At 33.8% G+C, this 72,089-nt stretch overlaps 4 protein-coding genes and 1 long non-coding RNA gene across 11 annotated transcripts; 2 read left to right on the top strand and 3 right to left on the bottom strand.

The window, feature by feature from the left end:
* Positions 1 to 11,170: 11,170 nt before the first annotated feature.
* On the top strand, positions 11,171 to 17,159 carry LOC112288833 (arginine--tRNA ligase, cytoplasmic). Its single transcript, XM_024533469.3, has 16 exons — positions 11,171 to 11,851; positions 12,210 to 12,285; positions 12,421 to 12,522; positions 12,836 to 13,051; positions 13,283 to 13,363; positions 13,639 to 13,722; positions 13,889 to 13,993; positions 14,155 to 14,333; positions 14,501 to 14,585; positions 14,737 to 14,923; positions 15,129 to 15,198; positions 15,306 to 15,375; positions 15,651 to 15,740; positions 16,170 to 16,238; positions 16,541 to 16,639; positions 16,834 to 17,159. The coding sequence occupies exons 1-16, from the start codon at positions 11,397 to 11,399 to the stop codon at positions 16,942 to 16,944; spliced, it is 2,079 nt and encodes a 692-aa protein (XP_024389237.1). The 5' UTR covers positions 11,171 to 11,396; the 3' UTR covers positions 16,945 to 17,159.
* A 1,773-nt stretch (positions 17,160 to 18,932) lies between these two features.
* On the top strand, positions 18,933 to 21,828 carry LOC141045964 (uncharacterized). 2 transcript variants are annotated; one of them, XR_016505340.1, is made up of 2 exons: positions 18,933 to 20,471; positions 20,602 to 21,828. It is a non-coding gene; the product is annotated as an uncharacterized LOC141045964 (long non-coding RNA). The 2 variants fall into 2 exon arrangements; XR_012218593.2 differs by having other exon boundaries at positions 18,933 to 20,467.
* Positions 20,785 to 23,613, bottom strand: LOC112288867 (heat shock cognate 70 kDa protein). The gene is made up of 2 exons (XM_024533548.3): positions 23,211 to 23,613; positions 20,785 to 22,946 (listed from the first exon to the last, which is right to left on the bottom strand). The coding sequence occupies exons 1-2, from the start codon at positions 23,422 to 23,424 to the stop codon at positions 21,214 to 21,216; spliced, it is 1,947 nt and encodes a 648-aa protein (XP_024389316.1). The 5' UTR covers positions 23,425 to 23,613; the 3' UTR covers positions 20,785 to 21,213.
* A 10,516-nt stretch (positions 23,614 to 34,129) lies between these two features.
* Positions 34,130 to 38,680, bottom strand: LOC112288516 (ferric reduction oxidase 6). The gene is made up of 8 exons (XM_024532748.3): positions 38,009 to 38,680; positions 37,762 to 37,855; positions 37,172 to 37,363; positions 36,722 to 36,959; positions 36,227 to 36,554; positions 35,826 to 36,081; positions 34,887 to 35,650; positions 34,130 to 34,734 (listed from the first exon to the last, which is right to left on the bottom strand). The coding sequence occupies exons 1-8, from the start codon at positions 38,244 to 38,246 to the stop codon at positions 34,559 to 34,561; spliced, it is 2,286 nt and encodes a 761-aa protein (XP_024388516.1). The 5' UTR covers positions 38,247 to 38,680; the 3' UTR covers positions 34,130 to 34,558.
* Positions 38,681 to 40,470: 1,790 nt separating this feature from the next.
* On the bottom strand, positions 40,471 to 52,035 carry LOC112288515 (E3 ubiquitin-protein ligase listerin). 6 transcript variants are annotated; one of them, XR_016505341.1, is made up of 18 exons: positions 51,909 to 52,035; positions 50,940 to 51,029; positions 50,348 to 50,450; positions 50,045 to 50,107; positions 49,855 to 49,932; positions 49,482 to 49,573; positions 48,962 to 49,064; positions 48,285 to 48,437; positions 47,570 to 47,830; positions 46,916 to 47,325; positions 46,181 to 46,640; positions 45,449 to 45,945; positions 44,447 to 45,284; positions 42,448 to 44,163; positions 42,089 to 42,180; positions 41,645 to 41,946; positions 41,242 to 41,472; positions 40,471 to 41,010 (listed from the first exon to the last, which is right to left on the bottom strand). XR_016505341.1 is itself a non-coding variant. In XM_024532744.3 (18 exons), the coding sequence occupies exons 2-18, from the start codon at positions 50,993 to 50,995 to the stop codon at positions 40,783 to 40,785; spliced, it is 5,754 nt and encodes a 1,917-aa protein (XP_024388512.1). In that variant the 5' UTR covers positions 50,996 to 51,029; positions 51,909 to 52,035; the 3' UTR covers positions 40,471 to 40,782. The 6 variants fall into 6 exon arrangements, 4 of the variants coding, with proteins under 4 accessions (XP_024388512.1, XP_024388514.1, XP_024388513.1 ...); XR_002971594.3 differs by having other exon boundaries at positions 42,089 to 42,271; XM_024532744.3 differs by having other exon boundaries at positions 42,089 to 42,251.
* Positions 52,036 to 72,089: the final 20,054 nt, after the last annotated feature.

A 72,089-nucleotide genomic window follows, 5' to 3' on the forward strand; every position in this document is an offset into this window, starting at 1 on the left:
TCTCCGCTAGAGGTCCCCATTCCAGCTTATCCTTCCATGTCAACCGAGTAAGAGGAGCAGCAACTTGAGAGTAATTCTTGATGAAGATCCGATAGAAGTTAGCAAACCCAAGAAAGCATTGTACGTCTCTAACCGTCTTCAAAACCTCTCAGGATACGATTGCTTCCACCTTCTTGGGGTCAATCTTCAAGCCTTTCATAGTCGCAACGAATCCCAAAAACTCCATCTCTATTTAGTAAAATAAACACTTCTCCAACTTGACATATAGTCCTTGCTCGCATAGTTTCTCCAAGACCAAACGAACATGCTTTTCATGCTCTTCTTCGTTTTTTTGGAGAATTTCAAAATATCATCCAAGTAGATGACAACAAAATCGTCAAGGTGCTCCCAAAAAATGTCACTCATCATATGTTGGAAGACCGCTGGAGCATTGATAAGACCAAAGGGCATGACATTATACTCAAAATAGCCATACCTTGTACGAAATGATGTCTTCTATTCATCTCCTTCCTTGATTCGTATGAGATTGTAAGCTCCCCTTAGATCAATTTTTGTAAAGATCCTTGCACGTCCAAGTTGTTCTAAGAGACCAGAAATTAAGGGTAACGGATAACGATTCTTCTTTGTTACCTTATTGAGGCCTCGATAGTCCACGCACATTTGCAACGAGCCATCTTTCTTCTTCACAAATTAGATGGGTGCTCCAGTTGATGATTTCGAATGACAGATGAAGTTCTTGGCTAGATTCTCGTCAATGTACTTCCGCAACTCCACCAACTCTATCTGTGATAGATTGTAGATTAGGCCAAAAGGCGGTTGTGCTCCTTCCTGCAAGTCTATGGCGCAATCATATGGTCGGTGTTTTGATAGCATGTCGGCATTTTTCTTTTGAAACACGTCTTTAAAATCCTTATATTGCTTTAGTATACTTGTTGTCGAGATCTTCTCTCCGGTAGTTGTAGCCACATAAATGACAAACGGTGTGCCTTCCTTGGACGATCTTACAAACGCTCTTGCTCCAATGAATAAGGATTTCTCTATTTGGGATTTTCTACTAGGCTTGTTCTTGGATGGTTTTGTGGAAAAGGTCATCTTCCGCAACCTCCAATCTATGGATGGATTATGCTGTTCCAACCAGGAAAGACGAAGAATAATAGGATTTGATGGGGTTTTAATAATATTGAAAATAATATGACTACTATGGCCCTTAAACGTCACTTTTATAGGTTTTGATTCATGGGTGACACTACCAGACAATAAAGGTCGTCCATCTATGACCTCAACGTGAACAGGTTTGGATTTTTGTACTAAAGGGATATTATGACGCTTCGCAAATTCTTCATCTAAGAAACAAGCAGATGCTCTTGAATCTAATAATGCTAAGGTTCTCAATTTTTGAGGGCCAATAAATAAAGGGATTGTAAAACAAAGGGCAGGTTGAACGGAAAGAAAGGAACTTGGTTGTTATTGCGATATTTCACTATCCAACCACACGATTCCTATTGTGGCTGGGCATCCTCGTTTTCTTGAACAAATGTGCCCCTGGTCCTGATAGTGCGTCAATTTTGCTTCTTGGGGCAGTTTCCAACTTTGTGGCCTTCTTCACCGTAATATAAGCATATACCTTCCTCCATATGCTGTTTTTTTTCTTCTAGAGTAAGGGATTTGACACGTACCACATCAATTTGCATGTCTTCTACCTCTGAATGTGAATTCACGCTGCTTGTCGATATAGTTGGGGCGTGGCGAACCGTATGTTGTCTTGAGCGTTGGACTTGGCGACATTGGAATAAGAGATTATTGCACTTCACAGCTTGGCTAATAGCTTTGTTGAGCATTTGCGGATCACGAAGAGTTAACAACAAATCCTTCACATCGTCCTTTAAAGCCCAATAGAATTGACTCATCGATGCTTCTTCGTCTCTATTGATGTTGCATGCTAATTGCCTGAAATCCAATGCATAGACTGATGTAGAGCGCATCCCTTGTCGTAGTGACCGGATCTTTGTTGTAGCCCATTAAACCTTGTCGTATTCACCAAATGCTTCCGCAAATGCCTCCAAAAAGGTTTCAAAGTTGTTTAGTATGGACAATCGTTTCTCAAACAAAGGAACAAACCATGATAGAATTTGCCCTGTAAGTAAGGTTCCAATAAGCCCAACACGTGACTCCTCCGTTGGATAGCGTTTGGGCTATAAAATTGTTATCAACATGATTTGATTGACGAATCCTCAAAACTTGTAGCGCATACGATTGAACTTGTCCGAAAGGCTAACTCAAGGCTCCTTATGTTGTAGAATCAACGGTGCTTGTCAAACCTGAGGCAAAGTTGCTTCTCCAAGTGTAGAAGTTTGAGGCTGGTGCAACCTAGATTGTGCCATCCCAGATGCTCCATCATTATGAAGCCTTGCCACGACTCCTTCAATCTCTGCAGTTCTTTACGATAATGTAGTGAGGGCATTCATGATAGCATCTAATTTGGACTCCGAACTTTCCGTCATACTAATGTCTTGGCCTTCGGCCATTCTAATAGAAGGACAGAAATGACTCTATAAGAAGACAATATTGGTTTAGAGGAGGGTACTCCGCAACCTCTAAAATGCCTTAAGAACTTCAAGAAAAGGGATAATCCACTCTCTCCAAGAAGAATAAGACTCTAATATTATAACAAAAGAAGTATCAGTTTAGAAGAAGGTAATCCGCAACCTCTAAAATGCTAATACACCTTCAAGCAGAGGGGTAATCCACACTCTAACGAGGAAGAAACTAGCTTTGATATCTCAGGTGAGTTCAATCTCGACAAAGTATCACAAACATAGAAATTGTCACGGACACAGAAATACAAGCTCGAGATCTAATAAGAAGTTCAAGAAGAATTGGCAAGAACTAGATTAATCAAATGAATACAAGAACAACACCAAAGAGGTGAGCTAGAGCTCCAAGAGATGTGTTGTCGAGACTGAAGAACTCTTTAGCCCTAATTCTAATATATACTCCTATTTAGGAAACTTCTCAAGTAACTTCTATCAACTAGGAAGCTTCTAAAAGGTTCAAGAGACTTGCTTCTAGAAGGTTCTAGAGACTTGTCCCTAAAAGGTTTTAAGGACTATGTCGCTAACATCTTCTACCAATTAGGAAGCTTCTCAAGCAACTTCCATCAACTATGAAGCTTCTAGAAGGTTCCAGAGACTTACTTCTAGAAGGTTCTAGAAACTTGTTTCTAGAAGGTTTTGAAGGACTATATCCCTAACAATTCTAGTACTTTCTCATTCATATAACATTTGTGAGTAGCAAAAAATGTGGTGGTTTTTGTAAAGTAATAATACTCTTTAAAGAAAATAAATTAAGATAAGGCATTAAAAACAATAAGTTTGAAGGCAATAGTACAAATTGAGACTAATATATAAATATTTTGTATCAATTTGTTAAAAATCACATATTAGATGGATTTTTATTTATTTATTATATTAGTTCTTGGTATCACGGATATATACATGTAAGCAAGTAATTACCTATATAAATAGATAGAAGTAAGTAGAAGTAGATAAAAGTAAGTTAATTCTATAATTTCTTCTATAGAAGCTTTCTAGAAGCTCTATAGATACTACTTTGACTTTATAGGTGTCTATAATTGATTTTTTGGATTAGAAAAGTGGTCAACAAGTTGGCCATGTGCCACACATGTTGTTAGCTTGAAGACTAAGCTAACTATGTGGCTTACACATAGAAAAACTTGCCTTGTAAGTCAAGGCATGTGTCTTACAAAGTCAACACATATTGGAGGTCTTATAGAACATTGCCACATAGCTCCTAGTTAGATAGTATATATAGAGACAAGAATGAAGCCCTCTTCACTCTTGTCAACTCTTTTCTTGCTTCTAAGTTAATTTTAAGAATCTCAAGTTTCCTTGTCTTTTGGCAATAAGTCATTCCCGTTTCTTTTTAATATACGTACTTCTTTATTTCTATTTTGTTACTCTTTCTTTGACATAGATTTCATTGATTTTTGCATTATCTTTTAATTTATGTTCTTGACAGCTTGACAAAAGTACACTTATAATATCAGAGCTTTGTCTTGTCTTGATTAAGAGTAGATTATCCCTTTCTCATGATAAGACATAAACAAATTAGAAGTTGCGAATTATCCTCTTCTAAATTGATATTGTTTTTAATATTTTCTTTGTCCTCAAGCCTTTTTTTCTACTTGTCTTTAGTAATATTTGATATTTATTTGAGTGTTATTATAGGAGAGCTTGTTGAAATGAAGAATGCAATGGTACAAAACCAAGAGCAATTGAGGGAGTTGATGCTTGCAATGCATCAATTAAGCTTACTACCACAAGGATTAAGAAGAATGACAAGAAATGAGGATATAGAGATGATTAAAGTTGCTTCAATATCTGCACCAAATCATGTCCCTCCACCCATGGTAGAACATTCTTCAAGTGTTAGAGAACCAAGAGTTAATTTGCTCAAGAAGTTTGATGGTACAAGATCCAAATTTTAAAGATTTATCAATCAAATATAACTTGTGATTGAAGTTCAACTTCAAAGCTATCCAACTCAAGGATCACAAGTTAGATTCATTGTTACACTTCTTTTAGGTTCAACACTATTATGGTTTTTATCTTTTTTTGAATTACGAGATCCAATATTAAATAATCTGGAGGCATTTTTGGCAAAATTTTGGTCTATGTATGGAAAACATAATGCAACTTGTGTTTCAACCAATAAGATCCATATTTTGCAACAATGCAATTGATCTATAATATTATATGCTTTACAATTTCAACAGTTTGCAACTGATATTAAGTGGGATGATGTTGCACTTATTAGCCAATTTCTTTATAGATTACAAATGAAGTAAAGAAATTGATGCTCAACTTACCTGATCTTCAAATATTGAATCAAGCAATTGACTTTATTGTGAAATGTGACAATCAAAATTTTAAATTTTGATCTAAGAGTCGCACAAATGGGCCTCAACAATACTGTAATTCAATGGCAATACCAACATCTCTTCAAGACATACATTGAGAAGTAGAGGATATGCAAATTGATGCGGTACATTTTAAAATGTCTTATTGAGCAAGAAAAGACTCATTGCCATCAATAAGGATTGTACTTATATTATAGAGAATCTTAATACTTTGTTCAACATTATCCAAAGAAGCCACAAAATCAAAAAATGAGGAGCACATCTGTCAAAGAAGACAATGTGTTAGAAAACAAATTTGTCTAGCTACAATAGGGATTGTGTAGCTAGAATCTTATACAATTTTAAATGAAGATCATATCTTCTACTCAAAAACCTCTTCTTATTTTATAATAGATATACATTTAGGATCTAATAATTATAAAGCCTTTGCCCTGATAGATTCAAGAGCCTCAGCTTATTTTTTAGACGTAGAATTTGTTAAAAGTCATAAAATACCATTAGTACAAAAAACCAAACTTGTTCATGTAGAAATCATAGATGGTCATCCGTTGTCTTTTGGAGATGTAATTCATCAAATACTTCCTATAGATGTAGCAATAAATGGTCATAGTAGTTGCATAATCTTTAATATAATTAGATCTCTCTCTAATCTAGTTATTTTAGATTTATTATGGTTGAAAAAATATAATCTTTGCATAGATTGGATTTCTCATACTCTTGATTTTTCTAAAAGCATAATAAAGAGTAAAATTAATCCAATAGAAAGTCATAAGTCTAGTGCAATTAAACCTATGTTTATATGTGAAAGAGCTTTCTTGCATGTTGTAAAAGAAGGATCACCTTATGTCATTTACGATACATCTGTTTCTAATGATGCAAAGACTTCAAGTGGCATTTCCAACCAATATCAAGAATTTCAAGTTGTATTTGAAAAGAAGAATGTGGATACTCTTCTAAAACATCATCACTATGATTATTCAATTGACATTCATGAATGAACACAACTGTCATTTGGATCAATTTATAGTTTATTACAAAATGAATTGAATGAACTCAAGGAATATATTGAAGAAAATTTGGTCAAGAATTTCATATGCCATTCCAAATTACTAGTAAGAGGGCCAATTTTATTTGTGAAGAAGAAAGATGGATCATTGCGGATGTGTATTGATTATCAAAGATTCAATAAGATCACCATCAAGAATAGATACCTTCTACTTTTGATATCTAGACTTCTGGATCAAATAAATCAAGTTAAGATCTACACAAAAATAAATCTATGGAAAGCATACAATGTAGTACGCATTAAAGAAGGAGATGAATAGAAGATTGCATTTCGAACTAGGTATATGCATTTTGAATATAACATCATGCCTTTTGGGCTTACAAATGCACTAGCGACTTTTCGATATCTAATGAATGATGTTTTTCAAGAATTTTTAGATAATTTTATTATTTGTTATCTAGACGACATCTTGATCTATTCTAAGAACATAGATGAATATAAACTTCATATTTATTGTATGTTACAAAAATTAAGAGATACGAAACTGTATGCCAAAATATAAAAGTGTATATTCTATACTATTCAAGTCGACTTCTTACGATATATCATTTCAAATGATGGACTTATGATGGATCCTTAGAAAGTTCAAATAATTATGGATTGGAAGATTCCAAAAATGATAAGAGATATCCCATGCTTTTTGAGCTTTTCCAACTAATATTGGATCTTTATCAAAGACTTTTCTCGAGTTGTAGCTCTACTTACATGTTTGACTTGCAAAGACAAACTTGAATAGAGCAAAGAATGTGAAGCATCTTTTGAAACTTTGAAGTTAGCCTTTATTTTTATACCAATCTTGTATTGCGTCAACTTTTCTAAGGCATTTTTCAAGGAAAAAGTTACATCAGACTTTACTTTGGGTGTCGTATTATTATAAATGGAAACAAATGATAAATTTCATCAAGTAGCTTTTCATTCTAAATTTTTTTCAATAACCGAGATTAACTATGAAATCCACGACAAAGAACTTCTTGTAATCATGGATTTGTTTCAAGAATGGCGTCATCATCTAGGAGGCGCTTCTAATCCAATCACCGTATATATGAATTATAAGAATCTTGAGTACTTCATGTCAACACATGTTTTAAATCATCGCCAAACCTATTGGAGCATGTCTTTATCAAGATTTGATTTCAAGATCACATATCGACTTGAAAAACAACAAGGTTTATTAGACGCCCTTTCTAGACATTCTTCTCTTATATCGAAAGATGGAGATGTATCTTTTCATCACCAAAGAATAATTTTCCTAAAGCTAGAGCATTTTCATCTTTGACTAATGAAATCAACATTGACTATTGATTCGACTTTTGTGAAACAAATCCAATGAAGTATGTCTTCTGATCCTCTTGTTCACAATATCAAGAATCCTTCTTTTAAATCCCAAGATACTTCTAAGTTTGAAATCAAAAACAACCTACTTTATTTTAAAGGTCAATTATATGTTTCAAAAGGAAAAGCCTGCTTACGTATTCTTTAAGCACGTTATAACTTTTGCGCAACAAGATATTTTTGATATAATAAGACTTTAGAGCTTATATCTAGAGATTTATGGTAGCTTCAAATGTAGAAAGATATAAAAAACTTTGTTCAATCATGTGACATTTGTTGAAGATCAAAAACTCCTCGTCATCAATCTTACGGACTTCTTCAACCATTACCTATTCCATAACAACCATAGTCTTCTGTTTCTATGGATTTTATTAAGGATCTTCTAATCTCAAGTTCTTATGACTCTATAATCGTGATAATAGATCATTTTATTAAAATGGAACATTTTGTACCATGTACAAAATCTATCACAGATGAAAGAATAGCTAAATTCTTTCTTGACAACATCTATCGCTATCATAGATTACCCAAGGATATTATATCTGATAGAGGAACTCAATTTGTATCAAGATTTTAGTGAACTCTTTTTAAGATTCTAAAAGTAGATATAAAACTATTTTTGGTATTCCATTCTCAAATTGATGGATAAATGAAGTATGTTAATCAAGTTTTGGAACAATATTTAAGATATACCATCAACTACCAACAAGATGATTAGATAATTCTTTTGCCATTGGCAAAGTTTGCTTATAATAATATAGTACATTTTTCTACAAAACAAACACCTTTCTTTATCAATTATGGTTATCATCCATGACTTGATACTTTTGACTTTTCAAAAGTTGATAATCATGTGACGAAAGATTTGGCAAATCATTTGTTAGAGCTATATGCAACAATGAACGTAAAATTAAAAGAAACTCAAGAACAACAAAAGATCAATGTGGATGTCTATCGAAAGGAAAAACCATCATTCCACATGTGTGACAAGGTATGGTTACTTTGTCGTAATAACAAGACTACTTGTCCTTCTGATAAGTTGGACTATTGTAGGCTTGCACCATTTCTTATTTTTACACAAATCAATGCAATTGCATATCGTTTATACCTATTGGAGTCAATGAAAATCCATCCAGTATTCTATATGTCTCTTTTTGAACCATACAAGATAGTGGACATACCAAGAAGAAGACAAGCTCCACCTCCTCTTATAGAAGTGGACAATAATGAAGAGTTCAAAGTGGAAGAAGTCTTAGATTCAAGGTGGCACCAAAATAAATTAGAATATCTTATCTATTGGTGCGGATATGATATTAGTGAATGCACATGGGAGCTAATAAAGAATCTTATAAATGCAACAAAGGTAGTGGAGGCTTTTTATTGACGACATCTACATGAAAACCTTTTATATAAAAGAAACAAGATCTAGATAAGATAATATTTTACTTTCAATCCTTGTTTATAGCTTGTTTGTAGTTGTGACGTTAAAGAGATGGAGAATCAATAATCAACGGATTTGACTGAAGAGCCTTTATTTACTGATGTGTCAGACGAGACATTGCAATTGTCACAACCTTCAAGATGATGCAATTGAGATGAAGATCTTCAAGAACAACATATTTTTTTTTGAATAAATGGTGAGATACAACACGTTTGGTATGACGAACTTAGAAGAAACTCCTGATGTTTGGTAATTTTATTAGAGATAGGAACAACTTCTGACGGTGTTCCAAATATTTTATGTGAAGAAAGTTATGAAAGCCTCAACAATGATTAAATACCAGGGTGGTATTTTCGCCCTGATCTGGGATACTATCGATGATTGAGAGGCCTTATCAACCATCTTCGAAGAGAGAAAGATCTAAGTATGTGGCAAATACAATTTGTCACATCATTGATTTTCTCTACATATGATGACCGCTCCTCGTGGAACTCATCCCTAGAAGGAGGGATAATGTCCTGGACAAACACGAGTAAGTTAATAATCACATGTATAAATAGGTAGAAGTAAATAAAAGTAAATAAAAGTAAATTAATTCTACAATATCTTCTATAGAAGCTTTCTAGAAGTTCTATAGATGCTGCTTTGACTTTATAGGTGTCTATAATCGACTTTTTGGATTAGAAAAGTGATCAACAAGTTGATCATGTGCCGCACATGTTGTTAGCTTGAAGACCAAGCTAATCATATGGCCCTTATGTAGAAAAACTTGCCTTGTAAGTTAAGGCATGTGACTTACAAAGTCAACACATATTAGAGGTCTTATTGAACATTCTCACATAGCTCCTAGTTAGATAGTATATATAGAGACAAGAGTGAAGCCTTCTTCACTCTTATCAACTCTTTTCTTGCTTCTAGCCTAGTTTTAAGAATCTCAAGTTTCCTTGTCTTGGACAATAAGCCATTCCAATTTCTTTTTAATATACATACTTCTTTATTTCTATTTTGTTATTCTTTCTTTGATACAAATTTTATTGGTTTATGCATCATCTTTTAGTTCATGTCCTTGACACTTGATTTGATTGAATCATTTATATGTTAAAAAAAGCTGAAGTAGTCAATACATATTTACAAAGTTGATGTTAGTTACTTTTGGAATAAAAAAATATCAACAATCAAAATATGTCTATTATGCCTTTGGCACAACAATAACCATTGTAACTTCAAAAGACAAAGATATGACTTCTATCCACCCTTGTTATATTGATTTGTATTTTTTTTACATTTACCTAAAAAATAAAATTGTTGGATTCAATGCTATTTCAAATTTTATTTAAATCAAATTATTAGAATAATATCTCAAATTCAAATTATATGTAGATTAATATTTGTATATAGCCACTATAAACTTGATTGTATCTATGATATATTTGTAGATTGTTGCAAAAGTAAAATAACTCAAATATGCTAAATGCAAATATTATGTTTGCAACCTTTGCAATTTTTGTAAAGATAGATATTTTGTTATTGCTTCAATAATTTCAAACTATATTTTGGACAAAATTGTCTCAAATGATTTGTTGCTTTGCACAACTTGCCTTTTAGATGATGAATTATTGGATTTTCAATCTCACTATTATAAATGCAAGCTGCAATAGTTGAATACAAATCTTTAACTATCAAAATGTGATTGTAGCATACATTGAATTCAATGTTTATATGATAGTTCCAATATATTTGTCAACATACATGTGTAGGAGGAGTTTTTAACATCCAACAGAACTTTTACATATTTGAATTACTCAAAGAAAAGATTTAGAGGATATATAGACACATTTTATAACATTTGTGAAAAAACCAATATTATGTTAATAATATTCATTGGTTTGTTTCAAGTTCGTTTGTGCTCTTTTGTATCTAAAGAAAATTTGATCCTTCAAAAATCACAAGTTTTACACTTAAGAAGATAATAGTTAATTCTTAATACAAGGTATTTTTCAAAAGCTACTAATAATCAATACAACCAAATTTAGAAAGTTTCTATGACATATTTTCAAAAACTAACTAGAGAATTGACTTGATTCTTTATTTCATGCAATGTTAACAGATATTAGTTGTAATAGTTTATCCCTCTTATTTTTTCACATGAGACTTGAGAAGCACGGCCTAGAGAAGGCTTTTTATTAAACTTTGGACGTCATAGAAGCACAGAGCAGAAAAGCAAACCGTTTGGGCCACGTGGGAGAGAGAGTTAGTGTCACGTACTCGAATGGCATGAAGAACGTGTGCTTTGAAATGCCGATGAAGATTATCCATCATCCTCCAGCATGTGCCTTGCCTGGTATTCTTTTAAATAAGTCATCCATCCCCAGGGACCAGAAGGGATAACTTTGGAGAAAGGTGAAGAAGAAGAAGAGGATGGAGCCACACGAAGCTGGCGATGGTGGGGGACGGGGAAGGGGGACGGGCACGGCAGAGGTCCGTCGGGCACCGATTTAGGGCTGGACCAGGAACCAGAATAGTGGTGCACCAGGTATCGGAGGAGGAGGAGCGAAGGGTGGAACGGGAACAGCAATGACGACGACGACGACGCGATTAGGGTTTGGAGGGAGGGGGACATGCCAGCCCTGACCTCAACAGCGCCTTCCCACCCACGCCCCTCGGCCATGGACACTTTGTATTGCACCAGCTCGCGCTTCCTGATCTATCGTCTCTGCCCTCTTCTGCCTCTCAGCTCTCTGCCCCCTTTGTCACTTCCTCGCCGCGCCCTTCCTTCCTTCCCTCACCTTTCTTCTTCTTCTTCTTATTCCTCCTCACCTCCTCTCACTCCTCGTCAACGCGCTCGCTTTGCCTCCCTCTCGCGTAAGCCCATGGCTGCCGTGGAGGGAGCCGCCCCTGCTCTTGCCCCTGGTGCTGCTCCTGGGCTGGACTTGGAGGATGTCGGAATTGGCAGCGTGCGACAGCAGGTCGTGAATCTAGTGAGAGAAGCGTTGGCTACCACTGTGCCAGATGTGGAAGACATTGAGCCGCAAGTGGCGGTTTGTGGTAATCCCAAGAATGGAGACTATCAGTGGTGAGTAGTGAGTGGCATGAGAGTGAAACCTGTAAAGAGAGGGCTTTCGGAATCGGCGATTGTGAATTTGGAGGGGGAGGGTGGGTTTAGGAGGGGTTTTAGGCACAGATTAAAAGAGTGTATCTCGTCTTTGAGGACGTGGTGCATCTTGCATTTTTGCGAAATAAATTGATGGAAAGTGACTGGGTTACTGGTTCAGTAGGAAGTACTTATTTTGAAGTGTTATTCCCGAAAAGAAATTTGTTTCGAAATTCGGTCGCGGGAACCAGTTTACAATAAACATTATCGTAGTGCATTGCGTTGCGTTGGGTGGTGTAGAACGTGTCCTTAAGTCAGTTTGATGACCTTATGGATGCAGTAACAACGCAATGGGGATCTGGTCGAAGATTAAGGGGAAGAATACTTCTTTCAAAAACCCTAACGCCATTGGACAGGCATGTTTTTAAACCCTTCGCACTTAAAATTTTAAGTGGCTTGATATAAGAGCCTTAACATTTTGTGTGATGTGCTTCCGACCTCGGTGAATTGTGCAAATTGATGAGAGAACAGACTTTGTCGCATTTATGCAGGCTTTGGCAGGGAGTTTGCCTCGCTCATCATTGACAGATAGTGTGTCTGTTGCTGGGCCTGGCTTTGTTAATATCAAGCTGTCGGACAGGTGGATTGAGAAGGTTAGTGGTTAGAAATGCTGTTCCATGAGATATTGTCCAGCATACTAATCGTATGTATTAGAATGTAATTAGTAGTAAATAAAATGCATCATATGCTGGTTTATAAAAAAGACACTTGTAATGTTTCGCAGGAATGTCTTTTCAATATTTGGCTCGTTGTTTACATGTTCAAATTAGTTGTCACGATATTTGTTTACTCACATCATTTGCTTTGAAGTCTTCAACCAGAAACACAGAAATTCTTCTTATCTGACTTGAGTGTATGGATAATTATCAACCTCTGCTTGAATTCTACACATCTTGAAATTTTCAGAAACTTCATCAATTATTGTCACATGGAGTTGGAGAATGGGCGCCTGCGCTGTCCTACAAGCGAGTAGTGGTTGACTTTTCATCTCCGAATATCGCAAAGGAGATGCATGTCGGTCATTTGAGGTCTACAATCATAGGCGACAGCCTTTGTCGGATGTTGGAGTACTGTGGCGTGGAAGTATTGCGAAGGAATCACGTCGGTGATTGGGGAACTCAGGTTGGGCGATTAAGGTTCAAAATCCCCTTTGACATGTATTATGACTATCATACTGATTTGAATCTTTAATCTTGTCAGAATGGTTATGTGAATTTGCAACACATCAATTGTTGAGCTAGTCATGGGAAATCAGGATCTTTTGAGCCCGAAAGGAAATAGGAATGTTTCTGGGAAGAAAGTTCGATGATAATTTTGGGTTGGCGATCCTGAATATTATTTTGGGTTTGCCAGTTTGGAATGTTGATCGAGTACCTGTTTGAGGAGTTTCCTAATTGGGAGGAGATTGGTGATCAAGCAGTTGGAGACTTGCAGGTGAACTCTTTTTCTGTTCCTCCGAGAAGAGTGAATGTTCATGTGGTCTCTGCGTGCTCTTTGCGGTTGCACTTTCTCATGCTGACTTCATTAGTGCAACATTCACGATTTTAATCACTTCGATTCGCCCTCTAATTCTAGGATGGTGTGAAACATGGTCACATTGTCCTTGAATTATGCTTATAACCTGTTTGTAAATCGTGCTCTTAAGATAAAATAGGACAAGCATGCTGTGTATTCAACCTCCTAGTCTTGATGATAAAGATTTTGTGCAGGATTTTTACAAGAAAGCAAAAATCAAGTTCGATGTTGATGCTGCTTTTAAAGAAAAAGCTCAGAAAGCCGTCGTGCTTCTTCAGGTGCCGAAACACCTCTTGGTTTAATGATTTTAGTCGATTTTGGTGGGACTGTAGCTTGTTTTCCTAGAGTTCTATGTCTACAGATGAATTAGATGAAGCTGCAAAGCACCTACTGAACGAATTCAATAGAGGACATAGTTGCGCTGACTATGAATTGGTTTGTCAGGGAGGTAATCCACAATACCGAGCAGCGTGGGCAAAGATATGTGATGTGAGCCGAAAGAGTTTTGATCAAGTCTATAAACGACTGAAAGTTACCCTGGAAGAGAAGGTGACGTATTCGTCTTTGATCTTCAGTGCCTCTTCATGCTTCGTTTTTTTAAACCAGTTGTACTCCAAGTCATATTGCAGTTCTTAAGGAAGGTCGTGAATTTCATGGTGAGTGTCCACTGAATACGTTTTTCTTTTTTGGGTTGGACTTTCCGTTTGCAGGGTGAGAGTGCATACAACGAGTACATTCCAGGTGTGGTTGAGGAGCTGAAAGGAAAAGGGCTTGTAGAGGACAGTGAGGGTGCTAAAGTCATCAAAGTTTCTGGCCAAACCATTCCTCTTATATTGGTGAAGAGTGATGGCGGTTTCAATTATGCCTCTACAGATATGACTGCTATGTGGTATGTCCAAGAGGTTCCCTGATAGTTGCTTGTTCTGTATGCTCCTGGGATTCTTTAGTGTATGATCTGTTTCAAAGCGTGTCTCCCGTCTTCCTTATACATTTTCTCTTTCTTTTGCGACTCTATCTCCCCATCATGGTGTATGACTTGATTAACTACATGTGCAGGTACCGTTTGAATGAAGAAAAGGCTGAAGTGATGGTATATGTTACAGATGTGGGTCAGTCCCAGCATTTTGATATGGTCTTTAAGGTAACTGCCGATAATCACTACCTTCATTGATATGTTGGTTTGAACATTTCCTTTGTTGATTAATGACATGACTCTTTATCTTGAAGGTTTGAAGAGGAGCGTATTAATCACATCTTGCTAATCAGGCATTCACTTTGCGCTCTTCTTTCAGGCAGCTAAACGTGCAGGGTGGTTGCCAGAAGATGAATCCCAACTTCCACGAGCCAGGCACGTTGGGTTTGGTCTAGTGCTTGGTGCCGATGGGAAGCGATTCCGAACTAGAAGTACTGAGGTTGTTCGCCTTGTGGATCTTCTTGACGAAGCCAAGGATCGTAGCAAGCAGGGGCTCGTCGAGAGAGGTAATTTCAGTTTTGCGTTGCTTACTATGCTCACGTCGGTTGTTCACAGTTTTTTTTTTTTTTTTTTTTTTTTTTTTTTTATGCATTTGGAAGGTGCCCATATTTCGAGTAGAAGACCTAGGTAAAAATAACTCACGTTAATCTGTTGATGTGATTTGACAGCATTTGAAGAATGGCTTGTAACTATGTGGTTTTTTCCTTTCAGGACGTGAAGGCGAGTGGTCTGCCGAGGAGCTAGAGGAAGCTGCAGAGGCTCTGGGCTATGGCGCCATTAAGTAAATCTTCTCTCCAAATAGTTGTTTCCTAAGTAACATGATTCTGTCTTGATGTCATTCTGATATGTTAATCTTCTAGACCTGACATTACTTGTGGATCTATGTAGATATGCGGATTTGAAGAATAACAGGTTGACAAATTATACCTTCAATTTCGACCAAATGTTGGACATTCGGGTGAGCATTTTTGATATGTCTTTGCGATTGAGCTCTTTTGTGTAAGGGTTTATCGTGATTCAAGATGTATTTGTACTAGTATTTGCTTTGTGATTTTGTGACAGTTACTGAGTTTGTTTTTACAACCGCTACATTTTCACTTCGAATTGTTCTGAGATTAGAATAATGATGAGGCTTTCCTGGCATGTTGTCTACATCAGCACTGAAATAGTCCTTATGAACTCTCGAAAACTGATGGATATTGATTCAGATCGTAACTGGATTGACAATTTCAGGGCAACACAGCAGTCTATTTGTTGTATGCTCATGCCCGAATCTGCTCCATAATTCGAAAATCTGAAAAGAATGTCGAGGAGCTCAAGAAGGTAAGTCATTTGGCTGCCATAATAGAATAATTATATGTGTATGCTTTGAAAGGTTAAACTGTTGAACCGCTTTAAGGGCTCAGTAGCTGCAATGATTATTGGAATTCTCCTTGTTTGTATTTCCAGTCGACATGCAAACTGTCGAAGTCAATGGCTCATTTGCATATTATCTTCGTTACCCGTATGGCTGTCATCGACCACAGGCTAGTTAGTCTGTAAATTGGGTTGGCATTCTTGGGTTGGGTGATTTGTTGAAAAATAATTTCACAGGGTGATTTAACTTACCCATGGTAATACCTTGATATGAAGTCAGATCTCCAGATTTTTCAAATTTGTTCATTATCCGAAAATTCAATTCAATTCAATTTAATTCGAGGTTTGTAGGATTTTGGTTTAAGGGTCGGAGTCCTCTTTATGTTGCTTACGCAGACTGGACAGATGAAGCTACAACATCCAAGTGAGAGAGCATTGGGTTTGCAGTTGATTCGTTTTGGCGAGGTACAGTACTTCCCCTCTTTTCCCATCCTTTCCCGCCGAGTTCTTGTGCTCTAAAACTCGTGTTTTGAATAGTCGAGAGGAATCGTGGAAGTTAAGAGTGTAGTATAGCATTTGCGACCAGAGTTCAAGCAAGTCTGAAACTCCTGCGTTATTACTCTTGTGAGATCAATATCGACCATTTAGTATTTGATTATTGTTTAGAGTTCCAATTCAGCATGATTCGACTATGCGAGTTGCACTCCGCACTTCGAGCTTAATCGAGATATAGCATCTTACACTGCTTTATGTTTTCATGTTTTTAGTTTGTGGAAGATGCTGCTTCGGACCTTCTTCCAAACGTTCTGTGCGAGTATCTCTACACTCTTTCGGGAATGTTCACAGATTTTTACACCAACTGCAAAGTAAGCTACTACTTGGGACTCTCGTTGTATATGTCGATTTTTACGCAAAATTAATTTTGCAACGTCAAAGAATTTTTTTGTGCCACGCTAAGTGTTCAGTTTATTTTCAGGAATTAGAGAGATTTCCTCATTTTATTTGAATTATACTGGGTTGAAATGTCCTTGATCTTTGGATTCTGGTGTCTTTTTTGTAGGTTGTCGGCTCTGAAGAGGAAACTAGTCGACTGTTGCTATGCGAAGCTACTGCAGTCATAATGCGGGAATGTTTCAAGCTTCTTGGTATCGAGCCTCTATACAGATTATAATCGTATTAGTTCAGGATCAGCTAGATCTATGTGGAATATCCATTAGGTTCGGAATTGCTTGGTATTTAACATGCGCCTTATTTATAGGTTTGCCTTGCGGCAGCAACATCACGGAGCTACCGAAATTTAACTTTTTATGGACATGTTGAAGCTGACACTATTCATTGATGTTCACATAATACATCCATTATATGTCAGTCGATTTTCTGGGTGAATCCGGTTGCAAGTCTAGTGTACTGTAGTTCTGTGGAACCTAAATTCTTCGCTGCCGTGACTCTACTCACGTAAGGTTTCGAAGTTTGTTCGACTTCAAAATGTTCTGTAGCCTGACTTTCATATATGTGCGATAACACGTGGTCATGAAATACAATGGATCTTTGGTTTATGTTGTCACAGTGTATGGGAGTGAGTGGCACATGTAAACCAATTGATTTTGACTGTTTGCATAGAAAATATGAAGGATTCTTGAATTTTGTATTTTTGAACTCTTTATATCAGACCATTTGAGACATAAGGTTTATGACCCATTTCTAAGTCCCAACATAAGACAATTTGGCTAAAAAATGGAATTTAAATAGATGTTTTAGTTAAAGATTCTCTTCAGTCCATTTCTAACATGTACACCAATCTAATTTTGATCACATGCCAACTTAATTCTTATTAATGGTGGGTTACAAAATTACGAATCCAACTTTGGCAAAACCAAGAAGTGTTATTTCTAATCAATATGGATGTCATACCTAGTCATTGAATTAATAGAATTAGCTAGGTCTACATGTTGGAAATGGAGGGGTGGTCGACAATGGGTCTGCTACCTTATTTGGTGGCTACCATTTCATTAACAAGACAATTTCCGTACAAAAGATCATAAAATAGAGATTTTCTTTTGTAAATGGCTTAAGCCATTGGAAACTCATTAGCTTAAAAATCTAGGTTCAAATAACTTATTTGTGTAATAATATAGCTACAGGCACAATAGTAGTTATTGATGTAGATGTGCTGTATCATCTACCAACAATATATGTGTAATACCTTTAAGAGGACCACTGTGCTTTCAAAATAACAAAAGTAGACTCATGAATGACAATTTTGTTCAATAATAATTATTGCACCTATGCAAAATTTAATCCTTTTCTAATTACTAAAATTATTTATTTTTAAATTAGAAAAATAATCATGTATATATATATATATATATATATATATGCATATATAGAATATAAATTACATTCTTTTTCGATGAATTGCACAATAAAATACCTATATTATTTGTAAAATCAATAACATCAACATTAAAATATGAAAAAAGTAATTAATTGAATTATGTTAGTATGTAAAAGTTTGTATGCATATAAAAATGAATAATAATATTTATAAAAGTGAAAAAAAGATAAAAATAATAATAAAAGTAACAAAATAAAGAAATAAAATAAAACATAAAATAAGTAAAATTTAATTTGAAAATAAATAAAAGAAAAAATTAAAAAACTAAAAAATACAAATCACAATATAAAATATAAATTATAGTTGATTTAATGTAAAATTGTGAAAATAAAAGTAATAAGGTAAATTAACGTAGAATTTATTAATCATGGATGTGCTTTGCTTGAGGCTAGCAACCCCATTATTGTGTCATATGAAATCTAACTTAGAAATGAACTAGACATTTAGTTGTGGGCAAAGTTTGATCTTACATTGAGCTTTGATTTACAATCCAAAACAATGCATAAGGTATTTAGAAACATCTTTGGGCAATCCTAAATAAGCTAAGTAAGCTTCTAAGTATCTTAAGTACATCCTATCAACCTTAGAAAAATCTAAGATATATCTTATTATATTCTAATTAATTTCATAAAAACCCTAAAAAATCTTTAACACACTTTAATTAAATCCTATTCATACTTTAGTCCAAAATTAAGATTTTTATAACTTGTAAATTCTTTGAAATTCTAATTATTTTAAGACACTTATTCATTATCTATGTAATATTCAGGATTAATACCAAAATTTTTAATTAACACTTATGCAATTTGGAAATATTTGAATTAATTTTTAAGTAGAATTATCTACAAGAGATATATATATTCTTCTTTTATAATTTTTTTTCTTGTTATTTTTTGTATAAAATCGCACAATTTCAATTTTTTTGCTTATTATTATTTTTTGTTTGTATTGAAATGTTGGTCATATTATTCAACATCTTCTACTTGTAAATGTGTTGCTGTCTATTTGTTTATCCTTTGGACACAACATAATTCAAAGTTTATGTTAATTATTTATACTTACAACTTTACTTTACTTCTAATGAAATATAGATAAAGAATATTAATCTGTTCATAAAAAGAATTAAAAATTTCTAAAATTATAAGTTTTTCAAATAGATAAAAGAAGCTAAATCAAATTGTATTCTTTCTTCACTTTTTTATGAAATAAAATGAACTATAAAATGTTAAAAATTATAAAAATCACAAAAAGTATTTATTCATTGAAATTGATTCATACAAAAATAATAACAAAAATTTCACTACAATAAAAAATTGTTTGATTTTGAAGTTAATGTTTCTTTTTAGTGTTGAATACATATATCATTCAATTTTTACTATTTAATCATATTCCACGTAAATCATAACCTTGGTGTGTATGGAAATTTTATAAATTACTCGAGATTATAAATCAAGCGGGGTAGACCACAAGTAGTCGACAGGTGATTGAATTCAGTCAATTGTTCTTTTTCAGTTTATTCAAATGGACACACAAAATATTCCCATTTAACGTCAAACTAAGCACGACTGCAATGACATCAATAGTTACTCCTTCAGAGTTTACATGCGAGATGGGAACTCAACTCTGGCCAATTTAAACTGGTCTTGGAAGAGCAGACCATATTGGCGCAACAGCATTTCAGTCAGACACCGGATTCCCCAACGGACCCCGGAACAGTTACTCCCTTAACTAGTTAGAACTCAGATAAACTCCGCACCTCCAAAACCTCGCTATTGAAAGCTTTCCGAATCACGAAATTACAAACGCTACTCACAACTCAATACCAGAACAGGCGCAACCAGTAAACAAAACTCAAGTTTCCCCTACAACAACATTCAGTCACCAGTCCAATCATATAAAAATCAAATAAATGAACAATATGAAAAATTTAATTTCTCACTTCAATTATAGACTTCACCCTTTTTTTTATTAATTATGTAACAAACAACGTTTTAAGATTACAACCTAAAATTGTCCTCTATTCCAGCAAATATTATCAGCTAAGCAAGAAATATTAATTATTGGATATTAATTAAGCACAGTACCACTGTATATTTTAAGTATAATACCATTTGATTGATTTCAAAAATTAATTGTCCAAATTTTAACATACCAGACAATAAGGAAGTTTGGTGTTCCAAAATTAGATTTCGCAACCTGTCAACCACATCGTACTGTACTAATCTATTGCCCTCATATTGTCAATTCTCTCATTGTAGATCCCAGGAGCCAGTACTACCCACAATCCAACCAATAGAGTGTAGGTAAATCGGGTTCAAACTGAACTATCAAGCGATGGTACTGAAATCTTCATTTTATAATGTGAAATTGTTGTAAATAGACATTTCTCACTTCCCGTAATTTTTAACATTAAGTCTACATTGTTTTCAACAGAACGGTCGATGTATGAAAACAATACAGCATACTAACGTTGATGTGCGAAAGAAATCAGTGTACGACACGATCTGCAGATTGTTACTAAATTAGCAACCAGAATACAGTTCCACAGTTAGCACGCTGGGGGCATTATTCAATCCGTAGAATTCATATCTGTCAATTGTAAACAGACTGAAAAGATTACAAAATTCTTGGTTTTTCCATTGATTGTACAAATCTTAGGTAGAACCACATGTTTCAATTGTAATGAAATGAGTAAATTTTTTATAAGATATTTCTGCAAGTATGTCTCATTTGTAAACTAAGAATATGTCCACACATCACAGCCCATAGATTGATCACAGAAAGGACGACCAACAATCAGTCTGATGGTTACAGCTTGCTGCTCTCGTGACATATGACTGGCAGCTTGTTATGGTTGTTAGTTAAAGAAACTATAAGAATATTTACCCTATAATATTCAGGACAAAATAATCCTGACGAAAAATGATCTCGTAGGTCATCACCTCTCAAAAATGGGACAGACCCTCAAATAGCTGTAAAGAACTGGGTGCTTGACGCCTGTAATCTCCTGTGTCCAAGGACCGCATCGGAACGCTTGGTGTCGATTTAGTCGACCTCCTCGATCTTGGGGCCAGCACCGGATGGAGGAGAATCACTTCCTCCGTACGGTGGTACAGGCCGCTCACCTCCTGCACCTCCTTGGTACATCCTCGCAATAATGGGGTTGCAAATCCCCTCCAATTCCTTCAACTTATCGTCGAACTCGTCGCTCTCCGCTAATTGGTTCTGGTCCAACCAATGAATAGCAGCATCGACAGCGTCCTCAATTTTCTTCTTGTCGGCAGCGTCCAAGTTATTTGCAATCTTTTCGTCCTTGATGGTGTTCCTCATGTTATAAGCATAGTTTTCAAGCCCATTCTTCGAATCAATCTTTTTCTTATGATCCTCATCCTCGGATTTGTACTTCTCAGCCTCCTGCACCATCTTTTCGATCTCGTCCTTGGACAGGCGGCCCTTGTCGTTAGTGATTGTTATCTTATTTTTCTGTCCAGTGGTCTTGTCTTCAGCAGATACGTTCAAGATACCGTTGGCGTCGATGTCGAAACACACAGTAATCTGCGGTACACCGCGAGGGGCAGGGGGAATGCCAGAGAGCTCGAACTTTCCGAGCAAGTTGTTGTCCCTGGTCCTGGCTCTCTCACCCTCGTACACCTGGATCAACACTCCCGGTTGGTTGTCCGAATATGTTGAAAATACCTGTTCCTTCTTGGTGGGGATGGTTGTGTTTCTTGCAATTAGCACTGTCATTACTCCTCCTGCGGTCTCAAGTCCTAAAGACAAGGGAGTAACATCCAATAGCAGAAGGTCCTGCACCTTCTCATTACCTTCTCCGGACAAGATGGCAGCCTGGACAGCGGCACCGTAAGCAACAGCCTCATCAGGATTGATGGACTTGCACAGCTCCTTGCCGTTGAAGAAATCCTGGAGCAACTGCTGCACCTTAGGAATGCGAGTGGATCCACCGACCAACACGACATCGTGGATGGATGACTTGTCCATCTTAGCGTCCCTTAGACACTTCTCCACTGGCTCCATACACTTCCTAAACATATCCATGTTTAACTCCTCGAATCTAGCACGAGTTATGGTAGAGTAAAAGTCAACACCCTCGTACAACGAATCGATTTCAATTGTGGTTTGTGCAGTCGATGAGAGGGTCCTCTTCGCCCTCTCGGCAGCAGTCCTCAGCCTTCTCAGCGCACGAGGATTGCTACCAATGTCCTTCTTGTACTTGCGCTTAAACTCCTGCACGAAGTGGTTCACCATTCTGTTGTCGAAATCCTCTCCTCCTAAGTGAGTATCTCCAGCGGTGGCCTTCACCTCGAAGATACCCTCCTCAATGGTCAACAAAGATACATCAAAGGTACCTCCCCCTAAGTCGAAAATCAACACGTTCTTCTCGCCCACAGAAGTCGCCTTCTTGTCCAAGCCATACGCGATAGCAGCAGCAGTTGGCTCGTTTATAATACGCAGCACATTCAAACCAGCGATGACTCCTGCATCCTTTGTCGCCTGCCTCTGAGAATCATTGAAGTAAGCTGGAACAGTCACCACAGCGTTCTTTACCGTGGACCCGAGATATGCCTCAGCAATCTCCTTCATTTTGATAAGCACCATGGAAGATATCTCCTCGGCGGCGAAAGTCTTCTCCTCACCCTTGTATTGCACACTGATCATGGGCTTCTCTCCCGGCCCGGGGGTGATCTTGAATGGCCACAACTTCATATCACTCTGGACAGAAGCGTCACTAAAACGCCTTCCAATTAACCTCTTAGCATCTACATTGTCCATACATACACGTCGATCAGCAAATTATCAAAACAGAGGCACCTAGAACCGTATCATCAAACGCACGTCACATCACGTCCGCGTCCTACCAGAACCATATCATGAAACGGACGTGACATCATGTCCGCGTCCTACCACAAACTAGGTCTTCGAACACAAGAGATACGAAAAACAACAGAGTAACAACCGAATGCTGCATAGAACCTGTCAAGGATAGAAACGAAAGCTACGACAAAGAAATGGGAAAAACTCACCGAATACAGTGTTGATGGGGTTCATGGCCACCTGATTCTTAGCAGCATCACCGATGAGACGCTCAGAGTCAGTGAAAGCCACATAGCTCGGGGTGGTTCTGTTACCCTGGTCGTTGGCAATGATCTCGACACGATCATGTTGCCACACTCCGACGCAACTGTAAGTAGTACCAAGGTCGATGCCGATGGCAGGACCCTCGCCCTTACCAGCCATAGCGGAAAGCACGAGCCGTAAAACCTGTCAGCAACGGCAGCTCTTACAGCGAACACGAACTCGGAAGCAGGGTGAACAACGCCGTCACGAGAAAGAATGGAATGGGATGGGGGGGAGGAGGAGGAAGATGAAGAGCTGGTGAACCACAGAGACTATGTAAAAACGGCTTCAGAAGGTCCCCGAAGCCTCCAGAAGCTCTAAGAAGTGCAGGCCGGTACACTGGCCTCCCGTCCCCCTCCGCCCGGACTCCCGCCCGCCATTTTTTGCTTTTTCCCGCGGTCACTTCTTATACATGGAAGATATTTGGGCGAGCAGTCGCCACACCCAGACTCCGATGGAAAGGTGATGTCCGACCAGTGCACTGTAACGAAATTTCCTGCTGCTGACCTTTTTGGGCATTGACTCGTAGTTCGAACACTCTCGTTCCCTCATCGCCGTTCTTCGCTCTCCTGGTGTGTGTACACGTATACCCATCTACCGCATTTTTCTACCGCCACTTGTGTCGCCTAGCAAACGGAAACGCCTTTACAATATTTGTAAATAAAAAAAATATATATATATATATATATATATTTATTTAGAAGTTTACTTGGAGAAGACACCATTGTTCATGTTGTGTAGGAAAAAAATACATTTTATTTCATCTTCTCTTCTTAAGGTCTTTAGAATTATTTTTTGTACTTCTATTATATCATGTATTATTAGCTTACTGTGTAACATTCTTGAGTTCTAACTTATAAACATATTGAAACTAGATTCAATTATGTTTCTTGTGATGAAAAATTTGTCCCACCATTTCAAAAAGATAAATTTGTAGTTAGGTTGTTTTTTGTCTTTTGATATAAGATATTTTATCAAGTTTTTTTTGTATTCGATAAAACCTATCTATATTAATTTTATATCATGTAGATTAATCTATGCTTTGATCTCATTTATTAGTTTGTTTTTTAATTTAAAGTTGGATTTGTATTATTTATATCCATGATTTTTTTAATAAAGACCAAATATCATAGAAATTTTTGAATCTAAAAAGATAATGCTTATGCAAAGAAATTTTTGATTAAAAAAACTTTCTTTGAATCCTATTTCTAAGACTAGATGAAAATTTATACAAAAATAAAATTACCTAATTTTAAATATATTGAAATCTTTTATATTTCTAAAATCTATATATAATATATTTTATATTATACAAAAAATCTATATATAATATTTTCTTAATATATTGGTAAATATAAAATTATTTTTTATATTAATAATTGGACTACCTTGTCTTTTTTATATATTTATGGCTACATCTTGACATAAAAAAAGTAAAATTAATATTAACTTTTGCAAGAATGGGGCCAAAATTAATCATCTTGCTAATTGAAAGTAAAAATCTAAATTTATGATATAATTTCATTTGGCATTATTCAAGTCAAGTGGAGTTTAGTTCCTATTGATTATAGATCTATCTGTTTTTTACACACAAATGATAACTCTAGCACTTATAGATCAATAATTTCTATTAGAGTCACAAGTCAATTTATTTATTAGTTTAAAAAGTATCTTAATATTGTTTTTACCATAATACTTAAACATTATTTTTTGCATTGCTAAAATAATTTTAAAAATCCCTCTAAGTTATTTTAGTAAAAGTATCTTTATTTTACTAAGAATTATTTATTATAATATGATATTAGTAATTAAGTTCTAATCTAATTTTGTTTGATGCTAATAGATTTATATATGATAAACCAAGAGTCTTCTACAATATCTTTATGTTGGATTAGGAGTTGAAAGACAACCATAGAAAGAAAATTATTTTTATTCTTATCTAGACTTACTTAAACTTTGAATTTAGAGAGTACAATTCTGATTCTAATTAATTAGAACCATGATTATAGAAAGTAGAAGATAAGTATAGGCTACAAATATGAATTTTAAAGGTATAATTTATATATTTGATCAACCTTATCAATCAAGAGTGGATGGTGGGATGTATTAAATAATTCTTTTATTCTATGAAGATCTTAAATGAAGAGTAAAACCGCTCAATTAGAATCAATATATCTACTTATAAGTGAAACATTTGGATCCAACCATAAAATTTTATTTTAAGTTCTATACAAAAAAAATTGCAGATATGTAGTCAAATAAATTAAAGACCAAATATGCCCAAACTTATCCAATGTTTTTTTTTTAACTTTTGGAACTTATATTCTATTTTTATTTCATTGTAAATGATCATTTAAAATTTGGCCAGCAAACACTATGAGTAATAAATTTTTCATGTATCAATTCATACTAAAGAAATTATTGGATATTAGATATTTTAGGTTGAAGAGCTCCATTTGACTTTTTTGCAAAGAAAGCCTGTTTAGAATCTTTTGGGACAATAACTCCCTATATTCTTTTTGCCTTAAACATATATATCATACTACCTATGTAATTTTAATTTGAATTAGTAATTTTATATGACTCCAAAAATACTTCTTATTCATTATATTAATTTTATGGATAGCTTTTAAAATTCCATTTAATATGGCAAGAAACTATATATATATATATATATATATATATATATATATTGAAAATTATTATACCTCTAGTTATACAAAATTTTGAAGAGCACCAAGTATATATTTTACATTAGATTTTTTTAAATAAAAAATAACAAACATCCTATTTTTTAAGAATAATCTTAAAGAGATACTTGTAAGTTTATTTAAATTATGTAGAGATACATAAGCCCACACAAAAGCTTTTTGTCTATTAAGATTTCTTTGTTTTATTATATTGCTTATAACTTTCAAATTCTAACCAATTTATTTCTATTCTTATAATGAAGATAAATTATTTTGTAATATTAATTAATTTTTATACATTAAATTCATCACCTTTTACTACTATATTAGAATCATTTGTATATTAGCATATAGTTTTTTTTTATAAGATTTATAAAATATGCCAATGCCTTGTAATATTTTTGTCTTGATTTTTTTTTCAATTGATACATTTAAAATTTATTTAACACTATTTTGAACTTACTAGGAAAAATAAAGCATCCATGTCACACCTTTCTTGTAATTGGATTTTTTAAAAATATATAAATTTAATTTTATAATAATCTAAGCATGATTCTATTTATCCTAAGTACATTCTATCAACCTGAAAAGAATCCTAGATATATCGTATTATATTCTAATTGATTCTAAATAACTCCAAAATAATCTTTAATATAATTTAATCTAATTTTAATTAAATCTTAATAAAATTCTAAAAGAATTCTAATCAAATCCTAACCAAATTCTAATGAAATCATAAAAATAACCTTATCAAATTCCAATCCTATGGTAGATTCAAAATTTTGATAATTAATAAATCTATCTTTCATCTTAACTCAAAATTTGTATACCTTTCAATTTTTTAGTTGTTAGAAAGTGCAATAAATTTAAAGAAAACTCAAATTACTAAATGGAAGAAAAACCTCATAATTTACTTGGATGTCAATAGGCCTAATTCTCCAATCTTAATGTTGATCTTGTAGTACCAATATATTTTTATTTTTACCATTTAATTGCTCTCAAAATTTTAATTTTTGTTGGAAATCAAATTTGCTACTAGTATGCAAAATTTTATCTCAATCCAACTAAAAAATTATTGCAAATCCTTCAAACCCTCTAACCCTCCCAACTCAATTTTCTAAGACTTCAATCCACTTGAATTTCAATAATCTTTAGTTTGACCATTTGATCAAGTTCAAAATTATAATATATATTTAGTACAACTATAGTTATAAATTTAGAAAATTTCACTTATAAATCTACTACAAATATTTAAAAATTATTTGAAGTATAAATTGTTTTTATTTCATAAATACTAAAGTCACCTCAAAATAATTCTAATTTTTTAAAGCTCTTATAAAGTCATTAAAAACTCAAATTATTCAAAATCAATGTTCAAAAATCTTGTTTCTTATCTATGCTTGAATCATTTTCTCAAATCAACAAAATATTTTTGGATTTTTTGTAAGGGCATAGTTTTGTACCTTGGAATTTGATTTCAATTCAATTTCATAACTGGTCCTATTTGGATATCAATATCTAATTTTTTAAAGTAAAACTTTTAGAATTTATTATTTATTTCTACCTTAAAATATCTATGATTCTAATTTTTCTATTCTACCTTATTTTATCTTATTTATGGCCTTACAAAGTAAATAGAAGTCTATTTTGCAAAAAGGTAGCATTAACACTTATTAGTTTTACTACCTCCTTGGCTATTATTTATATTTATAAGTTAATTTTCTATTCTATTTTTAAATAATATATTTTATAATATAAACTTTTTCTTCTATCTTTTATCTATTAGTTGTGTTACAACACAACAACATAAAAGTGCAAACATCTACTATCATTGTCTTTCTTTTGTACTAAAATTGAAAACTTTGGAACAATTTTTTATGAATCAATCCATGTTTAATATTTTATTCAAAATCCTCAAAAATAAAAATAAAAAGAATTATTAATATTTTATAGTATTTTATTCCTACTACAAATTATATATTTTAAATTATAATTAATATAATTATTTTTCATCTTAATATTATTTATAGAGTGATAAGTTTTATTGATTGGTGATATGCATAAAAGTCATAGTAATTATCTCAAGTATGAGATGAATCATAATAACATAATATATAGGTGAAGATTAAGCTTAATTGATTATTTTTTCTTTTTCAATAAATATTTTTATTAATGTACATTAGTAAAAAAAATTGTTTATATTTGTAGAAGACCTTGGTATTTTTTAGTAAAAAAAGTATAACAACTGTTCAATTTTCTAGGTTAAATTATTATCTTTTTAATTGTTATTAATTTTTTGAATAATTTTCTATCAGATTCTATTGTAATTAGCTTTTATATTTCAAAGCTCAAGAAATTATTTAAAACTAGGTCATATAGGATGTATTGACTTAACTATTGCTAATTATTAATAATTTTTGCATACTAGTTTAGATTTACAAACAATTTCATTATTGCCTTATATGTATATAAGATTATATTTTAAACTTATGTTGGAAAATCAAACCCCATTTTATTAAGACTAAATCTACTTAATCCTTAAAATCCCTTTTTGTATTGAATTTCATATTTATTTATAATATATATATATATATATATATATATATATATATATAATTTTTGGAACTCAAAATTCTAATTTCTTATTTAAAATAGTATTATATATATTTTTTCTAAATATTTTTATTAGAATAATGTTTTTATTAATCTTAATTTTTTCAATTAAATCTAATAAGGAGTTCTAGCTTTTATAAGTGCAACTTCATTTTAAAACTCTTATATAAATTAAGATAAAATATCATATCTATCTTAATGTTTTTCTATTTTTTTGTTTAATAGATATATCTAAGTTAATTTTTTATTGATCATATTTTTTTTAATCTTTTTTAACTTGCATATTAATAATATATATGTCATTAAAAATAATGTTGTCATTTGTTATTTTGGAATTATTTATAATAATTTCATTTAAATTCTTTAATTATTTTTTTCCTCTTTTAGATAATAAATACTATGTATATCTATTATTTTGTCTTTTTTATATTATTATTATTATTATTATTATTATTATTTTACTATAGCATTTAACTACTATAATGAAAATATTTTTTTATTTTATTTTTTTTCTTAGTTTTAGATATAAAATTTTATTTTTGTTTATTAAAATTTGCCTTTAAATTTAAATTACAAGATGACATTCCTCAAGATTTCCTTTCAATTAGTAGTTTGAAGAAAGAAACTCATTTAATACTAATAAAAATAAAAAATTAAAAAAAAATTAAAAAAATGAAAGAAGAAAAATAAAATAAATTCACACTTCAAATTAAGCTATCATATAAATAAATATTTTCATACACAATAGATTGAGTGCTAAAAATCAACATCAAGTATGCAATCTAAACCAAATAAGAATGCTTAAGAAATATACTGTCAAAAAAAGATGATAAATCTTAACACAACTTAGTCGAACTATCTTTCATACCACAAAGGTAGAATCAAAGAGTATAAGTATGTAGAAAAAATCCTAAAAATTTACTAAGTGGTGAAATTGCTATAGCTAAGAATTGTTTTATAAACATAAGTTTTTTCTTTCAAAATTGCTCACAAGACAATCTAACAAGAATGTCAAGTCAAGGAAGTTTTTCTATCTAAATCCTCAAACTCTAGGGGATACTAACAAGGTTAAATAGTACAAAATATTAAATATATGGAAATCCACTAAATTAATCTAAAGTACAATTATCCAATGTGATTTGGCATCTAATACTACATCACATGATAGTTATTGTGTAAATAAAGATTGTTCTACACAACATATTAAGTGCTAATAATCAACATCTAATATGCAATCTAAACTAAATAAGAATGTTCAAGCAATGTACTTTCAAGTGCCTTCTTAACTTATGAAGAAACCCACCAATCGACTAAATTAATAATTCACATATAATTGGAGATGAATGCCACAATGATATTATTACAAAAACTGTATATAAGTAAGTCAATGTTATAATAGCTAGACCACAAAAATATATGGCAAATCTGAAAGAAGAAGTTTTCAACTCTTATCATCATGTGAAATATGGTTGTAAAACTTCCTACAATAACAAGAAATCCAATTTCTTAAAAGAAGCGACAAAAGTGGTGGTGTTAAGCATGCCATATGTCTCCCATGTTGGTATTGATCACATAATAGCATGATAGCACTCTATTTCTTTTCACTACATATAATCAAAAGAAGCCATCTAACATAAATATTAGTTGAGGATGTATAGATTTATTAATAAGAAGATAATAAGGAATACAATCCTTTGAATGCTTTTGATATTCTTATCCGATTTTGTCTTCAAGTAATAAAATATCATTGGACAACACATCCTTTAGACAAAAAAGTATTAATCTTATTTTGATATTAAGTGTTGTAGGTATCTTATATTATAAATATACATGCTTTTCTTTAAAATATCTTTGTAATTGAGGTTGATAAGTTCTAATACAAATACAAACATATTGAAAAATATAATGATATTGAGTAATAGATAAATTCTTTATGGCCATAAAAATAGTAATTTTAAAGAACCATGCTTAAACATATAGACATTGAGTCTAAATATTATGGTCATCTAAGTCTATAACTAAAGCCGAATTCTCATATATCAAGCTAGGTAGAATTGGCTTCAGCTCATACAATAATTAATAAGGACTATAGGATTCCAAAGATACCTATTTTCTAAAGAAATATTCTGCAGTAATCTATAGTAATATTAAATCTTAATCATGATAGTTGCTAAGAAATAATCCATACTTTTACAAAATATTCTTGACAATCTAAAGAACTTTTTCAACTAAGCCATTTGCCTTAGAATGATTTTTAGAGGTGGTACATTGATCTATCAAAATTTTAGTATACAAAGCCTCAAAAACTCCAAAGAATTCCTCTACAAGTAATAAGGTTATATCAAAAGAAAAAATATAATTAAATTAAGAAAAGCTTTAATAAAGTGTTTAAACTCGATATGACTTAATTACATACTTTATATTCAAAAATATGTGTGACAATTTGTTGATACATGTCAATCCACCAATATTGATTACACTATATAGAATATGTCTTATGTACCTCAAAATATCAAAGCTCCTAATGTACTTGCCACATCAAAGAAGATCTCTAATCTTGTCTTAGAACTATGTACCTAGTTCCATCAAATGACATACAAAAGAACAAATAATTCTTCTAATGAAACTTTACTACTTGTCATGGAGATATATAGTTATTCAAAGAATTATCTCAATAATATGAATAGATAGCAATAGATAAAAGTAGATAAATTTGATAATATCTTGTAGAAAAGCTTCATAGTTGCTGCTTTGTCTTTATAAGTATCTATAGGTGATTGGTAGATTAAAAAACTTTGTTAACAAGCTGGCGATGTATTGTATATGTTGGTAACTTATGGTATAAGTTAGCTATGTAAGGTATATGTATAAAACTTATTTTACAAGTTAGACATATATCTTCTAAGTTGAGCATGTATTGGAGGTTCTATGGAATGTTACTATGTTGCTCATAACTAGATAGTATATATAGAGGCAAGAGTGAAGCTTAATTCATTCTTATTAATTTTTTTCTTGCTTTTATTCTAGTTTTAAGAGTTTTTAATTTCCTAGTCTTTAATAATAGCCATTCAAGTTTTTTCTTAAATATATATATATACTTTTTTATTTATTTTTTATTGTCATCTTTCTTTGAAAAATGAATAAATAATTTATTTTTATTCTTCAAGTTCTTATCATTGACACTACTTAGTGATTAATCCTATATTATTCCTTAGTAGTTGAAGAAAATGTCCCTTGTTGAAGCTTGTGTAAAATTGTAAGATCCTTCTACTCATTGTTAATCACTTGGGTTCTATTAAATTTTTCATTTGAATATTAATCAAGCACCATAAATATAGAGTATTAAATTAAAGTAAGATATATTATTGCATGCCATCATGGAATTGCTTTTCTATTGCAATCTCTATGCTATCTACCTTTGATCAAATTCTCTTTTAAAAGAATTGGGTTATGAAAAAGTCTCTCTTTATCCAAATTGATAATACTTGTGTGATTCACATTTTCAAAGTCATACTCTTAAAGCAACAAAGTCCATCTAGCAAGCCTCCCAATAAATTTATTTGATTCTATAGACTACTCCAAAGATTAATGGTCAATCACCAATATAAACTATTATTTATACAAATAAGGTTCTAAATGAGCAATGGCCCAAATTACTGCCAAAACTTCTTTCTTATAAGATGAATAGTTAGACTTTCCATTGTTATTATATCTAGAAGCAAATGCAATGTTATATTCTTATTTTATATTATTCTTCTATATCAAGAATACTTCCAATACTGTAAAGCTTTAGTCTTTGTATGATTGAAAAGATCTAGTAGCATCTAGATATCAAAGTATTAGAATTAAACTTAATTTTTGCTTCAATGTCTCAAATGTGTCTTGCTACTCATGTTTCTAAGTCCATAGTTAATCTTTACTTGTAAAAATAGTTAAAGGCTTGGTAATCAAACTAAGGTTCTTGAAAAATTAATAGTAGTAATTTTGCTAAGCTTAAAAGGGCTCAAGGCCATAAAACATCAATTATTGTGAAGAACTTTTGCAAAGCATCTACCTTTGATTTCTAAACACCAAGATCTCTTGGAATAATCATGTGATTCAAGTATGGAAATTTTTATAGAAGAATTTAGACTTATTGTGATATAAGTGTAATCTACATTGTTATAATTACTCAAACATTGCTAGCAAAAACCTCATATAATCTTATAGATTGCTACTAAAAATGATAACATCATTATTGCAATATTTAACAAATAATAAGTTAGCCAACACATTATCCATCTAACTATCCATCAATTCATACATTCTAAAACTTAGTTAATACATCCTTGAGGTGAAATAGAAGAAATTTCTAATGATAGGGTTAATCCTTGTCATATTGAACAACTCTCCAAAATGTTATTACCACTTGATCTTCAACAAGTAATGACAACAAGTGAACCAAATTGCAAGTTCAAAGTGTTGAATATTTAGAGAGAATCTTTTACATCAAATAACTTCTCAAGCACTGGTGGTAATACTATTCCAACTTGGTTTTTAATTTTCTTGACAATTATTTCCAAACATCCACTTCTTTATCCAATTTCTAAAAACATCTTAAAATAGAAGCATCATAAAATCTTTTTATATATGTTCTCATGGAATTTATAAAAAGCCAAATATTTTTTTCATGTAAATAATATTAAATTAAATAAAAAGAGGATTAATTTATCTACTTTATTTGCCACATTTGGTAAGCATTTATTAGAATCCAAATGATAGTTTTAATATTAGACTAAAAGTAAATCACAAAATTGCAACAAACGTTTATTGTATGAAACACCTCAAAACTAATATTTTCTAGCAAATGATGCAAAAGTCTTTTTAATGAATAGAAAATGTTTGTAAATTATTTGTAAAAGTGGTAGTTTATTGCAATCCATTATAATTAGTTGTAATTTACATAAAGTTGCTATTGCTTAATCAACATGTGTATCAAAGCACAGTACAGCACATAAATTTGAGCTATGATACCACATAAACTTTTCATCAAAAAGACCTGTTTTTGTTTGTTATTTATTTATTTTTAATTATGCAATATTATAAGTATAAAAAACTAATGTACACCATGTACATGACATTCAACAACCAATTCATTGTTTCATATTATCAAAATTTTATAATAATACAAGAATTGTGCCGTTTGTTTTTATTTGAGAAAATGCAGAGCACATGCATGTGGGGTTAATTGAAACTAGTTATTTTCGAAGGTTTTGGCAAAATCTATATTGTGCGGAGAGAGAAAGAGAGAAAAATTAATGGACAGAATTGTAGCTTAACATGTTTAGAATGTTGCATGTTTACAATTTCCCACCTTTTAAAAAGTAGTAATTATATAGTAACACAACAATCTCGTATGCTGAAGCAGTTGTGCACATCACATTCCACCTTCTGAAGAGAAAACGCATTTTTGTTGAGTAAAAAACTGTGTTCTACTCTGGTAGTCCAGAGAGAAGTAGAGCTTTTCAGCTGTGCACTAAGAATAGTTGCATACTGCCATGGTTTGTAGCATACCTTCAAAATATTTCAGAGGCCATTATACACACCAGAGCAATCCTATCACAATGTACTACAGAGTGTCTTTTTTTCTTTTCCTTTTTCCGTAGACATTTTGTCACTACAAGCAAAATACCAGATTCTAAGCTCTAGGTCGACTTAATCAACGAAAACGCAGTGTTTCAGACTTTCCGAACGTGAAGCAGATTCTACCCCTCCCTCAAAAGGTGTGAAGAGCACATATGTAAACAAAATAGCCAGCATTTTTTTGCCTCTAAATATCTGAAGGGCATCTTATTTACAGCCCTGTCGAATAAAATACATTATTTTTACTAGATTTTTTTAAAACTACACGGGCCTGCTACCATTATAGTGTACAACACTAGGACATAAGTCGCAATTCGTCTGATAATGAATCAGAGGTCAAAGCTAACAGAATGGTAACTGAAAGCCACGTTGTAGGGATTGTAATCTACCGTGTTGAAGCTACGGCATGTCTCAGCAACGCTCGTCTGCAGGCTCTCCGGGCCACATATTAACACCCCTACGTTTGTGCCAGGGCGTTGGCGCTTCGCACAACCTTGGAAAAGCTCTGTAACAAGCAACATAGCCAACACACAGGGTATTCAGAAAATAGAAAATTCAACATCAGAGAGTACTCAAACCTTTGCTCTCACGGGGTATCAACGAAGCAGTAAAGAGATCAAAACGTGGACTTAAAACAAATGAGTATTCTTTATTTACCTCTGAGGTTGGGCCTATGACCAAACGTTGTATTGTCAGGGTGCACCAGCCGATCCCCACCCTCATCAGCAAGTGTTGAGCTGTTGTCGTCTGAATCCGACAACAGATGAGAACCGTCGTCATCCTCAACAGGACTTGATCTTCTACCACCAAAATAGTTCCATAACGAAATCACAGCACCTCCGAAGACCACAACTCCAAGGATCATATTCACGAAGTTGAGGAGGCCCCTGATCCACAGTGGCACACCTGTTCCAATCTCTGAACCTGGAGCTTCAAGGCCTTTCTTTTGGTTTGGCCGCAATACATACAGGTCGACTAAAACCGTGGCAAGGAGGTAACCAAGCAATGAAGCAAGCAAACTTGCACTAATCCAGAAGTTGCTTCCAGTGCTTACTAGTATGGACATGGGGCTCTTGGAAGCCTCTACACTGGTCAGACTAGAAAGAATCTGAGATTCTTTGAATCGATACTTCTGTTGCGGATCGGATGTTTCAGAGTTCTCCAGAGTTGCAGGCCCTTCTTCACGAGTGACAAAGGCATGGACATGGAGGTTAAACTTCTGATTGTAATCTGGGCATATTTTTGATGCAGGAACCAAATCGAGCAACTGAAGTTCCTCTGATTTCTGTACTGCCCAAATTAGGGTCACGTCGGATGGGAGGTTGGATTGTTCTCTTTGGTAGCGATGAAGTAAGTCGCGAAGGATAGCCACGAAGGGAGAGACACCGATTCCTCCCGCCACAAGAATTAGCGCATCGTAGCTGCAGAGAACAATCCTCACAGCCATCAGGAAATTTAATAGCTGGCACAAAATTATGTATCAAGTTCAGCATTTAATGCATCACTAAGCCAAGGGGATCGTTACATACCTGCATTGACGTATCCACATTATGTAAATACTATGACACTGTTCTAGGGCAACAAATGTCAACTTACTGAAGAAAGTAGTCCGATTCGTGGCCATAAGGGCCTTCAACAGCAGCTTTGATGTCGAATGGGCAGTGTCCTGATTTCACAGCAGCGATGACCTCATCCTGCAGCTGACGTGTCCACTCTCCGTAGGGCTTGATCAGCACTTTTAGCCTATCATCTCCGTCGTATGGACTCGAAGAAACGCTGAAGGGGTGCCATTGGAGTACAGAGATTTGACGGACATTGAGAAATATGAAACTCAGTGCGTAGTACTTCATGCCTATGGAGAGTAAAGTCAAAGTTTAATTTCTAACGCTTCAATCTCAACAGATTATAGATAAATCATGGTAACCTTTAAAGTGGTGTCTGTATGCAAAGAGACCAGTGAACAAAGTAAAAACTAGAGTATTATCAAGGGTGGTAACCTGATGGTTTCGCAATGACCAATTCATAAGTTCCACACGGCAACAACTTTGTGGAAATAATCCCCGTGCTTCTTTGCGACTGGCAAAAGCGCAGGAATCGATCGAAGGTAAAGAGGAAAAGCCCGCTGAAAGCAAAGTTGGAGATGAAGTCGCTGACATGGAAGGCCATGAATAGCACAAAGATAATGTACAGCTGATGGGTGTAGAAGAAGAGCTCAAAATACTTATTTCGTACCCACCCAAACGATGTTACCCACATTGCAATGCCAGCCATTAACGATATCACTCCTGGAAGATTTGCGAGCGCATGAGGATCCCATTCCAAAAGCTACAAGAAGATGCCACAAGACTCGGTTTAATACAAGGCTCTTAATATTTACAAGTTTGACTTCACTACTACTAGAAAATATTAATCAATGATCGGACTAATGTGGAGCAGCCACAGCCATCATCTTACACAAAAGATACAATCTTAGAGTAAGATGAATAACTAACCTTTGCAATGAGATGGCCTTCGAGGTACCAACCAACCGCGTAGAACACACCATGTAGAGTGAACACGGCCATCATGAAGTGACCCAACCACACATGGTACTTGGTTGCATGTTCAAATGGGATGTCTATAGCTCGGAGCATAACAGATCCACGTGCCACTGGCAGAAAGAGCAAATTCAAGCACACAATGCCAATGAAACCCAGACGCAGACCAATGAACTTTATTTTATTTCCCCACCTGAATGGCGAACATACCCTGCGTTAATACGTCCGCGATACGACGCAGCAATAATGCAATATTCAGACAGAAAAGTACAGTCAAACACATTGAATTTAGTTTAATATCCCAAGAGAGAAGGTTGCATTTACCTAGGCAGGAGGTATAAGAAGAGTTGAGATACAAAAAATTAAAAAATTAAAAATGAATAAACTAGGTCCTATCGTGCTTACACTGATTCATAAGGCTTCAACTTTTCAGTCTCTGCCCTTTTGAAGTCCGGAACCAAGTAATTTGCCATGATCCACAGACACATGGCCAGAAAGAAAACTATCCACAGCAGCTCTGCAGCAGAGACCATGCCCATTAAACCTTCCGTGATCACTGGTTGCGCTTTTAGAGGAGCTCGTCCTCTCGCCTTCTTCCTGCATCCATAATAGCAAGGTCCAGGCATCACAATCAGCATATGAAAAACAGTATTGTGGGTCATGTGCAGCTGTTGTTCCTGCGATCATTATAAATCGGGCGGACACATGCTTGCACAAAGAAAATAGGTTTTTTTGGTGGTGGATGGGAACCACAGAGGTTCATAACATTGACACACTTAAGTGAATGTTTCACTCTGAAGAGAGCCTTGGTATACCAAACAATAATGAGCAAATGACGCGCCTCTTGCTTCTTGGCTGATTATCAATAAAACCAATTCATTATGCGGCTAACCCTGGACATGGGCATATGTTGTACAAGTTCACGAAAACAACTGTTTATAAGATCTTCCTCTCAAGAATCAATCCTGCATTGTAAGAGAAAAGATTGTGCTTACTTGGAGACTGGACTGTGCGACGAGACCTCCAGGCTTGCTATCGAAAACACCGTAAGGAGAAGGAACGGCGCACCAAAAAATATCAAAATTGTTCCTGCAAACCAACAAGTCGACGTGGCATGCGAAATCGATGAACGACCAGTAAATCGAAATGTTGCGGTCAATTTTGAACCTCAGTTGAGTCCTACGAAGAGAAAGAATTTGAAATCTACACACTCACAAGCAGAGCAAAGTGTAGACCACCCACCATTAAGCCCAATCTTCTCCACCGTCGCAAACAACAGCACCGTCCTGATCCTTTCCAACGAATTCACAGGCCATGCGACGTAAAACGCCAGATAAATGCCGAGCGCCACGCACATGGAGAGCCAGATTGCCCACCTCAGCGCAGTCGTCGCCAGGCTCCTTTCATAAGTGGCAGTCCTGTTGGCCAATTCCTTTCTGGGCAGGAGCTCGGCAGACAATTCACCATCCGAGGTCGCCATTTTTCGCTGGAATGAGAAGCCAGCAAACTCAACGCCAATCACGAGACAAGAGGTCTGGGCTGTCGGGAGACATCGAACTGAAACCCGAGCACTCGCAACCGGGGATCAGGGGCTTCTCCACGGGGTTGCAATGAAAAATTCGTCCACCTACATGATGAGCATCCAAGTTCGGAGAGGTGGGTATAACGAGACCAAGCCCAAGCCACCAATACAAGTTTTGCTAAACTCCTGCAACTTCCGCGTGGGCGCAGTTCATACACCACCACCTTTGTCCGTCCTTATTTTGAGAGACGAGACGTGACGAGACAGGCTCGCATGAATGCGAGTGCAAAACGCATGATGGCATGCACTTAGTCACCTGAGGAGGGTCTCCTTCGTCCACAGCAGAGCGGCGACCACTCAGCTACAGTATGCAGAGGAGGAAATCGTCACGGTCCAGATGATTCCGCCGCATTGCGTCGAACGGGGCGCTTTATCATCGTTGTCGTCTTCTACTGCCTTTTCGTGCCTGACTGCCGGCTTCCGATTGCTGTGATTAATAGGAGTGATAAAAAGGCAATGGATGCGTGATGCCAGGAGGCATTCTTGTGGCCACTGCTTTTGAATTCCTCACACTTCTCCCCTCTTCCCCTTTCCCTTTCTCTTCGCTTTACTTTCTTCCTTTATTGCATGTTTTTTTCGCAACTGGGTGCCCGCCCACTGTGTACCAAAAGCGGTGTTCCAAAATTGGTCAGATTCTTGGACAATCTACGCAGTTCGATTCCCCTTCAGAAGAGTGTCTCTGCTTTCGTTATACCATTTTATACTTTTATCTAGCATTTTTCTAGTTTCATGATATTTGTGTCTCTAGAAGCGCGGGCTGCAAAAAAAATTAGTTTTTTCATCTGGCATTGGCAATGGTAGTTGGAAAAAAAGTTTCTAATTCTTTTTGGAGTAATGAATTCCTTCTCTTTTTGAGGAGAAATTAAGTGTGTTATTTTTTTTTGTTTTTTTCAATAAATTTGTATGTTATTGTGTTCACATTGTTCGGAACATTCTTTGAGCATTTTTCTTTCATCTATTTTCTTCCTTTGATGTCTCCTGTTATTGTCTTGCTTATCGACAAATGCTCGCTTTGGATAACACAATTTCTATTGACATACCTTTTGGTTATATTTTCTTATTATACATTTCAGTTGTTCAAGAGAAAATATATGTGTTAACATGCACTTTTTAAATTACTGATATGTTATTCTTGTATAATGCATATTCAATTACATCATAAAAATGACAGTGTATTTATTGGAGAAATGATTTATTTCCTGACGAGAGATCTCCAAATACAAAAAATAAAAACATTTAAGGATTCTTTATCAACCACATTAGGGTCAAAACGGGTTCAAAGAATATGATCAAATTAAATAATTAAACATTACAGTTTACTTATTTTTAAGAAAATCTTGTTCAAGATTTAATGTACTACACTCAAACCTTTCCAGATTTGGAAATCAAACTTTCAACCTACCAAAATAAGCTGGTTGGATGACATAGTAATTAACCTAATTCATGCTTTAAGAGAGCCAAGTATTGTAAGCAGCGTGGAGTTTCTTCAACCCCACATATTAATATAACATTGCACAAGCAAAGTAAGCAATGTAAACGCTTCTATCAAAGGAATGTGATCAATTTTGTAACAAATATCAATGTTCATGATTTCAATCACTTCAAAAGAAGTTTTCACATAACTAAACAGTCATTTTTCAACTGATACGGTTGATTATGATGCAAAAACAGAGAATACGGAACAATGAGAATTTGGAATAACTGTTCCTACTTCACCTTCTGAATTTAAGAACCGAAACTTGGATTTATCGCAGATTTTCAAATCATTTTCTACCTGCTTTCAATAACAGTTTCAAGCCGTAGTAGAAAAACTTGTGTGTCCTTCCCTGGCAAGCTCATTGAAACTTGCCAGGGAAGAAGGGAAACCTTGCAACGCACTTGTCTACGAACGCGTAGACGTTACAAAATCCCCCCCTAATGCTTTTTGAATTATAGCGCAACTGACCATTTAGGTTCCGTACCGTCCGACATGAGACAAGTTTCAACATAACTACCAATAACATGTCCACTTTTAAGCATGGGTAATCGAAGGAATATAACACCAACACAGTTATAAAAATTAAAAAGATACTACGAGAAAGGTGCACTGTGCAAAGATACCATTCTTAATCACTCAAGCAAATAAATACCTGGTAACTCAATTCACGATTAAATTTTGCTGGACTACAGGAAGTAAGACCACTCGTAGCTCAGCTTTCAGGTTCTCTTCGTATATGATAAACAGCCAAAGGCTGATGCTCGGTACCCATCCTAAATTCTCATAGCGATGATTTGCTATTCTCCACTACCAAAATTCCGGAATAAATACTAATAAACAACAGAAAGGCATCACCTTTTTAGATGAAGTGTGTATAATGACCAAAAAGTAGAGACGACAGCGTACGCCCAGACCGACTGCATCACATGTCGGTGCTTGACCTCTTGCAAAGATCGATTAAAAAGGAGTCTGGCACAGAGGACATGTTGATTTGTGGGAGGTGGAAAACCACTTGTACAGGCAGGCTGAATGAAATTTATGTTTACAAGTCTTGCAGGCCAGTCGAGGAAGAGAGTGGTTGGTGGTGTGGATGATAGAATAGCAGATTGCACATTCTTCCACACCTTCAAACTCACGGTCAACATTCTTCTTCCACATTTGAATAGCCTCCAACATTGCTCCATTCTGTCATGCGCCGATAGAAGGATTACAGGGATTAGAGAGTAAACCAAAGACTCGGCCAAAAATCAACACCTACTTAAAGCGTGGCACGCAGATCCTTCCACATCAAACTAGCTATAAGGACCAACTAATGAATCGTGGGCAGAATCCACAAGTTAAGCATGCCCGAGCACCAGGATATCAAGAACAGTGAATGTAGATAACTCAGGAATTGGAAAGGTCATATTTAAGTACCTGGTTTCGGAGAAAGGCTGCCATAGAGAGTATCCATTTCCGAAGAAGGGTTTCACTGATCCCTAGACGTCTAGTGCAATCCACTTCTACAGCACGCAACGGGTAGCAGGACGGTAGTCGTATCACAATGTCAAGGCATGCCTCTTCCTTCTTATAGACAGCAATGACTTCACGAAGAGTACGATTTGCACGAATGGAAAGAGTGTCGTCTGGTACCACTGACGCTTGGAGCTGTGCAGATTAAAGAGCAATTACTTAGCCGCACTTTCAATTGCTGTCAAAGTGTCTAGTTCTACTGAGCTGATAGATAAATAGAAGCAACGGCAGTGTCATGTCTAGACCACAAGCACAGGAAACTGTTATTGTTACATCTTTCGGCGAAAGATCTAAAATTTCACAATACCTGCAAAAACTCGTCAGCTAAGAGTTGCGTGCTGCAGTTGCTGGAAGTGAAATTCTCAATAGCCGACGCGGTAGATCTGTCACGCAAACCAGTGAACCATATGCGCACGCATGCTGGTAAAACTCGAATTAACAGACCATAAATTGCCCCAGCAAGGATTACTAAGCTCTCTTCCTTTACTGGCCACAAATTTTCGACGGCAAAGCTCACAGTTCCACTTGATACTGCCCGTGTTGCTGAAGTGGCGGCTATGCTTACTTTGGCACCAGCTGGTGCTGTTCGTCTTCTTGAAGTAGATGTGCCTGCATGCAGATTGAGGTTCAGTAGCGATAACATATAAACACGTAAAAATATAAAAAAAATAAAAAATTGCGAGAACATTACTGGGGAAACTCAGAAATACAACAGCTCCGAAAGTCTTTCCACCAGCTTGTAATGTCAAACCTGAGGTGAGATCAAGAGCGATATGTTGAAACAGGCAGTCCAGAAGCGTAGGAGATAAGTCCGAATCCCGTACAAAATTTAGCAGCCTCTCCCTAGTTGGGGAAAGTGGCGATAATGAATGCAAACGCATCAATAAAAGCGACCAACCCAAAAGATAATGTAGCTGCACGAACGTATAGCAAACTGCAATGTAAATTCCATGATTTAAAACCCATAGTGAACTACTAAAAGATCCTGTCACAGAAATATCCAGTAATGTAACCTAAAAACACATGTGGTTCGACAGAATTTCTCAAGAAAAAGCCCTCCAAAAATTTCCTAGGAAAGGGCTGGAAAAAAAAGTTGCATAGGCTGCGTACACGAAGGTCTGATGTGAAAGAGCTCTGAAGTAGAAGTCGTGCAGGAGTTTCCAACAACTTGACGAGCTCTGGCCGAAGTGTGGCAGCAGTTGTAAGGGCAGCTTCTCCCTTTGCAGCCTCCTGCTCAGCACCTTCTCCAACTTCTCCTTGGTTTTGAGAAATGCCACCCCATGTCACAGCCAAATGTTGGATAGGTACAGTTGATAGAAACTGAAATGCAACCCATTGCAAAGCACCACTTGAGTTGGGTGACAATAAGAGAGCATAAAGTGCACTAATCGATCCCTTTCCAACTCCCCACAAGTCAGCTGCTCGAGCGGCAGCTTCTCGAGCTCTACTCGAAGCTCCCAGCGCAACTGTAGCAAGGCTCTCCCACAAGGATGACTCCGCCATCCGGTGCTTTGAAATGGTATTTGCAGCATCACCACCAGCATTGAATTCCAATGCTGCTGCCTCAGAAAGACCTGTAGCCAACAGGATTCGAAGAACAGATTCCATCATATGATCTTCCACTGCCACCCAGTTGGACAACCGTAAAGTACCAAGGGCCCTCAAAGCGGTCACAGTTTCAAGCTTGTTAATGTCTTTCAATAGAATCAATATTGATAGGGCTGTTGTAGCAAGTTCGATCAAGATCTTTCTTTCTGACAATTGTTGCAAACTTAAATCACCCTCTTGACCACCTTTGTGAAAGTTCACAACCACCTCCGTCATCTCTTCATACTCAATAACAGCAGAGTCAACCCATTTGCGAAGGCATTTCATAATAAGCGCCCATTCTTCGACACTGAAGTCTTGCCAACAATAAGCCACGGATGCAGCAACTAATTTTGCCAGCGTCAGCTCAGGGACTAGCTCGAGCATCACATCCGTAGTGTCAGATGATAAAAGCTTAGCTTCAGCATCTCGAGCCACCAAAAATTGCCTTCGTAACAGTCTCAGAAGAAGAGAAGTTTCTTGAAGGCTGACCTTTGCACTAGCAGCTGCAGCAATACCAGAACTCACGCCTGGCATCTGTAAAGGAAAACATGCTACAGCAACCTCCAACCAATGTTTTCCTATCAACTCCGTGGATCCTTTTTCAAAGTCAACAAGAGGTGGAAAGCTGAGGGCTTTGTTTAACCAATCACAAACAATACGTTTCAACGACTGAAAGTTTTCGACATCGAACACCCCAAGATCTGAATCACGCATGACTGGCATCAGAATGGATAAAACGAAAGGTAGAACTTTAAGCGCGTCTGCATCTGCTGAGTCAGTTACATTACTCGACTTTGCAACATACTCAAAAAAGAACTTTTCGGCAATTCCTCTTCTCCAAGCAGCTTCACCATTCAACAAGGCTCTCAGTAAGGTTAAAAGGGCCCTTGTGGGTGAGCCAATATCAGGTATCAGGTCACTCTCAACAGGTCCTTCGTGATCAATTGGACCTGAGCTTGTGAAAGATGAGCCAGCTAAGAGGGAACGGAAACAAATGTCTAATAAAAGAGGAATTTTTTCTACTGTTGAATGCCTTGATATGTCGCACAGGAACTCCAGAAGATGTGAAGAAGCAGAGCCCCCTGGCCACTCCCAGGAGCAAAGTAACTCAATGACAAGCCAAACCCTGTAAACTTCATTGGAAGTCATAGAATCGCACCCAGCATACACTCTACTAGGGCTAAGATATTTAGCCAATGTATCAGTGTACGCACAAAAGCGCTGATGCACCTCCTCCTGCACGATACCAAGACATGCTAATGAGAACATTGGATTTCATCAACTAGGAAAGATATATCACTAGTTTTCTGCAATAGGACAAGAAAAAGCAAAACTAATTTACGACTATTCAATTAAAGGTTCTGAAGATGGCAAGCGATTCTATGATGCATTTGCAACCCAGTCAATAAACACCAGTTACATGGATTAATTTATAAAAAATCAAGTACAAACATCCAATATATGTATATATATATATATATATATATATATATATAGGACACCTACGGGTTGCACTAACCTCAATCAAAGTTGTCTTTTGTGAAGGCTTCACTAATGGAAATGAGTTGTCGTTGGGTGGAGGAACCGCCACCCAATTTGGCCAGAAGAGATTTGGAGCAAGTGTGCAAGATATAGTAGCTTGAATTTCGTCCTCTCCAATACAGAAGTATTCAACAATCTCGCGTACCCAACTGGCGCACAGAGAAGAAGTCAAAACAACATCTGAAGGTTCCTCGCTGACAAGTGAACTCCTCACAATTTCTGTAAGTATCCTTCGTACGCACCCACGGCATTCTGTCCCCAACTTCTGATAAATAGTGGGGGAGCAAATCCTGCGCACGTTCTGTAAGCATTTCAAAAACGAATATCGACTCCGCTCGATCTGGTTTTGAGTCGAAGTCAAGTCCTGATTTAAGGTGTTTTCCTCACCCCCATCAACGCTTGGGTATGCATCCTCTTCCCCTCTCTCATCATCTGACCCTTCAAGCTTGTCTTCAGAGGTTTCTCTCAACAAGGGCTTCAAAAAAGCCCAATATAGGCAGAACATGGTTGAGAGCAGCTGCGGTCCTGTAGGTACCAGTTGCATAGCACCAAGAGACGGCAAAGTTACCTCTACCACTTCAAGTGCTGACATTGCCAGATCAAAAATGTTCACCTTCTCCACATCACCGCTATGAGCCTTGTTCACATTGTAATTAGCCTTACCAGACAAGATCAAAGAGGGTGCAGCTCTTGTCCATGGCATGTCATGCAAATCTAGAACCTCAAGCAAGTATGTTGATAGTTTTTCTAGCAATTGCACAATAGCATCAGGAGAGAGAAGGCTTTGTTTTGGAATCACTGGACTCAAAAAATTCCTGCATCAAAGACACATGCATGAGATGGTGCATGATAGGTTCCACATGGCCACGGTCAAATGAAACAAAGACCAAGAATATGAATATAAGGTCTTAGAAGCAAAATCTGCACTCTTTTTGAAAATATCAAATAACTACGTAGAACAAGACTAAACTCAACCGACCTTAAAAGCCGGACACAAGATGGGTGAATAAGGTTATTGCTGCTTGCAACAACCAGTCCTACGATATCAAGTTTGGGAAGTCTCCATGGCTCGAACGCGTGCGGATCAGAACCATCCTCAGACGCGTTACCTCCAGGCTTCACCAGTCTCACCCATCTGTCACTGAACTTTTCAACTAAGGTGGCCAAGACTTCAACTTGAAACAGATCATTCTCATTAAGCTCACTTTGCTTGTCGCCTGGACGTAACCATGCCGTGACACAGTCTATCGTTGGTTTCCAGTAACTATGAAACTCCTTCACTTCGAAGAAAGACAGTAAGAGTTCTATCTTAGGTTCGATAGGCCTGTTCTCATCTCCAGACAAGCACCATGGGACGACCTCTTGAAGGAATCGCCGCCTGATAGAATCACCAAGGATTTGTTCTTTCATAGCGAATGCGAAAGTTCCATATGATGAAATGAGCTTTCCAAATAACCTCAATGCTTCCGGATGTCCCTGACATGCAAGAACCGCTAGCTTCATCAAGTGCACTAACCAGATCTGTTATCTCTCTTAACTATACTAGAAAATCCATTTCTGTCAAACAATAGCCTTAACCATATACAAGACACCTCCTAAGACTGTAAGCGTCTCACAGTGCAAACACATTTCAGACAAAAATTGTCAATAAACTGACTATAGAGACGATAGTTAGAGAATGTCACAAGATGAAGAAAAGACAGAAACTCACGGAAGATTTTATTGCCGAGAAACCCTTCCCCACAAATGGCTGAACCACATCTAATAAAACCCACGTATTACTTGATTCCTCTTTGTTTGGTATCTTCACATCAAGCACAGAAAAAAATGTTCCAAGGCGAGCCAATCGTGACTCGTTCCCTGAAGAGGTGTCTAAAAGAACGCCCACACAAGAAGATTGAAAACCAGACCAGAATGCATGCAATACACCTTCTTGGCTAAGCGGGATCAAAATGCTGATGATAGTAGCAGCTACTTCATCACAAATTTGTCGAGGCAAAACAGACTTCGAAGTCGGAAACTTAACAACAGCACTTGCGAAATCTTGGTCCTGAGAGGACTCTGCAAAAATTTGACATGAAAGATCCGCATACTGGCACCAGACTATTTTTAACAATACTTCCTTAACTAAAAAATCCTGCAACAATTTATCGCTTGTAGCCTCAGCGTATCTGCAGCAACATAAAATGTCAGTCGATCTGTACAACAATGAAGGAAAGTGCTCAATTATAGTTTTCGCACCTCCGTTCCACAAATGGTGTAAAATCAGAACATTGCGGCAAAAGAAGTGCATGATTAGCACCTACAGTCATTATGAATCTAAGACTGCAAATACAAACGTGTTGAGTATCTACAGATAGGTAGACTACTCATTTGCTATTAATAAAGTCCAGCTTTCCTAATTGCTTGAACAAAGAAGAGTATGGAAAAAGCTTGAGATATTCACCTCTTGGAATTCTTGACAACCCAAACAAAACACTCTTGAAATGTCTTAAAGAGGGATAGTCGATCAGCAATTGATAACGCAGGCACATACACACCTTGCCAGAGGCTGCCAAAGAACTCAAGAAAAAAATCTTGGGGAGGTGCCAAGAATTGCGGAGAAAGAAGCGCCAAAAATGGTAAAATGTAAGGATAGGAAATTTGCTGGGATCCAAAGCAACCATGTCTAAGAAACTCCCAAAATTTGGGGAGAACTGCTTTGCGTATAGAGCTACATCCCCAGGCTTGAGGAATGTTTTTACTGAAAAGCAGGATCATATCCCACATAGACTGATGACAACTTGTTACTTTTTCTCCCAAAGCACCCAGCACAAGTTTCACAAAATTGTCAAGATTCTCTTCATCAGTAAAAACCTGCATGCAGAAACCAAGCTAATCAAAAGAAAAACACAAAAAAAAGAAAAAGCCACAGCTTTTCATATAATTGACTAAAATAAAACACTAGCTGCACACTTTCCTGCAATCTTCATAAGGAAGAACCATACATAAATTTGGTATCACGGGAGCTCAAAAATTTGCGTGCTACCCTTTGTTAGGCAATTTAGAGCACAAGAGCCACAGATGGCAAAATATTAAGATAATAAATACTTGGAAGTACCTCTGGAATATGTTGGAGATAGGTTAGCAAAGTCTGGTATGAAGCCAACCGAACTTGAGAGCTTTTATTCTTTACAAAACTTTGGAAGAATTTATGTTTGAAAAATAGTGACGTAGCAGCTTCTTTTACAGGTTCTCCTGTCCCTGCAGCGGCACTGGCCGCAGAAATACTCTCCACAGCCCCTTCCTTCCAAAGTGAGGATGTAGAACCCACTAACACATCAAGTAATGCAGCCAAAGCAAGTAGAGAGCATGATAATATCTGCACACGAAATTCAAGCTTAAAAACTAGACGCTTTTTCTAAGAGATATAATGCAGAACTCTTACTACTCACTCAAGAAGGTAAAAGGTGGTAATCAAGCATGCAAAGATGTCAAGCCATAGATCCCCCACTTGCCCTACTTAATGCGCCAAAAATAAACAAATGCCCAATTTCAAACGAACATATTCCATCTGAGAACTGGACCGATACTTATTTTAAACATACAAGGTGACACAAAAGTTTAAATAAGAATATTTGTAGACAAGAAAAAACTTGACATAAACTGAAGTAATGCAAATAAAACCACTTTGAGACCTAAAACAGGGGGTCAAGTAACCCACAAGCACTTCAGGATCATAATGCGTCACTTCACAAGTTCAAGGTCTGTGAAAGTTCACGATACTACAGAAAAATATACAACATTCACAGAAAAAAGTAGGTCTCTGAACTGACCCTCTCAAGTTTCTCTGGAACCTCTTCGGGCAAAGTGCCCAATTCTATTAATGCCTGAGGAGTTAACTTCAAGTTCTCGTCCAGGTGGGTCATGATGCCTTTAAAACAATAAATCAAAGCGTCCACCCTCTTCTTCCGATCTGGAAAAGTAACCTGCAACAAAGTGCATAGATAAGAACATGACTATCACAACTTCTTAAACAACCTCCGAACTTAAAAGTAAGTTCTGAAACAGAGTGAAAAATTGCCTAGGATGACAGTTGCAAAGCTGGTTATTCAGATCATTACAGTGCGGCAAATTCTTACCAAAACTTAACTGACGACACAATCTTACGTTGAGAAACGCATTGAATGCCTAACATATAGACTTATCCTCCTGGGATATACTTTTACAAGTTTACAAAAATATGAAAGACAATGCTTTGAATTAATTAATCACGTCGTCAAAGGCCTACAAAAGGATCTCTAGACCTAAAAGTTTGAAACGTTTCAGACGCGAAGAGAAGACAGAATTTAGGGTCGTCATTCCAAACATCAGAAATAAGTCAAGTTCCCATATTACTAAATAATATGATCCAAGTTGAAACTAAAAGCATTTTGCAAAATTGGCAGAGATAAATAACGAGGTGACAATATCCTCGATAGATACAGTCGAATTTGTAGAACCTGTTTCTAACCTGAAAGGATCGTTGAGCAGCTTCTGCGATTTCTCGCGAAGGATCAAATTGAGAAACCCACCAAGCCCCCATCAATGATCGAAGGTGGGGTAATAACCCTTTCCTATTGACAAGAAAAACAAAAAGAAAAAAAATAACAAAAAACAGAGGGTAAACACATGCTTAAAAGAGCATACTTGTAAGTCACAACAAGACCTTATAACTCATTTATCTATTCAATATGCTGGAACTGTTGGATTAAGGTCAAAAAAAAAAAAAAAAAAAAAAGAAAAAAAAATAGAAAAGTTTGAAATCTTCGATCTGATTATGGCGTGTCAATTTTCGTTCCAAAGCATACAGAAGTCGATAAGAATACATTAGATGAATGAACTTGAATACTGGCTGCTGGTGAACAAAAGGATAAAGGTCAATCAATATGACTAATTTCTTACAATGCCGAACTAAGTACATCCTTTGCCACAAGTTACAAAATATGTTAGCCCAGTTAAACCCAAAGGCGAAAGAAAACGAGGAAACGAACCCCGCATTTGTAGTGAGGTCGGCCATTGCCCCATGGACATTTTCACGCACTTGCCGGTTGTTGTCTTGTACAAGCCTCTTATACTCAAAGACCTGTCCATACAATGAGTCAGATTTGGTGCATAAGTGTTGAGCCACTGCATTTCAAATGGGCATGTTCATTATGCAGAAGGTCTACAACTTTGCTGAAAAGTCATTTATTAAATTACATGCTAAATAAATAAGCCTTGAGGATGCTTAGAGTCATAAGTCAAAAAATGACTTTCCAAAATTGCAGTTCGAGATATAAGTCATAGCAACCAGTCGTAGTCACTATAAGTATAGAAAAGCCACCATGCCAGCTCTTACTAGGGTAGATCGAGTTAAGAACATACCCAACTGGGCAAAATTGCTGACAGTTCATCAACCGAGTGCTCCTTGAATATCGCTCTGAGAGCTACAAGCGCTTTAAGCTGCAGGGTCACGCAACCATTAAAACCTTGAACAAAGCGATTTAAGCTCCAGGCAGATCGCTAAAATATTTTAACTTTGTACAACAGTTAGGAGTGAACATCGTCGACTCACCTTTGTCGTTGGATCCCGTTTAGACAGTCTTTTGAGATGTAGTGCTGCTTCTCCGTCAAGATCCTGAAATAAAAACAAACCTAAAATCAACTACAGAACATGAAAGCAAGGTGTTGCCATGTCAACTAGAAAACGCTTGCATACTACTGAGTTTCCAGAATCAAACATGCGATTGCACAGAGCATATTATGACGTGCTCAAGAAAACTAAGAGAACGTATCAATACAAAGTATGAATGCGTACAAGAAGCACCCAAGGAAGAGGTAAAAAACAAGTCGCAGCAGGAGGCTTGGTATGCAGTACCTGTGAGGTCTCTCTTTCACCTGAAAATGTTGAATCAACTAAAGAGCTCCCCACATAACCTCCAAAACCCACAGGTGCTGCTCTAACTTGAGCAGCCGCAAAGCTGCATACCAGGGCCATTTTGAGTAAAGTTTTTTAAATCAAAAGTAAAAGTTAAACAAAATTTCTATCAACCTCCTGTTTCCAGTAGATAGAATGAATCAAAAATAAGGAATTTTCAAACATCTCCCAAGAGAATAGTGGGGAAACGGCAAGCTACAATACCCTAAGCGTACAAGTAAATTAAAGAACTCTCAAAATTCCTGTAAATCTCAAAGATCGTCCTCAAAGTTGACTCACAGATTTGATCAGAATTTGATGATTCTAGGCAACAAGTTAATGAGAGACTGGAAATGTGCCTTCATACTTGAGATTTTAGTCATGATGACCGACTCTATTCAATAATAAATACTGGAAGCTAACCTCAAATGAATATAAACATCGCAAGCACCATACGTACTAACGTTGTATAAAGGTGAAAGGTGGGACGCACCAATCTTCCAATGGACTAAAGAGCAACACAATTAGCTTAATGGCTCGAATAGATTAAAACCTGCTGCTTGAAGGACGCGATTTATTGCGACTAGAGCCACCTTTTTCCCGCCCCATCTTCACCAGATGAACTGCACCTACTACTCAATCACTAAAGCAAGCCCAGCACATTATTAGAGAAACCAATAATATTACGATGCTTAAATGTACTAAGAAAAAACATGATTATAGTCATGTTGACTTCAAATCTGAGACTTTCAAATTCACGATTGGATAGCAATAACAGTACGATTGTTTAGGTTCGTTGAAATATTTCCCGATCCGGAACTCCCTTTAGAATAAAATAGCCGAAAATCCCATGTCTAAGACTCATAGGTTGCTCAGGTACAGGACCAATAAGCAAGCAGCAGAAAATTCGTTGAAACACTAGCATAAAAGGTAGCAGCGGATCTTCCAAAAACCAAAAAATGTGTTCTTAGAGCCTGGACTGGAGGTACTTGAATCATACTCTGACTATTTGAAAAAATTTCCACAGTTTAGCTAGTGTAATTTAACATATAGGTGCGACGGACCATGTGATTCAATTGAAAGTTAACAAATTTCAAAAGCATGAGATGCTCCCACCAAAGCTTAACGATTTTCAAAACTCAGAGCATGATTCCGCACAATCCAACCCCAAGGCTTTAATTGTGTACACACACAAAACAATTCACGAGGTAAGGCTACAGTTCCCAAATACCAGCTAGAAACCCTAAGAAAACCTTCAGTTGAACTGCACCGCGTTCAATCCGGCAGGCAACAGACCAAATCGCACGCAGCTATTTCTTCAACAACACTTTAAACTTCTCAATAAGTGAACAGCAGCAATCTCAATCACCGAAACAGTGCAGCGAAACAGAAGAGGCCCGGAACACGGAGGACGTCCATTAAATTGACTCAAAAAAAGCCTATTCTGAACCAAAACAAGCAAAAATAAAATAAAATAAAATAAATGAAATCTACGGTAAGCTTGTAAAGAATTCAAACTCACCGAATGCTCAGAATTTGCAATCATGCAAGCGTGACGGCTGTGAATCCGCAGCCGTGTCCATGCAAAGCCGTGTCCATGCGAAGCCGTGTCCACGCGAAGCGTGGTCTGAAGCGAGACGGAGACTGCCGGGAACCCCGAGTGAGTGTAAACTCTTCTCACGTTCCCTTGCGCCGTTCCCAGCCAGGTGGTCACCACGTTCCCCCTCCATTTCGGGAAAATCCTCTCTGGGAAGCAACCAGCATTCTTCACTTTTGTAATTAATGAATATAATTCAATCTCCGCTACCACACAAGAACGAACATATGGAATTAAATATGTATCTTAAATTACATAATTAAAAATATGAATATATATATATATATATGTACATAAGAAATTGTTACATCAATCCACCCTTTGTTAAATCAATCCATCTAAATAAGAATCACAAATGAAGGATTCAATACCTCTTGCAAATTAAGCAAAGATACAAAAGTGGACCCACACAGCAACTCCATCACAACAAACTCCCATACCACACTTACAAAATGAACACACATTTCTCTAATCCATCCTATAATACACCTTCTACCAACAATTTAAAATTGTGAAGGTTTCTATTGCAAGATCCATTTGCACAAGCACACATGTGCTTCAATCAATTCATTTAGCCTTGAGGACAATCTTTTGGACAATCAACTATTGAATTTTTTCAAGTATTATGGTTATTAATACTAGCCTCAAAAGTTTTTTTTGTATATTTTGTTACTGGTGGATGTGAGCATCTCACACATGTGATCAAATTCTTTAAAAATAAAAGTTAGACTACCAAAAGTAGCAAACATGTTTTATAAGATTAATTTAGCAATTAAAAAAGGGCATTAACAAAATGATACTAAGAATTGATATAGTCAACTACCAAAATTTCATCATAGCTTAGCATGCCCTAAATACAATGCTCACATGCAATAGACATTATCCTTATCAACGCACTCTTGTAGTAGAGAGAGTTGCCTCAAGAAAGCATTGAGCCTCTAATTTCCTTTAAATGCTCAAACAAGTTGCAAGATTATAAAACACAAATATAATTTATAGCTTGTCTTTAAGAAGACAATTACATCAAATACATAAGTCTAGGATGCACAAGAGTATCGAAGATGTGACTAGATATCCTAAAATCACTTCTATTCCTATGGAGATTCCTTTTGTATATGTATCACTCAATAACTTCTAATCTAATTGTCTAATTGGATTCAAATTTTTCCACGAGTTAACTTACATCTTTGACTACTTCAATATAAAAAATCAACCATAAATTCATTATAGATCTTTAGATATTACCTAATCTCTAGTAGACGTTAAACATGTCAATTTTTAGGTACCTATGTACTAATTCCTTGATATCTAAAAAATCCAAAGCTAAAATACTATGAATTTCTTATGTGCAACTTTCCAACATAGTCATCTACATTTATAGAAATTTTTAGTCAAAACTTCATCCAAAAACTCAAAATATGGCAAAAACCAAAACCTCTATTAAAAAACAATTTACTTACAAATCCCAATTTTAAACACTAACTTCTAATAATTCTTTTTCTTTTATTCTAAATTAGAATTTACTAATTTTTTAAAATAAAATATAGCTCTTTGAGTTATTTTTTTAAATAAAATATAGCTCTTTGAGTTATTTTTTTAATTTCACTTTTTGATTCCTCAAAGCTTTTCTACAACTCTCTATATGCTTAAAAGAGTAACAATAGATACCAAAATCACATCCTTACTTCAAAAAACCATAATTCTTTTATTAACACTTCAAATTATATATTTTTCTTACTCAAATTCTACTCCAAATTACCAGCTTTTCAAATCCAACCTCCACACTTCAAATAGATTGTCTTCCCTCAAATGGTTTGCCTTGCCTCAAATGAGTTATCCTAAAGTAGTTTCAAATTCCAATATGGTCCCAATTAACATCTCAAAGCCTATTAGATATGACTTCCAACCAATAGAAATGAAGTCTTCTCTTACTTATCTTATCTACCTACATGAGATAGTTTAGGAGTCAAAATACTATACCTTTGATTCAAAGGCCCTTTTAAACTTCTTACTAATAAATCTTATAATTTCTATCTTTAATTACTAAACTTAAACTACAAACTTAAACAAGTTAGATAAGTATTTTATTTTATTATATTTTTAATTACAATCTAACCTCTCATAACATTTCATCTTATTTTTACGTATTATTCTACTTTTCAACACGTTAGCACCTAATGTCACAAACATATACATTTATTCCAATAGTTACTTATATGATTAGATAGAAGTAGGTAAATATAGATTAATTTTATAAAGTCTTCTAGAGTAGCTTCTTAGAAGCTTCATAGACACAATTTTGACTTTAAATATATTTTTAGGATAAAAACTTGGCCAACAACTTAACCACTTGTTGGTAGCTTGTAGAACAAGTTAATTCTATGTAATAGCTTGTAAAACAAGCTAACTATGTGGCGCATACATAGATAATTTACCTTGCAAGTTAAGACATGTGGTTAGTAAAGTCAACATATGTTAGAGGTCCTATAGAATATTGCCACATAGCTCTTAAGTAGAAAGTATATATGGAGGCAAGAATGAAGCCATCTTTACTCTTGTCAATGCCTCTCTAGTGTTTAGTCTTATTTCAAGACTTTCTAATCTTCTTGTTTTTGGCAATAGCCATTCTAGTTTAATATTATATCATCTTTTGAGTGACTTTCTAATTCTCTTCAGTAACACAAGAGTGTATTGAGGATTTTCTTTCTTCAAGATTCATAACTTTAACAGTTTTATAAGAAAATCTTATTTATTATTTTATCTTATTTTAGAAGTAAGTAGATTATCTCACTTCTATTGTTGTATTTTAAAGGTTGTGAACTATTCAACTTTAAAAAAATAATATTATTTTTTAACATTGATTTTTTTCTTAAAAGACAGTGGATAATCCCTCTTTGTAGAAATTTTATATTAGAAGTTGTAAATTACCCTCTTCTAATTTAGCTTTTTGAATTTTTTTGAGTTGTCTATCGAAGAAAAAAGTATGGATACTACTCTCATTAAAAGTAAGAATAGATTTGTAACTATTGTAGATCTTCATGAGCTTGTCAACACTTTAAAAGTCGAAATCTCATGTATTTCCAATGTGAATCATGGAGGTACTATGCCTATGCCTGTGAAATAAGTTTAGAGTTTGGGACAAGAAGTTGTACAATTGAAGGAAGGCAATAGATCAACCTCACAACCAAATCTATGGAGTTTTGTGTCTACAAGTATGACAAAGACAAGGATTATAATGCTTTAGAAGTTTGATAGAACAAGATCAAAATTTTGAAGATTTTTGCAACAAGTCAAGCTCTATCTAAGATTGCATCTTTTCCAATATCCCAATGGATTTATTCAAGTCGGATTCATAGGTGCACATCTATAAAGCAGTGCTCTCTTTTAGTTTGCACCTTTAATAGAAAAAGATGCATAATTCCTTTATGATTTGAATTCATTCTTAAAAGTGTTTATGGCCATATATGGAGAAAGTGATAAAAAGAGAGTAGCAGAGATGAAGCTCTTATCTTTATGGCAAAGATTACGGTCAGCCACCATATATGTTGTTGAATTCCAAAACCTTGCTTGCGATATGGACTAGAATGATAAAACCCTTATCAATCAATTTTGATATAGATTGAAGGATAATATCAAAGACTTGTTACTAAGAATATCAAAAATAGAATCTTTGGAACAATTTATTGTTGAAGCCATTGCATGTGACAATCAATTATTTAAAAAACATCAAGAACAAAGATATGGATGAAGAGGAATAAATCAAATAATGACGATAGCTCCTAAGTTTTCAAAAACTTATTTATCAGGGCTAAAACCAATGCAAATTGATAGAATATATTTTAAATCCCTCACAAAGTAAGAATAGAGTTGATGATATCAAAAAGGCTTATGCTTATATTATGGAGAAGCTAAACATATTGCTCAACATTATCCAAAGAAATAACGCAATCACAAAATGAGAAGCATGATTGCCAAAGAAGACAATGTGTCTAAAAACGAATTGCTCTAATTACAATAAGGACCATGCAGCTGGAATCATCTACAACATCTAGTAAAGGTCCTATTTTCTTCTTTGATCCCTTATCTCATTTTACAATAGAAGTCTATTTAGGACTAAAAAATCACAAAGTCTTAGCCTTGTTGGATTCAAGAGCCTCAGCCTATTTTATAAATGAAGACTTTGTCAAAAAATATGATATATCCTTAGTTAAGAAAATCAAACCTATGCATGTAGAAGTAGTAGATGGACATTCATTATCTTCTAGAGATGTTACACATGAAACTATTCTTGTAGAAGTAGCAACTAGTGGTCATAATAGTTTAGTAATATTTAATGTGATTAAATCTCCTTTTAATTCAATTATTTTAGAATTATTGAGGTTAAAAAGATAGACTAGATTTCTTGTAATCTTGATTTTTCTCATAGCTTAGCCTAAGGTCTTGATAGGCAAGTAGAAATCCATAAGTCTAGTACATCGAAATCCTTATTGGTAAGTGCGAGAGCTTTCATGTATGCCTAAAATTAAGGGCCATCTTTTGCTATAAATGCCACATCTGTTGCTGATAGTGAGAAGATATTAAGTAATATTCCTAGTCGGTATCAAGATTTCCAAGACGTTTTTTAAAAAAAGAATGCAAATTTTCTTTTGAAGCATCGTCCTTATGATTGTACCATTGATCTTCAAGAAAGAATTCAACCACCATTTGGACCAATATATAGCCTATTACAAAATGAGTTGAATGCACTCAAAGAGTACATTGATGAGAACTTGGCTAAAAACTTTATATGCCATTCTAAATTTCTAACCGGTGCTCCTATCTTATTTATGAAGAAAATAGATAGATCTTTGCGGATGTATGTAGATTATTAAAGACTTAACAAGATCACCTTCAAGAATAGATATCTTCTACCTTTGATTTCAGGACTTTTTGATCAACTAAATCAAACAAAGATCTATACAAAAACATATCTATAAGGAGCATATAATCTGGTCCACATCAAAGAAGGAGATGAATGGAAGATTATTTTTTAAACTAAGTATGGATATTTTGAATATAATGTCATGCCTTTTGGACTCACGAATGCACCAAGTACTTTTAAAAATCTAATGAATGTTATCTTTTATGAGTTTCTTGATGATTTTATAGTATGTTATTTGGATGATATTTTAATCTATTATAAGAATACAAGAGCTTGAAGTTCATGTTTATCATGTATTACAAAAACTAAGAGATGCAAGATTATATGTGAAGATAGAAAAGTGTATATTCTACATAAGTCAAATTGATTTTTTGAGGTACATCATTTCTAATGAAGGCCTTATAATGGATCCAAAGAAGATCCAAACTATCATAGATTGAAAGGTTTCAAGAATAATAAGAGATGTGCAATATTTTTTGGGCTTTGCTAATTATTACCAAATCTTTATCAAGAACTTTTTTCAAGTTACAACTCTACTTATACATTTGACTTGTAAAGACAAACTTAAGTGAAATAAAGAAGCTAAAGTGTCGTTTGTTGATTTAAAGAAAGAATTTACTTCTGCATCAACTTTGTATTGTGTTGACTTTTCTAAAGTATTTTTTATAGAATTAGATGCATCAAAATTTGCCTTGGATTCAGTATTATCACAAATAGGAATAAATGACAAATTCTATCTAATAGCTTTCTATTATAAGAAATTTTTAGCAACCAAGATTAACTATGAGATTTATGATAAAGAAGTCCTTGTAATTATGGATTTATTTGAAGAATGGCATTATTATCTAGAAGTCACTTCAAGTCTAATTACAATATATACAGATCACAAGAACATAGAGTATTTCATGTCAGCTTGTGTTTTAAATTGTCACCAAGCTCATTAGAGCATGTCATTATCAAAATTTTATTTCAAGATTACATATTGATTTAGAAAAAAATAAGGATTATCATATGCTCTTTCTAGATACTCTTATCTTGCACCAAAATAAAAAGACATATCTTTTGATTAATGAAGAACAATCCTCTTGAAGCAAGAGCATTTTCATCTTCAAGCAATGAAATCAACATTGACTATTGATTTGACCTTTGTCAAAAAAATTCAATCAAATATATCCTCTGCTCCTCTTGTTTATGACATCAAGAATCTTTCTTCTAAGTCTCATAATATTTCAAAGTTCAAATTTAAGAAAAACCTACTCTACATTAAAAGACGCCTATATGTTCCTAAAAGAAAAGCACATTTATGTATTCTTCAAGTATATTACGACTTTCTAACAACATGACATTTGAATAGAAGAAGACTTTAGAGCTTATATCCAAAGATTTTTCGTGGCTGCAAATATAGAAGGTGGTAAAAGACTTTGTCTAATCACGTGACGTTTGTTTAAGATCAAAAACTCCTCATCATCAACCATATGGACTTCTCCAATCATTGCCTATACCTGAAAAACCATGGTCTTTCATTTCTATGGATTTTATTATAGATCTTTCAAGTTCAAGTTCATATGATTTTATATTCATAATTGTAGATTGCTTCACCAAAATGGTACATTTTGTATTATGTACAAAATCTATTTCAAGTAAAAAAATAGCTAAGCTTTTTATTAATAATATCTATTATTATTATATATTATCAAAGAATATTATATTGAATAAAGAAAGTCAATTTGTATCAAGATTCTAGAAAATCCTATTTAAGATTTTAAAAGTGGATATAAAGCTCTTTTTCGCTTTTTATCTTCAAATTGATGGACAAATGGAACAAGTGAATTAAGTTTTGGAAGAATATTTGAGGTATACTTTCAATTATCATCTAGATGATTGGACAATTTTTTTGCCATTGGTAGAGTTTGCATACAATAATTTGTTACATTCTTCTACTCAACAAACACCTTTCTTTGCCAATTATGGTTATCATCTACAACTTGATATTTTTGACTTTTCAAAAGTTAATAATCGTGCAATAGAAGATTTAACAAATTGTTTGTCAAAGCTACATGCAACAATAAAGATACAATTATAAGAAGCTCAATAACAATAAAAGATTAACATAGATGCCTATCACAAAGAGCAATGACAACTCAATTTAGGTGACAAGATATGGTTACTTTGTCATAATATCAAGTCTACTTGTCCTTGTGATAAATTGGACTATTATAGGCTATGACCTTTTTCTTTTTGTGAACAAATCAATCCTATTGCTTATCAATTATATCTATTGAAGTCTATGAAGATCCACCTTATATTTCACATATCCCTTTTTGAGCCATATAAGAGAATGAATATCTCAAGAAAAAGACAAATGCCACCTCTTCTTATAGAAGTGGATAATAATGAAGAATTTGAGATAGAAGAAGTCTTAGATTCAAGGCGGCACCAAAATAGATTGGAATATCTTATTTTTTGGCATAGATATGATATTAGTGAACGCACATGGGAGCCAACAAAGAATCTTGCAAATGTAGCAATGAGAGTTAAAACCTTTCATCAATGACATCTATTAAAATTAAGATGAAGTATCGTAAGATTCATAAAAGATATTGACAGTTCCTTGTAGAATGCCTCTAAAAAGGAGGATATTGTTATAAATATATATATTATCGTAATACATGAAGTCTTGCTTGAGAATGCTCCAGATACCTAGCTGTGGAAGGAAGAATGGAAATTTCAATAACAAAATCCTAATTCTAATAGAATACTAATAATACTCTAATTAGACCATAATAATGCTAAGCAAGCTTAATTAAATTCAAAAAAACCTTTAAAAAATTTCAAATAAACAATAAGAATTCTTAAAGAAATATTAGAAGGATCACAAATATCACTCCAATACATCTCAATTCAATCTTAATTTAATTTTAATTAAAATCCTATTGAACTTCATTCAAAATTTAGGCCAAAACTAATTGAATCTTAAATCCTAATAAAATCCTAAATCCTAAATCAAACCCTAAACAAACCTTGAACCAAACTCCAACCAAATCCTAAACCAAATCCTAATCAAACCCTAAACCAAACCCTAAACCGTAAATCAAACCCTAATCAAATCATAAACCCTAAATCAAACTCTAACAAAATCTTAATCTAAATCCTAAATCCTAAATCCTAAATCAAACCCTAATCCAAATCCTAAACCAAATCCTAAACCCTAAATCAAATCCTAACCAAATCCTAAATCCTAAATAAAATCCTAACCAAATCCTAAACCCTAAATCAAAACATAACTAAATCCTAAACCCTAAATAAAATCCTAACCAAATCCTAAACCCTAAATAAAATCCTAACCAAACCCTAAATCCTAAACCAAACCCTAACCAAATCCTAAATCCTAAATCAAATCCTAGTAATTCCTACAACAGATTTAAATATCAATAACTAATGAATAAACCGTTGATCTTAACTCAAATTTCACAAAATTCTAAACAAATAAGTTAAAAATAAGCACAAAAAAATTGAAAAGGATCGGAGTTACCAAATTGACGATAACTTCAAAAATATGCTTGGATATTGGTAGGCCTCCTTCTCCAATCTTGATGCCAATCTTCGAGAGCCAATATCTCTCCTTTGCACCATTCGATTGATCTCAAAATTTTCAAACACATAGAGAATCAAGTTTAATATTCTCTTACATAAGTTTCACTCCAATCCAACTAGTAGATTGTAAGAAATCTTAAAAATCCCCACTGGACCTAAAATTCTACTTTTTGAGACCTTGACCCACTTAAATCTCAATATTCCTCAATTTAACCGTTAGATCGAGCTCAAATTCACAATACATATTGAACACAACTATAAACATAAATCCACAAAATTTCATTTATAGATCTATTACAAAACTCTTGAAATCATCCAAAATGTAAACCCTATTTTATTTCATAAAACTCAAGTCATCCGAAACAAACCTTGACTTTACAAAGCTCTTAAAAAGTCATAACAACTCCAAATCACCCAAAATCAATGTCCATAGAAACCCTATCCAATCTTCTATCAAACCCCACTCTTTGATCTACCAAAGAGTCCCGGAATCATTGTCGAAACTCGGTTTTGTGCCTCATGGTCTGATTTCGACCCTAGTTCATAACCGGCCTTCTCTGGGTATCAACATCTAGTTTTTTTTTAAGTAATTTTTACTAGAATTTACTCTTAACTTCCTCTCAAAGATTTCTATATAATTTTTTTTTCCAATCTACCTTATTTTGTCTTATTTTTGGCCCTACAAAGTAAGTAGAAGCTATTTTTTCTAAAAGGGCAGTATTACTACTAAAATTTTTACTACCTTCCTATCTTTTATCCATATTTTTCTACCTTTTCTTTTAACTTGGCTCTTCTATAATAAGATCCATATTATCATCTTTCACCATATAATCATGTTATAACATGACAATGTTTATCTCAATAGTTACTTATATGATTAAATAGAAGTAGGTAAATATAGATTAATTTCATAAATTCTTCTAAAACAGCTTCTTAGAAGCTTCATAGACACGGTTTTGATTTTAGATGTGTTTGTAGGTTAGAAACTTGGCCAACAAGTTAATTACATGTTGATAGCTTGAGAAACAAGCTAACTATGTGGCGTATACATAGATAACTTATCTTGCAAGTTAAAATATGTAGTTAGCAAAGTCAACACATGTTGGAGGTCCTATAGAATATGGCCACGTAGCTCCTAGTTAGAGAGTATATATGGAGGCAAGAGTGAAGCCTTCTTCCCTCTTATCAACGCCTTTCTAATTCTTAATCTTGTTTCAAGATTTTTTAGTCTTCTTGTTTTTGGCAATAGCTATTCTAGTTTAATATTATATTACCTTTTAAGTGACTTTCTAATTCTCTTTAGTGACACAAGAGTATATCGAAGATTTTCTTTCTTTGAGATTTTTGTCCTTGACATCCAAGCAAAGAAAACTATCAGAACTTAAAGATGCTACAACAAATTGAAATTATTTAAATTCAAGGTCCAAAGCATACATTAATAATTATTTTATGACATTGTTGTGAAAAAAGAATGTTATATATATATGCATTTTAAGCTTTTATGTAGCTTATTCTCTATGGTTGTATTATTAAAAAAATAAGAAAGAAAAATAAAACATCTTAAAGATATTTGATAGAAACCTTGATATATAATTACAAAGTTGTTGTATTGTATAATGCCTTGCTTGAAAATGCACTAGGCACTTGATTGTAGAAGGTAAAAGAAATTTCCAACAACAAGTCCTAACATTTCTAATTGAATCATATATAAATTATAATTAAAGCTTAACAAATATAATCAAATATTAATCAAGCTCAATTAAATTTTTAAATAAACTAAAAAAGAAACACAAAGAAATTACAAAAAAATAATAAAAGAACTTAAAAAAATAAAAAAAATAAAAAAATAAAAAAATAAAAAAACAAATAATCTTTAAAAAATTCTAAAAAAAGATAAAAGAGATCCTTATGAAATCCAAAAGAAATCCAATTTTTTTTTAAAAATTAATAAATTAATAAATTAAAAAACAATCCTTAAAAAAATCCAAAATAAATCCTTAAAAAATCCCAAATTAAATTCTAATCATATCCTAAATCCAAAAGAAAATCCTAATAAATTCCTAAATAAATCCTAAATAAACCTAATTAATTCAAATCAATCCTAAGATAGTTTTAGAACCTTAATATCTATTGATTAAATTTTTGATCTTACTTAAAATTTTATACACCATTCAATCTCTTAGTTGACAATAAGCACAAAAAATTTGAAGAGAATTAAATTACAAAATAGAAAAATAATATCATAATCCACTTGAGTGTTGGCTAGCCTCTATCTTTGACCTTAATGTTGATCTTTTAGTAATAATAACTCCTAATTGTATTGTTAACTTATTCTCAAATTTTTTAGAAGTGTTGAAAGTTAAGTCAATTATTAGCTCCAACAAAAAAAAATTCAATCCAACTAGTAAATTTTTGCAAATCTTAAATATCCTTACTAAATCTTAAAATCCAATTTTTAAGATCCTAAACCTCTTAGACTTTAATAACCACTAAGTCAATTTTTTGATAAAGCTCAAATTTATAATATATTTTTAGTACAAATATATTCATAATTCTATAAAATTTTATTTATAGATCTGCTACAAAATTCACAAAATTTTCCAAATTATAAATCCTATTTTATTTCACATAATTTAGAATCATCCAAAAAAATCTTAACTTGATAAAGCTCTTACAAAGTCATTACAAAATTAAATTGCTTGAAATCAATACTTTAAGAAATCTTATAAAGTCTTCTTCCAAATTCCACTCTTTGATTTGTAAAAAAACCTTGGAATTACCATAAGTGTATGGTTTTGTATCTCAAGGTTTGATTTCAATTCAAGTTGATAACTAGTCCTCTTTGAATATTAATTTCTATCTTCTTGAGGTAATTTTTATTAAAATAAATTCTTAATTCCCTCCTAAATGTGCATATATATTTTATTTTTCTAATCTACCTTGTTTTACTTTATTTATAGTCTTACAAAGTAAATAGAAGTCTATTTTATAAAAAGGTAATATTTGTAATTTTAATTTATTATTCTTTGACTATTATCTATATTTCTAAGATAATTTGCTATAATATTTTGAAATAAGATCTTCTAAAATATAATATTTTTTTTACTCTTTTATTTATTAGCCATGTTACATTATGACAATATTGTCATAGAGAGAATTTATTTTAGAAAAACATAGGATTTTTGATTGCAACTAGATACAATTAAATATTTTAGTGATAAAATATCTATATATATAAATATTTTTTTAATTTAATCATTTAATCTAAATTATCTAAAAATAAATTTATAAACTTTAAAAAATAAAAAATAAAAAATAGTAATAAAAGTAAGGAATTGAAGTCCAATAAAATTTAAGATAAGGGAAGTAAAAGCTTCATATACATAGCATTAGTATCAAGGACATGAATTTAGAAGAAAGAGAATCCTTGATATACTCTTGCATCACTGAATAAAATTAGAAAGTCACTCAAAAGGTAATGTAATATTAACTAGAATGGCTATTGCCTAAAAACAAAAAGACTAGAAAGTCTTGAAACAAGACTAAAGACTAGAATGGCATTGACAAGAGTGAAGAAGGCTTCACTCTTGCCTCCATATATATTCTTAACTAAGAGCTACGTGGCAATATCCTGTAGGACCTTCAAAACATGTTGACTTTGCTAGCCACATTCTTAACTTACAAGGCAAGTTATCTATGTATGCACCACATGGTTAGCTTGTTCTACAAGTTAATATACAGAGTTAACTTATTTCAAAAGCTACCAACACGTTGTTAACTTCTTGGCCAAGTTTCAAACCTACAAACACATCTAAAGTCAAAACTGTATCTATGAAGCTTTTAGGAAGTTGTACTAAAAGACTTTTTGAAATTAATCTATATTTACCTACTTCTATCTAATCATATAAGTAATTATTAAGATAAATGTATATGTCCATGGCACCCCTTCTAGGGACGAGTTCCACAAAGAGCAGTCTTCATATATTGAGGAAGTTCAAGATGCGATGAATTATATTTGCTACATACTCCGATTTTTGCTCTCTTCAAAGATAGTTGATAGGCCCTCTCAACCATCAATAGTGTTCCATATCAGGACAAGAAGACTACCTAGTTATTTAATCGTTGTTGAGGTGTTTGTAACTTCCTTCAAATAAAATATTTGTAATACCATCATGAGTTGTTCATACCTCTAATCAAATCACCAAACAGTGGAAGTTTCTTCTAAGATTGTAATACCAAACACATTATATCTCGCCATTTAATTAAAGAAGGACTTGTCATTCTTGAGGATATTCATCTTGATTTTGTCATCTTAAAATTTATAACAATTGTAATATCTCATCTAATAAATCTGCAAATGAAAGCTCTTGAGTTGAATCTACTAGTTGTTGATTCTCCATCTATTTAGCATCACAAATACACATAAGCTACAAAAAAAGATAGAAGGTAGAATATTATCTTTCTTTGATCTTGTTTCTTTTATAAAAAAAGATTTGATATGCTTTATCTTGGTTTTGATGGATATTATTAATGAAAAGCTTCAACTTTTTTGATTGCATTTGCAAGATTTTTTTATGGCTTCTATCTGCGTTCACTAATATTATATCCATGCCAATGTACAAGATATTCCAACCTATTTTGATGCCACCTTAAATCTAAAACTTCTTCCACTTTGAACTCTTGATTATTATCTACTTCTATAGGATGATGTGGCATTTGTCTTCTTCCCAAAATATTCATTGTCATATACGGCTCAAGAAGGGACACGTACTATATAGGATAGATCTTCATAGACTCTGGTAGATATAATCGATAAGCAATAGGATTGATTTGTTCATAAATAGAAAAAGATCTCAGCCTATGATAGTCCAACTTATCACAAAGATAAGTAGTTTTGATATTGTGACGAAGTAATCATACTTTGTCACCTATATTGAATTGTAGTTACTCCTTACAATAGGCATTTGCATTGATCTTTTGCTGTCTTTGAGCTTTTTTTAATTATATCTTTATTATTGCATATAGCTTTGACAAATGATTTGCTAAATCTTTTGCGACAAGATTATCAACTTTTGAAAAGTTAAAAGTATCAAGTCATGGATGATAACCATAATTAGCAAAAAAAAGTGTTTGTTGAGTAGAAGAATGTACTAAATTATTGTATGCAAACTCTGCTAATGGTAAAAGAGTTGTTCAATCATCTTAATGATTATTGATAGTACACCTCAAATATTCTTCCAAAATTTGATTCATCCATTTCCTTGCCCATCACTTTGAAGTTGAAAAGTTGAAAAAAGCTTTATATCCACTTTTACAATCTTAAATAAGATTCTTCAAAATCTTGATATAATTGAGTCCTCCTATGTAATATAATATCCTTTGATAATCTATGATAGCAATAGATATTGTTGATTAAAAGTTTAGTTATTTTTTCACCTAATATAGATTTTGTATATAGTACAAAATATGCCATTTTGGTGAAGCAATCTACGATTACAAATATGAAATCATACGAACCTGAGATTGGAAGATCTATCATAAAATCCATAGAAATAAAAAATCATGGTTGTTCTAGAATAGGTAACAGTTGAAGCAATCCATAAGGTTAATGGCAAGGAATTTTAAATCTTGAACAAGTATTGTATGATTGTACAAAGTCTTTGACTACCTTCTACATTTGAGGCCACCAAAAATCTCTTGAAATTAGTTCTAAAGTCTTATTGTATCCAAAATATCCAATTGCTAGAAAATCATGACGAGCTTGAAGGACACGTAATCATGCCTCGCTTTCTAGAGTATACAAGTGATCTTTGAAATATAATAGGTTCTTCTTGAACTCAAACTTTGAAGTGTCATAGGACTCAGAAGAAGTTTTCTTGATATCATGAACAAAAAGATCAGAGGACATACTTGATTGAATTTTCTTGACAAAAGTTGAATGAATAGTGAATATTGATTTTATTGCTCGAAGATGAAAATGCTTGAGCTTTAAGAAGATCATTCTTTGTTGATCAAAAGATGTATCTCTTTCTTTTGGTACAAAATAAGAATATCTCGAAAGAGCGTTTCATAGACCTTATTATTTTTCGGGTCAATAAGTGATCTTGAAATTGAATCTAGATAAAGACATGCTCCAATAAGCTTGACGATAATTCAAAACATATACTGACATGAAGTACTCAAGGTTCTTATGATTTGTATATATAGTGACTAGACTTGAAGCGCCTTCTAGATAATGATGCTATTCTTCAAATGAATCCACAATTATAAGGAGTTCTTTGTTATGGATCTCATAATTAATCTTGACTGCTGAAATTTTTTTGATATGGAAAGCTACTAGGTGGAATTTGTCATCTGTTCCTATTTGTCACAACAAGACATTCATAGCAAAGTTTGACTCATTTGTTTCCACAAAAAAATATCTTAGAGAAGTCAATGCAATACAAAATTGATATTAAAGTAAATTCCTTCTGTAAATCATCAAATGATGCTTCTACTTCTTTATTCCACTCAAGTTTGTCTTTATAAGTCAAACGTGTGAGTAGAGCTGTAACTTGAAAAAAGTTTTTGATGAAGATTCAATAGTAATTAATAAAGTCTAAAAAGCATTGTACATCTTGTACTGTTCTTAGAATCTTCTAATCTATGATAGTTTGGACCTTCTTAGGATCCATCATAAGGCCTTCATTGGAAATGATGTATCCTAAAAAATCAACTTGAGTAGTGTGGAATACACACTTTTTCAACTTTACATATAATCCTACATCTCTAAGTTTCTGTAACACTCGACGAACATAAACTTTATATTCTTTTGTATTCTTAGAGTAGATTAGAATATCATCTAAATGAAAAATGATAAAATCATCTAAAAATTCACAAAAAATATCATTTTTAGATGTTGAAAAGTAGTTGGTGCATTCATGAATCTAAAAGGCATAACATTATATTCAAAATATCCATACTTAGTTTGAAAAGTAGTCTTCCATTCATCTCTTTCTTTGATATGAACTTAAGTTGTATACTCCTCGTATATCTATTTTGGTATAAATCTTTGCTTGATTGAATTGATAAAGAAGTCCTAAAATCAAAGGCAAAGGATACCTATTCTTGATGGTGATTTTATTGAGTCGTCGATAATCTACACATATTTGTTGAGATCCATCTTTTTTCTTTACAAATAAAATAGGAGCTCCGACTGGAGATTAAGAATGGTGTAAAAAGTTCTTTTCAAAAATATCTTAGAATTCTTCATATTGGCTAGGAATACTACTTGACATTTTTTCACCATTAGAAATGGGCATAGCATATATAGCAAAAGATGATTCTTCTTTTGTAGCATGCATGAAAGCTCTCACACCTACCAATAAAGATTTGGAAGTATTAGACTTTTGTACTTCTACTTCCGTAACTTGATCTTAGATTATAATAATAAAAAAGTTAAGATTACGAGAAATCCAATTTATTTGAAGATTATATTTTTCTAGCCACGTTAAGCCTAAAATAATCAGATTGGAGGGAGATCTTATTATATTAAATACTACTATATTTTTATAATCTTTGATTATTAAATCTAAATGAACAGTCTCATAGGTGACATTTTTAGAAGACAACAAATGACCATCTATGACTTCTACATGTACGGATTTAGTTTTCTTGACTAAACGTATTTTTTGATTTTTGAAAAAATCTTTGTTTATAAAACTGGCTAAGGCTCCTGAAATAATAAGGCAAAGACTTTGTAATTTTTAGATCCTAAATACATATCTATTATAAAACAAGGTGAAGGATCTCAGAAAAGAATAAGACCTTTACTAGGTGTTGCACATGATTCCAGCTGCATGGTCCCTATTGTAACTGAAAAAACTCGTTTTTTGACATATTAGCTTCTTTGGTAATTGTATTCCTCATTTTGTAATTGCGTTGCTTTTTTGGACAATGTTGAATAGTGTGCTTAGCTTTTCTACAATATAAACACAAACCTTCTTAGCAACATTGAGTCTTTTCCTACTTTATGAGAATTTTAAAATGTATCGTATCAATTTACATTAGTTTTGGCCTTAATAAATACGTTTCAAAAAACTTGGAAGCTGCTGCCATTACTTGACTTGTTCCTCTTCAATCAAGTTTTTATTCTTGATGTCTTTCAAATAATTGATTGTCACATGCAATGGCTTGAGAAATAAATTATTATAAAGATTTTGTTTTCAGCATTGTTAATAAAAAATCTTTGACACTATCCTTTAATCCATATCAAAATTGATTGATGAGTGCTTTATCATTCTAGTCTACATTGCAAGTAAGGTTTTGGATTTGGCAGCATATGAGGTGGTTTATTGTGATTCTTGTCGTAAAGATAAGAATTTGATCTTTTTTACTTGTTTTCAATTACTTTCTCCAAATATGGCTATGAACACTTCTAGGAATGAATTCAAATTTTAAAGCAGTTGCAAATCTTTTTCCATTAAAGGTGAAAATCAAGAGAGAGCACTTCTAGATAGAAATGCACCTATGAATCTAACTTGAGTAAATCCATTAGGATATTGAAAAGGATGCAACCTTAAATAGAGCTTGACATATTACAAAATCTTCAAAATTTTGATCTTGTTCCATCAAACTTCTCAGGCATAGTAATCCTTCTCTCCATCATACTTGTAGAAGAAAAATTCCCTAGAATTGGTTGTGAAGTCGATCTACTTGCTTCCTTCAATTGCACAATTTCTTGCCATAGACTTTGGACTTCTTTCAGAGGTGTAGGCATAGTACTTCCATGATTTACGTTAGAAATACATGAGATTTCCACTCTAAGAGTGTTGACAAGCTCATGAAGATTTGTAATAGTTGCAAATCTATTTTCATTTCTACTAGGTGTAGCATCTATAATCTTTCTTTCCATAGTCAATTCAAATAAATTCAAAAAAGTTAAATTAGAGGTGGATAATCGGCAACCTCTAATAAAAATTTCTACAAAGATAGATAATCCACTCTCTTTAAGTAAAGATCAGTGTTAAAAAACAAGATTATTTTGTTTAAAAGGTGGATAGTCTGCAACCTTCAAAATACAACAATAGAAGTGAGGTAATCCACTTACTTCTAAAATAAGATAAAAACAGTATATTAGCACTCTTATTAAACTATCATAGATATGAATATTGAAGAAAGAAAATCCTTGATACACTCTTATGTCACTAAATAGAACTAAAAAGTCACTCAAAAGATAATGTAATATTAACTATAATGGCTATTGCCAAAAAATAAAAAGACTAAAAAGTCTTCAAACAAGACTAAAGACTAGAATGGCATTGACAAGAGTAGAAAAGGCTTCACTCTTACTTCCATATATACTCTTAACTAGGATCTACGTGGCAATATCCTATAGGACCTCCAAAACATGTTGACTTTGCTAGCCACATTCTTAACTTGCAAGAAAAGTTATCTATGTATACACCACATGGTTAGCTTGTTCCACAAGCTAATATATAGAGTTACCAATATGTTCTACAAGCTACCAACATGTGGTTAACTTGTTGACTAAGTTTCCGATCTATAAACACATTTAAAGTCAAAACCGCATCTATGAAGCTTTTAAGAAGTTGTACTAAAAGACTTTTTGAAATTAATCTATATTTACTTACTTCTATCTAATCATATAAGTAACTATTGAGGTAAATGTATATGTCCATGAAAATTAGATACCAAGTCACAAACTTAGTTGGTTGGTTAAGTTCATGCTACTTCAATAAGTCTAAATTTGATTCTTGTTAGATATCTTAATTGACATGAGTGGCACATGACTTGAGACTACTAATATGAATAGCAAGCAAAAAAACAATATAGTCAACTAGCCTCCTTTCTTCTAAGTTGTGATAAGATGCAATCCACTCAAAATTTGTAGTTATAACTATAATCATTTTTTCCACTACTTTATTTCCTTCATTTCTTCTATCCCTTTTTCCTATCTATTAATTTTTATTTTGTTCTTTCTTTTTCTAATTCTTTACTGCAAATCAAATTATCATAATATTTTATATTTGATTTACATATTATGCCACTTTTTAGCATAGTAATGCCAAATCTTGACTCTTTATATATGATATGATTATACTTTCAAGGTTAAAAATAATAATTAAATAAGTTTTTATAAACTATCATTTATATAGATTTCCAGTTTTTGTAAGTACTCATCAGCCTCATTGGTTGGTGCTAAAGCAAATTTGATGTAGAAACAAACTAAACATCTTGATATCAAAGGTTTCTTTAAAAAGTGCAAATATGACTTTGCTCTAGTCTATAAGAAAATTTTACCAACCTATTTTTAATTGAGAGTCAAAATACTTCTTATAATTGGCTACAATATTCTTTTAAATGTATAAAATATAAAGCAATTGAATAAATATAGAAAATATTTTTTAAATGATATTTATTAGTGTAAAATCTTGGTCAACACCAATGGTAAAGAACTTAAGGTTTTTATACAACTAAACAAGTTATATTAATATCTAATAATAGAATCACTTAGATTTTTTATAAAAGAAGGCAACAAATAATAATAAAAGACATATTGAAACTTATCACTTCCACAACATGCAACATAGGCATCTTGAATTTAATTGTTTTATATGTATATTTTATAATAATTTCATTTCAGTATCTCTTTGAAAACTAAATATATTTAAGGTCCACTAAAAAAATCAAACTTATATTATTTTTTGTCTCATATTTATATGTGTATTGATATCCAACATCATAAAGATTCTTCATAAGAGTGAAAATATATAGATGGTAATGAAGGTCAATTTTGCATATATATATTGGTACTTATTATAGATAGTACAAGCAATCACATGAATTTTAGAATTTCTCTATCATAATACAATTATCACATTTATTAGTACCACCCTTATAATAAACTTCTAAGCAATCTTCTCATTTTGTATTGGCTTAAGACAATAAGGAGTGGAATGACTCATCAATGATGCCAAAGCTCATAGTTATGTTTTTTATTTCAAACTATCAAATGCCCATGTTCTCAATATGCAAAACTTGCACATACAACTCAATGAGTAGCTAATTAATTATATTACTATGTTACATTGAGGGATTAAATGCATGTCTATTTCATTATATGAACAACTCTTGCCATGTTTAAAAACAATATAAAGCCTATTATAGCAAGATTTGGAAATTACACATCTTTCAGTATAGACAAGAATATATATGTTTTGTTTCATATTCTTCTATGATTCAAAAAATTCCTTTGGTGGTAGGTGTATGGCAAGCGGATTTTTTATTTCAAAGTTGAATTAGAGTAAGATTTTAAAATTTTAGCTGCTACTAATAGATTATAAATTATGATAAGCTATTTAAAAAGCTCATTGGTTATAAGATTGCTTAATAACTAAATTTCATATTCAATAGACTTTCTATTAAATGCCATAAATATATTATTAATTAATATTTTTTTATATTTGTAAATTTTTTAAAATTAAATTAAATTAGAAGATTATCCATTTTCTAATGATAGTTATAATGATAAAATTATTGAATGTTGTAAAAATTTTGAAGTATTAATTGAGCTCAAGAACTTGTGTGCA

Source organism: Physcomitrium patens, chromosome 11, assembly GCF_059467195.1.
Source record: "Physcomitrium patens ecotype Gransden chromosome 11, ASM5946719v1, whole genome shotgun sequence".
Classification (NCBI taxonomy): domain Eukaryota; kingdom Viridiplantae; phylum Streptophyta; class Bryopsida; order Funariales; family Funariaceae; genus Physcomitrium; species Physcomitrium patens.

Coding starts and splice junctions, on each gene's coding strand:
- LOC112288516 (XM_024532748.3), bottom strand. CDS start 38,246: ATGGCGACCTCGGATGGTGAATTGTCTGCCGAGCTCCTGCCCAGAAAG. Junction 35,651..35,825: donor GAATCGGACTACTTTCTTCA/GTAAGTTGACAT, acceptor TGTTCTCTGCAG/CTACGATGCGCTAATTCTTG. Junction 34,735..34,886: donor TCATAGGCCCAACCTCAGAG/GTAAATAAAGAA, acceptor TGCTTGTTACAG/AGCTTTTCCAAGGTTGTGCG.
- LOC112288515 (XM_024532744.3), bottom strand. CDS start 50,995: ATGGGGCGGGAAAAAGGTGGCTCTAGTCGCAATAAATCGCGTCCTTCA. Junction 50,451..50,939: donor TCGCGTCCTTCAAGCAGCAG/GTTTTAATCTAT, acceptor CCTGGTATGCAG/CTTTGCGGCTGCTCAAGTTA. Junction 41,473..41,644: donor TAGCTGACGAGTTTTTGCAG/GTATTGTGAAAT, acceptor TAATCTGCACAG/CTCCAAGCGTCAGTGGTACC.
- LOC112288867 (XM_024533548.3), bottom strand. CDS start 23,424: ATGGCTGGTAAGGGCGAGGGTCCTGCCATCGGCATCGACCTTGGTACT. Junction 22,947..23,210: donor CCCCATCAACACTGTATTCG/GTGAGTTTTTCC, acceptor TGGACAATGTAG/ATGCTAAGAGGTTAATTGGA.
- LOC112288833 (XM_024533469.3), top strand. CDS start 11,397: ATGCCAGCCCTGACCTCAACAGCGCCTTCCCACCCACGCCCCTCGGCC. Junction 14,586..14,736: donor ATTTTGATATGGTCTTTAAG/GTAACTGCCGAT, acceptor CTCTTCTTTCAG/GCAGCTAAACGTGCAGGGTG. Junction 16,640..16,833: donor ATTTTTACACCAACTGCAAA/GTAAGCTACTAC, acceptor TCTTTTTTGTAG/GTTGTCGGCTCTGAAGAGGA.